The sequence below is a fragment of the Manihot esculenta genome, chromosome 17 (genome assembly GCF_001659605.2).
Source record: "Manihot esculenta cultivar AM560-2 chromosome 17, M.esculenta_v8, whole genome shotgun sequence".
NCBI classification, from domain to species: Eukaryota; Viridiplantae; Streptophyta; class Magnoliopsida; order Malpighiales; family Euphorbiaceae; genus Manihot; species Manihot esculenta.
This window is the reverse complement of record NC_035177.2, coordinates 20,348,949-20,421,037: the sequence shown is the minus strand read 5'-3', so window position 1 is coordinate 20,421,037 and position 72,089 is coordinate 20,348,949. Positions and strand designations below refer to the sequence as shown.

The 72,089-nt window shown below is 43.0% G+C and overlaps 2 protein-coding genes, 1 non-coding gene and 1 pseudogene across 6 annotated transcripts; all 4 read left to right on the top strand.

Annotated features, from left to right (window-relative positions):
- The window catches only part of LOC122722233, a 13,974-nt pseudogene extending 11,204 nt beyond the window's left edge, over positions 1-2,770 (top strand).
- Positions 2,771-3,842: 1,072 nt separating this feature from the next.
- Positions 3,843-3,914, top strand: TRNAH-GUG. The gene has a single exon. It is a non-coding gene; the product is annotated as a tRNA-His (tRNA).
- An 8,169-nt stretch (positions 3,915-12,083) lies between these two features.
- On the top strand, positions 12,084-13,419 carry LOC110607681. The gene has a single exon (XM_021746828.2). It carries the CDS (start codon positions 12,578-12,580, stop codon positions 13,166-13,168), a length of 591 nt encoding a protein of 196 aa, XP_021602520.1. The 5' UTR covers positions 12,084-12,577; the 3' UTR covers positions 13,169-13,419.
- Positions 13,420-43,367: 29,948 nt separating this feature from the next.
- LOC122722317 (metal tolerance protein C2-like) lies at positions 43,368-47,442 on the top strand. 4 transcript variants are annotated; one of them, XR_006349283.1, is made up of 9 exons: positions 43,368-43,997; positions 44,147-44,255; positions 44,730-44,763; positions 44,880-45,041; positions 45,598-45,708; positions 45,924-46,025; positions 46,095-46,370; positions 46,574-46,647; positions 46,977-47,442. XR_006349283.1 is itself a non-coding variant. In XM_043952828.1 (8 exons), exons 1-5 carry the CDS (start codon positions 43,835-43,837, stop codon positions 45,602-45,604), a joined length of 507 nt encoding a protein of 168 aa, XP_043808763.1. In that variant the 5' UTR covers positions 43,368-43,834; the 3' UTR covers positions 45,605-45,708; positions 45,924-46,370; positions 46,574-46,647; positions 47,010-47,442. The 4 variants fall into 4 exon arrangements, 2 of the variants coding, with proteins under 2 accessions (XP_043808763.1, XP_043808762.1); XR_006349282.1 differs by having other exon boundaries at positions 45,924-46,370; XM_043952828.1 differs by having other exon boundaries at positions 44,730-44,795; positions 45,924-46,370; positions 47,010-47,442.
- Positions 47,443-72,089: the final 24,647 nt, after the last annotated feature.

Below are 72,089 nucleotides of genomic sequence, written 5' to 3'. Positions count from 1 at the left end.
AGGAAGTAAATATGTTAATATAGAAAGTAATAAATATGTTAATATAGAAAGTAAATATTGATAGATGGATCAGTTGCTTAATCTTAGGATTGTATAATTATAGATTTGATTTTCTTTTCTATTTAGATACCGTTTTTCATGTATAAATAGGTTGTAATCTCTATTGTGAAACATAACAACAAATATTATTCTTCTACGTGTAACAAGCCCAATGGAAGAATGTTCTGTCAACTCTATGATCATGCATGTTGCAGATTTCTTCATTAATTTATTTTCTTTGATTGCATGAGAACTTAAAATCCTTGTCATGCTTGTCATGTTTAGGATTGAGTAATACCGAGTCTTTGATTCTGGATTTGAAAAGTTTGGTATTGCTTAACACATATGAAAAATGTGTGTTTACCCTTTTCAGGGTGAAAGTTCTATACCTAGCTTGGTTCTCTTTGTGGTTGATTTTTGAGGCTCTACATGTAATATTGGAACCATATACAGCTTTGCATCTATTTTTCACAAAGTATTTAGTCATACTCAAAAATTTATTTGATGATTCTGATTATTGCCAGCCACAACTGTGTTATGATGTATTATTACAGGTTTCCTACATATCTGAGAATGTTGTTGAAGGAAAAAGAGCAGCCAAGGAAGCTTTGCAGCAGAGGTCTAGATTAAAGAAAGCTGATATCCCTTTAGTAGGGATTATCACTCGCCTAACCCATCAGAAAGGAATTCATCTCATCAAGCATGCAATTTGGCAAACTTTAGATCGCCATGGACAGGTTAGCATTCTCTTCTACTCTCAGGTCCCACGGCTTGTGGGCAGTTTATCAACATGTACAACAGTATCCATTGAATTTTCATGCCTTCAGGTCCTCTGAATGCCAAGCTAGCAGCAGAAATTGCAGTTCCATTCAGGGATTAAAGTGTGCATCAAGAAAATAATAACATATTTCTGAAATATTGTCTTAGAATCGAAATAAAAATGTAGGGGGGAAATCTAGTAATTTAATTTATATTTCACTCTAGAAGTAATGAAAGAAAACTCTTCAAATTTCCCAGAATATTAGCTGTTGTGAATTAGGCAAATATCCTGTTTGGAAGAATAGACTTGTTCATAATGCTGATGGAATCTTTGTCATCCCATCCTAGTCCTATGCGCAATTTATTTTTGCTCCTGTACGTGTGAGATGTAACATTGTGATGCGCATTTTGATCTAGACCATTTGCTTGATCTTGTTTGATCCATGCGGTGAAGCAAGCGTTGTGTTAGCATTCTTGTGCCTGATGGAATTTGTGTTGGCAGGTCGTATTACTTGGTTCAGCTCCAGATCCTCGCGTCCAACGTGATTTTGAGAATTTGGCCAGCCAGTTGCATTCTTCACATAGTGATCGTGCTCGCCTTTTTTTGACCTATGATGAGCCACTATCACACTTAGTATATTCTCTTTGATATTTATTGCTTGGATGGATATTTGTATCTCAATCTCACATCTATAATTCTTCATTGACTGCTTCCTTCTCTCCCTTCTTCATTTAGATATATGCAGGCGCTGATTTCATTCTAGTCCCATCAATGTTTGAGCCTTGTGGACTGGCCCAACTTACAGCTATGAGATATGGTGCGATACCTGTTGTTCGAAAAACTGGAGGTGCGTTCATCCCTAGCTGCTTAGACATTTCAAGAATTGAATTGTTCATTAATTTCTGTAGTCCTAACAGTTATAATTCACTCAGCTAACCAGCGGACCTAGTTCTTATTTTGTTATTCAATTACTTATGAGATCCTGTAACTTTTTCCTTCATTCCAAGTCGTTTTTTTTTTTTTCTATGCTTTCCTCTATGATCATTCATGCAATCATATTAGTTCTGTATTTGCTACTTGATAATAAAATATTTGTTGGGTTTTGCATGGCCCTTCTGTGGTACCCTACGATGTATTTAACTGTTCATTTTGATGTTTCTTCTATAGGACTTTATGACACAGTGTTTGATGTTGACCATGATAAAGAGAGATCACAAGCAAAAGGTCTTGAGCCAAATGGATTTAATTTTGGTGGAGCCGATGCTGCTGGAATTGATTATGCTTTAAATAGGTGAGTAGAGGCCGAAGTGGATAAATTTTCATCTTCTTTCTTAATTAGCGGTTTCCAATTTCCCCCTCATACTAATTCCCTGCTCCCCTTTAAAAGAGTTCCTTTCGTACACAATCAACCCAGTAAAACAATTTGTCATTCTTTTTGACAAGTTGTGTTCTTGGATACACAAGGGAGAGAGCATGACATATTTTATTGGATTTTATAGAGTAATATCTATTTTGAAATGGAAATTTTCAGGGCAATTTCTGTTTGGTTTGAGGATCGAGAGTGGTTTAACTCATTATGTAAAACCGTGATGGAGCAAGACTGGTCTTGGAATAAGCCTGCTCTTGATTACATGGAGCTTTACCATGCTGCAAGGAAGTGAAAAAATTTTATTCAGGCCAAGAGAGTGTGATATGAACATAATTCTGTACAGGTTTAGCACCTAAATCAATTTTTTTTGTTCAAAAGCTTGATTACTTGCACTTAAATTGTCACTCACAATAATGCAAGATGATGTCAGTTTTAGAGCTTAAAATGGCTCATCCATTTTGGGGTTTTATTGCAGAAAATTTTGTATAGGTTAAAAGACGATGTTGATTCGATTTTCATGTCAGTCCAGTTGTATTTAAAGTCAGAATCATATGGCTGAAATGAGGGCCTCCTTTAAATGAATCACACTTGGTACTGCAAAATGTCCTGGCTACCACATCTGCTATTTCCTTTTTTTTTTTTTTTCTGCCAAATGTAAAAAAGATACATTGTTAGAAAGATACAAGGCTCAAGACTTGAAATAAGCACCCATACAAGCCCCGCAAATCAAGTCCAAGAAAAAACTTTAACTCATAAGGCCAAATCCTAGAGTTGCTGGGCTCCGATCCAAATAAAAAATAATTTGCAGACCACAATGGAGCCTAGTTCGTGGGTGTCGCATGGCCATTTGGTTAAAGATCGCCGAAAACCTTCAACCACCCTAGAATAGTAGAGAAACAGGGGTTTCTTTCTTCAAACAGATGCCACACTGGACAAGAAAATTTAACCAAACCCAAAAATACCTTGACAGATGCTACTAGCTTCGACAAAGAAGGTCCAAATCGGATTGTTGAGGCAAAAAGTAGAGCAAAGTCAACATGAAGAGGATGGAGACGCAGAGCTCCAAAAAGGAAGTTGTGAGCATCTGGAGAAAATAGAAAAGCTCCATAAGAGAGGCGAGCCATCACAAGCGGTGCAAATAGATTATCAACCATAGAGCGCACCTGCAAGAAAAGGAAAAAAAGCAAATATGCAAAAGCACAAACAGGCATTCCAATACTAAAACTAACAAAACAAATAAATCTCTCTCAAAATAAGCACCAATCTACTTAGACAACAAGGAAAAAAAACAAAAGTATTTATAGCTTATCCGAAAATGGGAAGAGAAAGACCAAATGTCGGGTAGAAAGGCGAAGGAAGAGGGAAAGTCGACCTTATGGCAGGAAGAAAAAGGCATGAAACCTTAAAAACCAAAGCCAAAGAAGATGAAAAATTATCTAGAGAGATTCTTTTCATTTTCTTTTTTTGGTTTGGTATCTCTTATTGGCATTTGAAAATGACCAACACTTGTGTGGAAATTATAGTTTTTTGGCATCTTGAGATGCATATGTGGTGGCGATTAACTTATAGTTTGCTTCATCTCTTGTTAAGGTGTGCCTGTCTTGCCAAAATTAAAATGAAGTGGGAAGAATTGCTTAATTATGTAAAGTTTAGTGATATTCCCGACGACAGGAGGTGGCTGTAGTTTAGTGGTTAGAATTTCACGTTGTGGCCGTGAAGACCTGGGCTCGAATCCCAGCAGCCACACCAGGTTAATTTTTACCTTTTATTTTAAGCTTTAAAATTTAATTAACAGGAACCAATCAGAATTCACATGTACATTTAATATTCTTTTTTTGTTTTATAGTTTAATTGTGAAATTTAATTATCGTCATTTTGAGCTTAACTGCAAAAAATATCTAAAGGCATCAAATATTTAGTAAATTGTCATATGTAGAAATTGAAGAGTATTTTTATGCTGGTAAATCATATGTGCCTCATTTTTTTTTTCTTTTTTGTAATGAAAAATAATTTACCCACCAATTAAGTTAAAATTGTCTGGTATATTGCTAAGAATTTTATTGTTTAAATTATTGTGAAATACATTTTAAATATATTGAAAATAAAAATAAAAATAAAATATTTTAGTCATAATAATTTAAAACTAGTTAAATGATTTTTTTCATAAAAATATTTTTGAGCCGGAAACTTAAATGTGAACTATGGTGTCAAGGTCATAGAATTTTCAGGGACCAAAACTGTAATTTTCCAATATTGAAATTCCTAGAAAGCAATATTGGGATAAAATAGTAGAAATTAGTAGGAAGATAATGGCCGAGACAATTTGTTGTAATTCCTTTTCATGTATTTATTTTAGGGGGGTGTCATATGAGACATATTGATGTCTCCTCCTCCCACAAGCCAAGTTGTTCCTAAGGCTCTTTAGGGGGAGTGACTAGTTGGCCACCAGCTGGGGCTGGGCCCAGTTGGCTACCGTAGGCCTACGGAGATCCAAGTTGTGCCTTCACTCCTTGTAGACCGTCCCCCCTCTCTACAAGGGAGGTGAGAATTATTGTAACAATTGCATCGATGATAATGTATAATTACTATTTTACCCCTGTAATAAAATAAGTAGCCTGTTCATGAATTCTCATGTTCAGTTCTTATCTTTTGTGCCTACTGTGAGGCTTCTAATGGAATGCTGCCTGTTGGGTTCGCTATTCGCTTATATAACCTTGACTAATCAGGGTACTCATGTTCACAGGGTATCGGGTGATTCTTAAGGCTGACTTGGCTTGAAGGTGTTCAAGTCAAGTGCCGCACCGTTCCAGGCGATTGCTGAAATCTGAAACCGTGACAATTGGTATCAGAGCAAGAAAGATCTGCGAGCAAGATAAAGGAATGATGAAGTTTGGCACCTGCACAAAGGCCCTTGAGAGAAGGGTCAGAATCGCGCTGCTTGGTTGGTTGTCTATGCCACCTAAGAGGGAAACGCATTGGAGATGATTGTGGTTAGAAGTGCCTTGAGGCACTAGAGTGAAAATATATATATATATATATATATATAATAAAAATGAACGTTGTTGGCTATGAGATCTGCGAGCAAGATAAAGGAATGATGAAGTTTGGCACCTGCACAAAGGTCCTTGAGAGAAGGGTGAGAATCGCGCTGCCTGGTTGGTTGTCTATGCCACCTAAGAGGGAAACGCATTGGAGATGATTCTGGTTAGAAGTGCCTTGAGGCACTAGAGTGAATATATATATATATATATATATATATATATATATATATATATATATATATATATAATAAAAATGAATGTTGTTGGCTATGATAGCCAAATTGGCGAGAGATTGAGACCTTCCAAAACCTCCTTCATGCGAATGACACCCGGTGGGGTGATCTTGAGCCTAAAGTGGTGAAAGGGGGAGGCAGTGACCTCCCAATTATGAAGCTACGAGGAGTAGTAGCACATTATGAGGCGAAGAAGACAAAAGCATGAGCCTTCGGGCTAGACTGGCTATATTAACTAGAGGTGTTGCACGCTCCACTAGGAACACCATTGGGAGAGAGGTAATGACCTAGTACTGCACACTCCATTGGAAATGTCTTCTGGAGATAGGATAATGACTAGGTGCTACATGCTTCCTTTTAGTGGCCCTTGGAGAGAGAGTAATGACCTTAGGGTATAGTGATAAGGGGGAGGATGAGCCAATAGAGCTTGAGGCCATCCGAGAATCCCGAGACAAAATTGAGGCAAGAGGCCTCCTGTGACATAATTGAGGCAAGAGGCCTCCGGAGATAGAATTGAGGCAAGAGGCCTCCCGAGACAGAATTGAGGCAAAAGCCTCTCATGTATTTTGTTTTACTTGCAGGAATGGTGCAATAATATTAAATATGACATAGAAAAGACTATAAGCAATACTTCAGAAGTGAACCAAAGGAACAATTATCAATGGCGTGAATCATGAGCTAATGCCAATGAAGTAGGCACGGGTGGAATCCCAGAACTTCAATCCTTGTTGTGGGATGGAGGTAAATAATTTTCTCTTCAACATGAACTTATGCATTAATATTATTGGGATTGCTGACTGCGCATACATATAAAGAACAACGTTTATGGGATCAAGCTATAAAGCTAAATCTATTCTAAAAATGAAAGGGTAAAGTCCCATGAATAGAGAGTGTTCACTCTATACATGAGAAAAGGGGGGATATGAAATGATAAGCTCCAGTTTTACTACAAGAATGTAACATTTGTTATTCAAGAGAGTTGGTAAACTCCAACAAGGTGTTCATAAGGAAAGTACATAAAGGAACTTTTCAGCATCTATGGATGACACAAGAGGACATGGCACTTGATTTTAATAGAGTAAGAGGATTGTGACAACAATTCAAGAGATATGACTGAGCTTAAAACCTTCCTGAAGAAGGTCGAAACCTGGAGGATTATGGTGTAGAGTAAATGTAACAGCCCGGCCCGTACGCACGGCACTGTTACCACTCACGGCCCAGGGCTATCCCTCGCCTGGCCTCTTGCCACCTCGGGCTTTCCACTGGCGTCGTGAGCAGCTCTTAACATCCCTTCACCCTCACGGGTTCCAGGCAGGATTTGTCCCTCGGGGGAGCCATTACGGCCCGCCCTAGCCCGAGTGGATTTGGCCCAATTCCTTCCTCTGGGAATTAGGTCGCCTCCCCCACTGCTCGAACCCTTGACCTCCCACTTTAAGGGAATAGTCTGGTGAGAGTGAGTACCAGTTGTTCCATTGGAACAATTGGTACTCACTCTCACCAGACTATTCCCTTAAAGTGGGAGGTCAAGGGTTCGAGCAGTGGGGGAGGCGACCTAATTCCCAGAGGAAGGAATTGGGCCAAATCCACTCGGGCTAGGGCGGGCCGTAATGGCTCCCCCGAGGGACAAATCCTGCCTGGAACCCGTGAGGGTGAAGGGATGTTAAGAGCTGCTCACGACGCCAGTGGAAAGCCCGAGGTGGCAAGAGGCCAGGCGAGGGATAGCCCTGGGCCGTGAGTGGTAACAGTGCCGTGCGAGAAGGGCCGGGCTGTTACAGTAAAGGAATGCATTTCCCAATATTGAGTTGGTTCTATTACCAAGGAATTGAAGGAATATTCAACTCTAATATCTGATTGATAGCCGCCTAAGAAGATGGGCGAAAGCAATAAGTGGGGGAGCGGTCTGAAAGGTGGTAAACAAGAGCACATGAAAGTGGTATAACTAAGCAGTATGAAGTGTTCTCTATGAAAAAAGCCATATGATTTTACAAGTTGCTGGTGTGGAAATGTGTCGAAGGTCTTGAGGGACATGGTGAGTAAAAGGGGAGGGAACATTCGGTATAAATCATAGAGTTGTCAACTCTAGGTTGTTTGTACTTTCTTGTTCCTCCCCGCCTAAGGTAGTATTGTTCGCATGAAGGGATCAAGCATGATGGAAATATTCTATGAGTGTTGTGTTAAATAAGGGACATGGGATGGAGGAGAAGATCTTCAAAGTCTTCTTGAGGACTCTAAGAGAAGAAATGAGAATCGAAGCTAGTATAAAACAACATATTATTGCCCAGTGTCAAGTATAGCGGAGTTGATGCTACAAAGCGGGCACAGATACAAGATTCATACACTGTTTACCCAATTGTGAGAATCACGAATAAAACTGAAGTGGATGATATGAGGAAATAAAGACTAAGCAGACAACTTGAGTGCGGGGATTAAGTTGAACATGTCCTTTGACAAACTCGCTTAATCGAGGACATCAAAAAGCAAGATGGACTTCACAATTTCTTTTTTTTAGTGAACCTGGGACGTTAATTAATGTGGCGTCTCCCAGAATGACACAAATTATCTCTATTTCGACCAACAATTATTCCTTGATAAAGGAGAGGTAGTCGAGAGTAGTGAAGAGGAAACTAGTGGCTATCCAAGCATGAAGTGGTGCAAGGGTAAACTCAACGAAAAGTAGCATTCGATGAAGTATTGTCTAGCCGTGCGTAAGTGAAAAAAAAATAATAATAATAATAAATGGAGTAAGTTGTGAGAAATGAGTACTGTGGTTATCAACTGTTATGATATTCTTCTATAAATTACTTGATCCTGGTGCATAACCAGGGAGCAAGCTAGTGCTCCTACAACTCTTGCTATGTGGTGCGGCGTTGTTAGTGCAGAAGAAAAGTTCTTGGGAAACTCATATGAAACACTGGTATGGATAAGATGGTGATAGATCAAAGGCGGTAGTTGCCTCGTCTCTCAAAAACATATCATTTACAAGAGTATAAAAAGAGCACCAAATAGGAAGGGCGTATCCTAAAAAAAAAAAAAAAAAACACAAAAGGAAAAAGAAACCAAGACTAAGTTTTGCGAGGATGAAAATGAGTCAGAAAAGAGGAATAGATGGGAGTCCAGAGGGGATGAAAAGAAAACAACAAGTACCAGAGTATGGGATAATGTTTGAGAAGTGCCAACCAACTATGATTGTTGAGCACATATTCATTCTCTTTGAGGTAAGTAAACATTTTGATAGGACAATCCATAGGAATGTATGGTAACGTTGGGCAAAGAGTGGCAACAAATACCGTTGGGAGCAACAACGTTGTGAAAGCAAATAATTCACTCATCCTACGATAAAAGGAAGAAGGAGGATAAGTGAAAACTGACAGAAGTGAGGACCATTGAACTGGTCAAAGGAGTGTGGTACTCAAGGTAATGATGAGAGATGGAGATCCTTAATGATCATTCAGTACGAGAGAAAGGAATTTAACGAGAGGGAACCCTCTCACATCAGATGAGTATAACATTTTTGTGTTTCCTGATATCATTCCTTACCTTACTTTATATAGTTATTCATTTATTCTGAAATATTTTGTGGATTATTGAGTCAGGTTCCTCGTGATGTGGGACTTGACAAGTTGGTGCTAACAAATATTGTGAACATATAGGATGTAGCTGCCTTAAAAGGGATTGGATAACAATGTGTAATTAAAAAGGACAAATTTAGTCCTACCTTTGTTGTCGAGCAGGAAAGAGACCTCATGGCCAAATAAAAGTTCTCCCAAGTGCATCAACGTGGGGGAGGATCGAGATGGGTCGAGAAGCACAAGTTGCTTGAGGCAAGTTGGTGAGGCGAATCAACGTTGTGAGCTATGATGAAAGCAGTATAAGAAAAGGAGTATCTTCTAGTAATTTCTTAGTGTCAAGTCATGAAGATGGTATTAATTGGTTCATGTATAGTCAATCTTAATAGTTGTTTTGAGTAGATTTCTGTTGCTCATAGGGTTCGACAAGAAAATATCCCTTTTTAGTGGTCGTGGATATTTTGTGTGTGTAATGGGAGACGTTTTGTAGCCATTTGTGTAGACTACATTCTAAGGGAGAGGAAAAGGAGATAAAGTGTACATAATACCAGAGCTTATGAAGGGGAGGAACATAAGACGTAAAAAATGGAGAAAGAGAGTGTTGAGCGAACTCTTTTGACAATACGGACACCAATTCCTTAGGAGGATTCGCCGAGCTTCGCTACAGGTGGAATAACGTTGTGTTATGTCAAGCGGATGGGTAAAGGCAGTACAAGTTTTAGTGGATAAGTGCTGTTGTCACACCTATTAATTTATAATGGATTGTATTCTAGATGACTTGCTATATTAGTTCGTATTTGATTCTAACGTGGTTAGTACTAACCTTTCTTATGAGATTATTACAGGTTAATCATGATGTCATATGGCATGAGTGTATGCAGGTTGATAGATTTGTTGCACCATGGGGTCGTGCTTTGAGGCAAAGAGTAAGGTCGACAATTAAAGACAAGGAATGGCGAGACAAGTTAAGGAGAAAAGAACCAGTGATCAATGACTTCAGGCAATAAGTTCGTGCAGAGGAGTAAAGCAATAATTTCTAGCACCATTTGCAGTAGTCTAAGGAATCAAGGGCAGAATATTTACCACCAGAAGATAAAACTTTTGTAGTCTCATCATCATTAAGAACTAGCAGTCCACAGAGATCAATTGGGAGGAGATACTAAGGAGTAAGGCTGTCCAACAATTTAATTGAGCAGGACTGGGATTAAATCACACTGCAAGCCTAAGAATGTCGGACTCAAAGATTGAAGAACCCAACAAACTCAGTCGACGAGGACGTCGACCGTTTAAGTGGGGGAGTGTCAGGATCATAGAGTTTTCAGGGACCAAAACTGTAATTTTTCAACATTGGAATTCCTAGAAAGCAATATTGGAATAAAATAGTAGAAATTAGTAGGAAGATAATGGCCGAGACAATTTGTTGTAATTCCTTTTCATGTATTTATTTTAAGGGGGGTGTCATATGAGACATGTTGATGTCTCCTCCTGCCACAAGCCAAGTTGTTCCTAAGGCTCTTTAGGGGGAGTGACTAGTTGGCCACCAGCTGGGGCTGGGCCCAGTTGGCTACCGTAGGCCTACGGAGATCCAAGTTGTGCCTTCACTCCTTGTAGACCGTCCCCCCTGTCTACAAGGGAGGTGAGAATTATTGTAACGATTGCATCGATGATAATGTATAATTACTATTTTGCCCCTGTAATAAAATAAGTAGCATGTTCATGAATTCTCATGTTCAGTTCTTATCTTTTGTGCCTACTGTGAGACTTCTAATGGAATGCTGTCTGTTGGCTTCGCTATTCGTTTATATAACCTTGACTAATCAGGGTACTCATATTCACAGGGTATCAGGTGATTCTTAAGGCTGACTTGGCTTGAAGGTGTTCAAGTCAAGTGCTGCACGGTTCCAGACGATTACTGAAATCTGAAACCGTGACACATGGCATAAATGCCCTATTATTTTAGGGCACAAAGTTGATTAGTCCAATCGCCACCTTTCATTTAATGATTAACTTAACGTTGTATGTACTTTTAGCAGTCTGTTTTATGAGCCAACTCCCTTGCTAACTATTTTATAATCATTTATTTATTGTTTTGTTAACGAATTTAGACTTTAACTTTATTATTATTATTTCTTTCTTTAATTTAATTAGTCACAAGCTTTCACAATCAACCTTCAGAAAATTATTAATTAAAATAAATATTGAAGCTGGTTATGCAATAATAATAATAAATAATTTTAGATATATATGTGAATTTTTTTAACTTAAATCTTATAGAATGTCAATAAATAAAAATATGTCTCTTTGTTTAGTTTTGGAATGATATGGAATAGAAAAATATTTTTTAATAATATAATTTTTTTTTAAATTTTATTTTTAAAGAATATTAGCGAGGGAGATCATATTACTGTAGTTAAGATAGGAAGTGCACCAATAAAGAAAAAAGCGTTGACCAGCGGCTCATTATCTTATGTCACTGTCCGACTGGGCCTGAGAAGACATTGCCCTTTGCCCCATAAAAATACCACAATCTCTTTTACTCTTATCTCTTCTGCTGCGTTATCCCCAAAACTCAGGAATGCATTGAAGAGATGCAAGTACTAACAATTGAGTCACAGTTGGAAGAAACCACTATACGCTACTCTTTTTTACAATTATCTTCTCCTAGTCGGCTAGTTCTAGGCACACCCATATTCTTTTTCAAAAAGCTTCTTCAGTCCCCCCTTTTCCTCTGGTGAATGCCTAATGAGTGAACCATTACACGATTAAATTCTGTGATTTTGGTCTAGCCCGTCCCTTTTCACCCCCTTTCTAGACATGTTTGTATATGTCCATATGCATAATAATGTTATGTTACATGCATGCACCGAGTGGTTTTTCTTCTGTACGGAGGTGGTAAATATATTTTGATATGACCAATTTCTGGTTTTTGCTAAATGCGTCTCGTCATTTTTTGCCTCCCAAAACCTAGCTTCTTTCTGTGGGCGTCTGGATTTTTGTACCAGAGCCACCTTACTGTGACCATTTCATGTAAGAGGATAAAAACGCAGACTCTGGCTACTAAGATTCTAACCAAAACCCATCCTAATCTCTAGATATTCTTTTCCATATCAGGAGTTGATTTGATTAGGCCACCAAAGAATCCCTTTTTTTTTCTTTCTTGTCTTTTTCTCCTCACCTCTTGCAGTGTACCAATTTATGGACCTTGAAATCTGTGACCTTCTTTGGATGGAAGGTATTATGGGGGCCCCTTCACTTCTCTTCTCTTGTCCTGGTTAAGTTTTTACGTTAATGAGCTCTGCTCCTTTTGGAGGGTATTGGAACAAAGCCAAGGAATTTTCCTGATTTTTTTCTCTTATACTTTTCTCTCTCTTTCTGATTCCCCCCCACTAAAATATCAGTTTTATCTCATTATTAGCGCAAAAGAGAATCTTTTGCTAAAAAGAAAAAGGGCCCTCCTTCATCTATTTATATTCCAAGGAGTCACCCCGTCATTGCTCAAAGCCTCTCTCTTTCTCCTCTTGCTCATATCTTGATTTTTTTTTCTTCCATTTTTATTTTAGCAGACATTAATGGCAGATTGGCATGGTCTCACGGGAAAGGGCAGCACTGCAGGTGGTTATATCAAGAGATCAATGAAAGATGAAGATTTTGAAGAAGAAGATGTATGGTCAGTTATGAAGGATAGAGAAGATTCAAGTCCCGAGATGATGGTCTCCAAGGATTACTTCTTATCATCTCCTTCTTCTTCTTCTTCTTCTGCGTGGCGCCTACCTAGTGCTCCAAGAATGATCCCAAGAGCTAATATTGCTAATCAACTAACAGCAGCAGCAACCACCCATGAAGTGAAGATAGTTGAACACTCTTCAGCTCCTGTGAACATCCCTGACTGGTCAAAGATTTATGGGAAAAATACAAGAATACATTCATCTGCTGATGATGGAGAACATCCTGATAATGAGTGTTATCGTGATGATGTTAATGATAATGATGATGGCGAAGGAGATGAAATGGTCCCTCCACATGAGTGGATAGCTAGGAAGCTTGCAAGGAGTCAGATTTCTTCTTCCTCTGTATATGAAGGAATTGGAAGGACACTTAAAGGGAGAGATCTTAGCAAAGTGAGAAATGCCATTTTGGCAAAAACAGGTTTCCTAGAGTAATCTCTTGTTCACTATTTCAAAACCAAGTTACTGTCATCTTGATGACCCTTTTTGCCATTGCCTTATAGTAAGGGTCCCATGTAATCTTTTGTTTGTTGGTATTAGTTCTGTTGCTGATAATATCATGTGGTACGTACTGTACTAGGTTGAGTAGTGGGCAGAGCTGTCCATTTTTTGTTATATGAGTTGTTCTGCAAGGGAAGATGTGAGGAAAATACTTTTTGGCAGCATCTGAGATTTTTTTTTCTTGTAGCCTGGACCTGGTGTAATGTTCTTTGGGTATTTGTAATGCACCGTTAACAGGGTATATGAAAATAATGCTTTCATCATTAAGAAGGAATAAGTATACTTGTGATGTTGTTTTCACTTAGCTTGACGCTTCTTAAATTGGTAGTCGTGGAGAGGGCGATTGGTAGAGTTTAGTTTACGAGAGTCTCAAACTTAGCTTTTCCTGACCATTATCGTTAATAATATTTACTTTTTTTATAAAAAATTCTGGGCCAGATCCACCAACTCTCCAAGAAAGGCAGAATAGAAACCCCTTGAAAATGTGTATTGAATTGGACCCAAGCCACACTGTCAATGTCATTAGTTAACTTTTTTGTTGGTGGGTTTTCCTATGCACCTTTCTTTTTCTATCTCACACTGCGCAGAGATTTTTTTCAAATCAGGTATAATTAAAATTTTTTTATTAAATTATGTAAAATTTTAAAATATTTTTAAATTTTATACGTTAAAAAAAAAAAAAAAACATGTTTGACATTAATAGTGTCGAACTGTCACCAAAATAATTTGTTCAAATAGTGTCAAACTACTACGGGAGCTCACTAAACTGCTCCCATGGTGGCATACATAATATTTCGGCATTTAAAATATCAAATATGTCTGTCCAGCATTTTAAGTGCTTGACAAGCTATCACCTCTGTACCTCTGACGAAGAGGTGAAGATGATTGACTCTTATGTCTGTCCAGCACTTTAAGTACTGGACGAGCTATCACCTCTGCACCCTGACGAAGAGGTGAGGGTCAATCATCTCAAAAAAATGTTTGGCACTATAAATGTCGGACACTTTTCATATATGCAGAACCGTGTGACGCCTACATACACACAAAGCCCCTTAAAGCCACTTATTCCTTTCGCCATCTCCTCCCCACTTCTTCCTCTAAAGCCAAAGTCCCCTTCCCATCTCTCCGTTTCTTCCTTTCTCTTCACCTCCCTCCTCCCCATTTCCCTATTTTCTCATTTCTTCCTCTCTCCACCTCCCTCCTCAACACACTTCTTTCTCTTCATCATCTCCCTCTCCATCATTTTACACCATCTCCCTCAGCACTTTCTTCTCTCTTTAACAGGTTTGTCTACGACTCAACTTTTATTTTTAAATATATATATTTTTTATTTGATATATAAAAATAAAATTATGATTTTTATTATTATATATATTGAAATTTATATAATTATGATTTATTTGAAAAAATTAGTTTATTATTAATTATGTTAATTTTAATATATAATGAATTAATAATATTTATTGTGATTTTTGGATAGATAAATTTTAGTAAATGTATATTATTAGTGTTAAATTTTTTATAACTATTTAGTGAAAAATTTAATATTGATAATTAATTTAGTTTTAAAATATATAATATAATTTAGTTATAATGAATTAATAATTTATTTTTAGTTTAATAAAAAAAATTAAGTGTGATTAAGTGTATTAAAAATTTATAATTGATAATATAATCAGGGGTGAGCATTCGGTCGGTTCGGTTCAAAATCAAACCGAACCGAATAAACCGAAAACCAAATTTTTAGTGTTTATGAAAACCGAACCGAACCGATTTTGATCAAAAACCGAATCGAACCGAACCGGTTTGATTCGGTTCGATTCGGTTCGGTTTGATCGATTTCGATTTTTAATAATTTTTTTTATTTTCTACACTTTATTTTTAATATTTTAAAATTTAATTAAAATATTTTAATCTTAATATGATTTAATTTCTCTATATTATTGAAAAAAATATATTATTATCACTAATCGGTTCGGTTCGGTTTTTTTGATTTTTTTCTGATCAAAATTGAACCGAACCGAAATAACCGAAATTTCTGAAATTAAAAACTGAACCGAACCGAAATATATAAAAAACCGAACCAAATTTTCAAATCGGTTCGATTCGATCGGTTTTTTCGGTTTGAATCGAATACTGCTCACCCCTATATATAATATGGTGATTGAATATATATTGTGATTTTGGATAGAAAAAATTCAGTAAATGTATATTAGTGTAGTGATAAATAATTTTTATTGTGATTTAATGAAAAATAAATATTGATAATTAATTTAGTTTTAAAATATATAATGTGATTCAAGTATAATGAATTAATCATTTTTATTTAGTTTAGTTAAAAAAATTAAGTGTGATTAAGTGTCGTAAAAATTTATAGTTGATAATGTAATATGGTGATTGAATATTTATTTTGGTTTTTGGATATAATAAATTTAGTAAAAATATATTAGTGTCGTGATAAATTTTTTATTGTGATTTAGTGAGAAAAATTAATTGTGATTAAGTTTGATAAAAATTTATAAATGATAATTTAATATGGTTATTGAATATTTTTTGTAAATTTGAATAGAATAAATTTAGTTAAGGTTTATTAGTATAGTATTTAATTATGATGTGAAATTGTATATTATTCTGTATAATTAGATAGGGAGAAAAGACGCAACCGCCATGACCGTCGTGATTATATTTTACCAAGTCCTAATGATCCATCGTTGCTATATGTGCAATCAGAACATTAGTATGAGACTATATGACAACAAAGTATAGAAACTGGAGCGATAAGCTGCAAAAGAATGAGTGCGATTTTGCATTTGGATGATATTCTAGAGCAAATTATACCTCACCTACGGCGTACGGGTTTTAATGGCGTGATACGTCTAGGTTTTTTTTGCTTTGGAATGGCACCTAATTACTGCCCTTGTTGAGCGATGGCGACTAGTGTAACGACCCGAAAATCGGACCGCTACCGGCGCTAGGATCTAGATCGGCTTAAGGCCGCTGGGACCCATAGCAAGCCAAACATTCATCCTGTGAACCTGTTTAATCCCATACATGATCAACAACATACATAAAATTTTTGAACTTTTCTTTCCATTCAATCACCAAACTCAACCTGTGCATGCACTATTCATAAACATAAACATTAACCCCACCTTGGAGTCCTCATCAATACTCCAATGGGGTGACATAACATAAATTAAGTTTGGTTTACAATAATCCTCATTAAACATTAAGATCATGCACTATAAAGGGATTAACATAATACTATGGTCAAGCACAACTCTAAACTTCCATAAGCATCATTACATCATATCCATGTCCACATCTAGCTATTACAATAACATAACTCTACTCCTGCTGACCTCCTGATCTACCCTGTACCTGCAAACCTGGGGGTTAAGGGAGAGGGGTGAGCTAAAAAGCCCAGTGAGCAGAATAATAAAACATTATATTAAAAGTTCATGCTTCCATGAAATGCAACACATCACAAACAAATCACATCAAGGATGAATTTGTCACCAATAGCCCTCTACATTTCTATTAGTGCCAGAACGTAGAATGGGTCCTGGTCTTTCTCTTACATAACATAACATAACATTCCAAAGTGCCAGAACGTAGAATGGGTCCTGATCTTTCTCTTACATAGTGCCAGCGAACGTAGAATGGGTCCCACTGGTCTTTCATTTCGTACCGTACATATCATATCATATCATCGCATAACATACGAGGGCTAATGGATCACTCAACATTCATCCACATCATCAACATAATATGCAATGCAACATATTCGTGAATACTAATGCAAACACCCTAACATATCACATGGTATTCATGATGCGTGAATCATGCTGGAATATTCATTATTTACTTTAAAACATAAAGAGTTATTCCACTCACCTCTGGCTGAAGCTTTAACAGACTCAGAAGCAGCTGAACTCACTGCTAAGGTCCTCGGTTCCTCGGGTCCGAACCTACATAGGTGGACTCAAATGAGGGACCTTACATACATAAACATGACTCTAAAATACTCCCCAAAAACCCCCTAAAACACCTTAAAATAATCACATAAATCATGCAAAGAAGGGCTGAACAGGGCACTTTCGGCGGCAGGTTCGGCGGCCGAAAGGCCTTCCAGAGCCAAAAGTCATGCACCTTCAGCGGCACTTTCGGTGGCCGAAGGTTCCCTCCAGAGACGAAACTCATGCATGTTCGGCGGCACCTTTGACGGCCGAAACTCCCTTCCAGAGTCGAAAGTCCACTTTCGGGGGTAGGGTTCGGCAGCCGATACATGCTACCAAAGGCAGGTTTGGCGGCCGAAAGAACCTTCGGCTGCCGAACCTGAGTTCTTCCCAAAAGGGCAGAAACTCAGCTCAACATGCATAAACGCCTCCCAACTCATTCAATCATGCATTTTCCTATTCTACAACATGCATACTCAAGCATACAAGCTCCTAGGGGTTTCAAACTATCCTAAACCCCTTCTACAACACATCAAACATGCATATCCAACATACATTGCCCAAAAATGCACAGTAAACCCATAAACTCCACATAAACCTACACATGCATTTCTACCCCAAGAAACTTCATAAAACTTACTTAAAATATTAAAGGAACTATGGATCTACTCTTACCTCTTGAAGAACGAGAGGAGAGATGATCCAACTTGGAGATGGGAGAGATCTCAACTCTTTGGTCTCCAAGCTTCCAAAACTCGCTCTTTTGTTCAAATATCTTCAAATCAACATAAAGCTTGTTAAAACATAAAAGATCGAAGGAAAAACATCTAAAATGAACCATGGGAGAGCAAGAACTCATCGTGGCCGAAAACGGGGAGAAAACTCGCCCGTTTCGGCCATGGAGCTCTTATATAGGGGCTGGCAGACCACCTTTCGGCAGCCTAAAGTGCCTCTAAAAATCATGCAAGTTCGGCGACTGAACATGAGGTTCGACGGCCGAACCTTTGAAACTTTTGGAAGCCTAACTTGCCCCCCAAAACCATCCCACGTTCGGAGGCCAATCTTGGGGTTCGGCGGCCGAACCTGGAAATGTCTCCTTGGTCTTTTTCATTTAAAACTCAATTTCCTTTTTGCTTAAAACCAAAAGATACATTAAAATATTTTATAAAAATATGATTTTACCCTTCTAGAGGTTTTCGACATCCGAGATTCTACCGGACGGTAGAAATTCCGATACCGGAGTCTAGCCGGGTATTACATTCTTCCCCCCTTAAGAACATTCGTCCCCGAATGTTCACCAAACAAACACATGGCATAGGATAAAACATAAACATTCATACAAAGCACATAAAAACTCACCTTAGAAGAGATGAGGATATTGCCGGAGCATAGACTCTCGTGTCTCCCAGGTACACTCTTCGATGTTGTGGTGATTCCAAAGGACTTTCACCATCGGGATTTCCTTGTTCCTTAGCTTTTTGATCTGGGTGTCTAGGATACGTATTGGCTGTTCAACATAAGTGAGATCCTCTTGGATCTCCATATCAGGCTCACTAAGAACCTTGCCCGGATCTGACACGAACTTCCTTAACATGGAAACATGGAAAATCGGATGGATTCTCTCCATTGAAGTAGGCAAGTCCAGCTTGTACGATACATTCCCAATCTTTTGCAAGACTTCAAAGGGTCCAATGTACCGTGGAGCTAGCTTACCTTTCTTCCCAAACCGAATCACCCCTTTCATTGGAGACACCTTGAGCAATACCAAATCCCCCTCCTGAAACTCTACTTGCCTTCTGCGGATATCTGCATAACTCTTTTGCCTGCTTGCAGCAGTCTTGATTCTTTCTCTGATTATGGGTACCACTCTGCTGGTAATCTTTACTAGCTCAGGCCCTGCATAACTCTTTTGCCTTTTCTCCAACTTCTTCCCAACAAACAGGCGACCTGCACTTCCTTCCATACAAAGCTTCGTATGGGGCCATCCCTATGCTAGTATGATGACTGTTATTGTAGGCAAACTCCACCAGAGGTAGATGCTGCCTCCAAGAACCGCCAAAATCTAGCACACACAGCATATCCTCTATTGTCTGGATGGTCCTCTCTGATTGTTCGTCCGTCTGTGGATGGAAAGCAGTGCTAAAATCCAACCTGGTACCCATAGCATCCTGCAGACTCCGCCAAAACCTGGAGGTGAACTGGGGCCCTCGATTAGACACTATTGAAATAGGAACCCCATGCAGCCTGACGATCTCATCAACATACACTTGCACCAACTTGTCCACAGAATAGCCACTCCTGACAGGGATGAAGTGAGCAGATTTGGTGAGTCTGTCCATAATCACCCATATGGAGTCCAATCTGTTGGACGCTGCCGGTAGCCCCACCACGAAGTCCATAGCTATATTCTCCCATTTCCACTCTGGAATAGGTAGTGGGTTAAGCATTCCAGCCGGCTTCTAATGTTCCAGCTTCATCCTCTGACACACTTCGCAGGTTGATACAAACTATGCTACTTCTTTCTTCATAGCTGGCCACTAATACACTTTCTTCAGATCTTGATACATCTTGGTGGCTCCGGGGTGAACGCTGTATCTGGCATTATGAGCCTCTCTCATAATGTCTCCCTTCAGCCCTACGTCATTTGGTACACACAATCTGTTTCCATAGCGGAGGATCCCCTTACCGTCGAATCTGAACTCCCTATCCTTGCCTAACTGAACAGTCCTGGTAATCTTCACTAACTCTGGGTCCTCATGCTGTTTCTGAGCCACCTGCTCCAGAAACACGGGTGCCACTCTCATTTGGACAACTAAAGCACCTGTACCAGACAACTCCAACTGTAGACCTTCATTCATGAGCTCGAAAAACTGCCTCACCACTGGCCTCCTCTCTGCTAAAATATGGGACAAACTGCCAAGCGATTTTCGGCTTAAGGCGTCTGCCACAACATTCGCCTTACCCGGATGGTACTGGATCTTGCAATCATAGTCACTAAGCAATTCTACCCATCTTCTCTGCCTCATATTCAGCTTCCTCTGACTCAGGATGTACTGTAGGCTTTTATGATATGTGAAGATCTCACATTTAACCCCATAAAGGTAGTGCCTCCACATCTTGAGTGCAAAGATCACCGCTGCCATCTCTAGGTCATGTGTAGGGTAATTCAACTCGTGCTTCTTTAGCTGTCTAGAAGCATAAGCAATCACCCTATCATTCTGCATTAGCACACAACCCAGTCCCACACGGGACGCATCGCAAAAGACTGTGAAGTCCTCATTACTAGTCGGCAGAGTTAACACCGGTGCCGAAGTCAACCTCTTCTTTAGCTCCTCAAAGCTCTCTTCACACTGGTCGGTCCACACGAACCTCTGGTTCTTCTTAGTCAATCTGGTCATGGGAGCTGCAATCTTGGAGAAGTCCTGAACGAACCTCCTGTAGTAACCTGCCAAACCCAAGAAACTCTTGATCTCTGTCACCGTAGTGGGTCTAGGCCAGTTAGCTACAGCTTCCACTTTCTTGGGGTCTACCTCGATTCCATTTTCTGACACCACATGCCCCAAGAAGGAGATGCTCCTCAGTCAGAACTCACACTTGGAGAACTTGGCATACAAGCCATGTTCCCTCAAGGTCTGCAGAACTAACCTCAGATGATGGGCATGCTCCTCTGCATTCCTGGAATACACTAAGATATCATCTATGAAGACAATAACAAAGTGATCCAGGTACTGGCTAAACACTCTGTTCATGAGATCCATGAATGCTGCAGGGGCATTGGTTAACCCGAACAGCATCACAAGGAACTCATAATGCCCATATCTGGTCCTTAATGCTGTCTTCGGTACATCCTCTTCCCTTATCCTCAGCTGATGGTACCCTGATCTCAGATCTATCTTGGAGAAACAACCTGCTCCTGCTAGCTGGTCGAATAGATCGTCGATCCTTGGGAACGGGTACTTATTCTTGGTAGTGACCTTGTTCAACTGCCTGTAGTCGATACAAAGTCTGAGAGATCCATCTTTCTTTTTCACAAATAGCACTGGAGCATCCCAGGGTGAGGTACTCGGTCGGATGAAGCCTCTATCTACCAACTCTTGCAACTGCTCCTTAAGCTCCTTCAATTCTGCTGGTGCCATACTGTAGGGAGGGATAGAGATTGGTCTAGTTTCAGGCATCAATTCAACTTCAAACTCTATCTCCCTAGCAGGTGGTAAACCTGGCAGCTTGTCTGGGAAAACATCTAAGAACTCTCTGACCACTGGCACTGAGGCGGGCTCTCTGACATGACTATCCAGCTCTCTCACATGAGCTAGAAAACCCTGACAACCTCTCTTGAGCAGCCTACGAGCCTGAAGGGCTGATATCAAACCTCTAGGTGTACTCCCCCTGTCTCCTCTGAAGACAACCTCTGACCCATCCTGACATCTGAACTTGACTACCTTGTCTCTGCAGTCTAAGGTAGCACCATGGGTAGATAGCCAATCCATCCCTAGAATGACGTCAAAATCTGTCAAATCTATAACCACAAGGTCGGCTGAAAGGCATCTTCCCTCAACGAAAACTGGACTATACTGGCAGACTGACTCTGCCAGTGACGGGTCACACTTGGATCCACTGACCCATAGGGGACACTCTAACCCAGAGACATTAATCCCAACCTCTCGACGGCCCTCGGAGCAATGAAAGAATGAGATGCACCAGGGTCCATTAATGCATACACATCTGAACAACCAATGATGAGATTACCTGACACCACGGTGTTGGATGTGTTTGCCTCCTGCTGAGTCATGGTGAAGATCTGTGCTGGAGCTGACGGGCCCTCACCCCTGAAACCCGCTGAAGAAGAGGCTGCCCCTCTTCCTCTGCCTCTGCCACTAGCCTGAGTCGCGGCTGGAGCTACTGGCTGAGCCACACTACCAGAAGCTGTCTGCTGAGACTGTGCCACAAAAGCTGCCCTAGGACACTCCCGTGCCATGTGTCCCTCCTGCCCACATCTGAAGCAGGCTGTCGTCCCAACCAGACATACTCCTTTGTGCGGCTTCCCACACTTCTTGCATACTGCATTATCTGCACCTGAGCTCGAACCACTTCCTAATCCCAGACCAGACTTGATCTTATTCCAGAACTTGTTCTTCTTTGGCTTCTTGGTGATATTACTCCACCTCTTACTAGCTGAACTCAGAGAAGAAGAGTCTATTCTTCCCCCACCTGGGGTCTTGGAACTAGAAGGCTGTGCCACTGACTGTTTGACTTTTCCCTCGATGATTGCACTAGCCTCCATCCTCCGAGCCATATCCATAATGGCATGGAAACTCTCCCTCTCTGCTGACTGAATCAAGGAGGAATACCTAGAATGGAGCTTCATGATATACCTCCTTGACTTCTTCTGATCTGTATCCAGATTCTGCCCAGCAAAGGGCAACAGCTCCAAGAATCTGTCTGTATACTCATCCACACTCATCTCATCTGTCTGCCTCAACTGCTCGAACTCAATCATCTTCAATTCTCTTGAACTGTCAGGGAAAGCCCATCCTGCAAACTCATTTGCAAACTCCTCCCATGATAGGCTGTCCAACCTCGGGTTCACATAGTTCTTAAACCACTCTCGGGCCTTCTTGCATTTAAGTGTGAACCCAGCCATCTGAATGGCTCTACTGTCATCAGCTCCTATCTCATCTGTAATTGTCTTGACCCTCTCAAGGTACACAAACGGGTCATCACCGGTTTCAAACTGGGGAGCACCCAGCTTCATGTAATCGGTCATCTTGACCTTGCTCCCCCCAGATGAGCTAGGTTTAGGCATTTGGGTTTCTCGGACAGTAGGTGCTGCTGGTGGTGGAGGAGATGCAGCATCCCCTGGGGTAGGGTTTGCTGTACCTGGATGGTAGGGTGGGGGTGGATACATAAGGTACTGTGGGTACGGTGGGTAGAAAGGTGGGTATGGCATCTGAGAGTGATAAGGGTTAAAACTGGGGTAATCCGATGTACCTCCCATCGAATACCCGGGATTATGTGAAAAGGGTGGGTAGTAAGGTGGCTGAACAAATCCCGAGGCCTGAGTGCCTCCTTGGGACTCTCCCATTCCCTCTTCCGACATACTTACTCTGAGACTGCCATCCCTCCTCTGATCCACATCCATCTGATCCCCCACATCCTCTGACATATCCCCTTGCACTGTTCCCCTCACTGATATGCTTCTACCCAGATCCAAAGACCTTCTAGGGTCTCTTACTGCTCTTTCTCTGCTGGACCTACTTGACATTGCCCTAGGCAATACAGGAGGACGGGCATCAGTGCCCTCGTTCTGGGGTGGTACTCCAGTCAATCGTGCAGATCGACGAGTTTCTCTCATCCTGTTTTATGAAAAACAACACACAACACATAGATCAATAGCATCAAATGGTTCATGTGCAAACACATGAACCCGCATCACATACATCACATATCAAAGCATAACATTAATGCACATGCATAAAATCATGGCATTTCACATCATCATTTAAGACAAGACTCTACATCCTATCCTAGTGGACATGGTTTTCCTATTGTGCTTGACCTTCTAGAACATCTATGAGCCCGACACTCTTGGTCCGACCATATGAACCTAGGGCTCTGATACCATTCTGTAACGATCTGAAAATCGGACCGCTACCGGCGCTAGGATCCAGATCGGCTTAAGGCCGCCGGGACCCGTAGCAAGCCAAACATTCATCCTGTGAACCTGTTTAATCCCATACATGATCAATAACATACATAAAATTTTTGAACTTTTCTTTCCATTCATCACCAAACTCAACCTGTACATGCACTATTCATAAACATAAACATTAACCCCACCTTGGAGTCCTCATCAATGCTCCAATGGGGTGACATAACATAAATTAAGTTTGGTTTACAATAATCCTCATTAAACATTAAGATCATGCACTATAAAGGGATTAACATAATACTATGGTCAAGCACAACTCTAAACGTCCATAAGCATCATTACATCATATCCATGTCCACATCTAGCTATTACAATAACATAACTCTACTCCTGCTGACCTCCTGGTCTACCCTGTACCTGCAAACTTGGGGGTTAAGGGAGAGGGGTGAGCTAAAAAGCCCAGTGAGCAGAATAATAAAATATTATATTAAAAGTTCATGCTTCCATGAAATGCAACACATCACAAACAAATCACATCAAGGATGAATTTGTCACCAATAGCCCTCTACATTTCCATTAGTGCCAGAACGTAGAATGGGTCCTGGTCTTTCTCTTACATAACATAACATAACATTCCAAAGTGCCAGAATGTAGAATGGGTCCTGGTCTTTCTCTTACATAGTGCCAGCAAACGTAGAATGGGTCCCACTGGTCTTTCATTCCGTACCGTACATATCATATCATATCATCGCATAACATACGAGGGCTAATGGATCACTCAACATTCATCCACATCATCAACATAATATGCAATGCAACATATTCGTGAATACTAATGCAAACACCCTAACATATCACATGGTATTCATGATGCGTGAATCATGCTGGAATATTCACTATTTACTTTAAAACATAAAGAGTTATTCCACTCACCTCTGGCTGAAGCTCTAACAGACTCAAAAGCAGCTGAACTCACTGCTGGGGTCCTCGATTCCTCGGGTCCGAACCTACACAGATGGACTCAAATGAGGGACCTTACATACATAAACATGACTCTAAAATACTCCCCAAAAACCCCCTAAAACACCTTAAAAAAGTAACATAAATCATGCAAAGGAGGGCTGAACAGGGCACTTTCGGCGGCAGGTTCGGCTGCCAAAAGGCCCTCCAGAGCCGAAAGTCATGCACCTTCGGCGGCACTTTCGGCGGCCGAAGGTTCCCTCCAGAGAAGAAACTCATGCATGTTCGGCGGCACCTTCGACGGCCGAAACTCCCTTCCAGAGCCGAAAGTCCATTTTCGGGGGCAGGGTTCGGCAGCCGATACATGCTACCAAAGGCAGGTTCGGCGGCCGAAAGAACCTTCGGCTGTCGAACCTGAGTTCTTCCCAAAAGGGCAGAAACTCAGCTCAACATGCATAAACGCCTCCCAACTCATTCAATCATGCATTTTCCTATTCTACAACATGCATACTCAAGCATACAAGCTCCTAGGGGCTTCAAACTATCCTAAACCCCTTCTACAACACATCAAACATGCATATCCAACATACATTGCCAAAAAATGCACAGTAAACCCATAAACTCCACATAAACCTACACATGCATTTCTACCCCAAGAAACTTCATAAAACTTATTTAAAACATTAAAGGAACTATGGATCTACTCTTACCTCTTGAAGAACGAGAGGAGAGACGATCCAACTTGGAGATGGGAGAGATCTCAACTCTTTGGTCTCCAAGCTTCCAAAACTCGCTCTTTTGTTCAAATATCTTCAAATCAACATAAAGCTTGTTAAAACATGAAAGATCGAAGGAAAAACATCTAAAATGAACCGTGGGAGAGCAAGAACTCACCGTGGCCGAAAATGGGGAGAAAACTCGCCCGTTTCGGCTATGGAGCTCTTATATAGGGGCTGGCAGACCACCTTTCGGCAGCCTAAAGTGCCTCCAAAAATCATGCAAGTTCAGCGGCCGAACAGGAGGTTCGACGACCGAACCTTTGAAACTTTCGGAAGCCTAACTTGCCCCCCAAAACCATCCCACGTTCGGCGGCCGAACTTGGGGTTCGGCGGCCGAACTTGGAAATGTCTCCTTGGTCTTTTTCATTTAAAACTCAATTTCCTTTTTGCTTAAAACCATAAGATACATTAAAACATTTTATAAAAACATGATTTTACCCTTCTAGAGGTTTCCGACATCCGAGATTCCACCGGACGATAGGAATTCCGATACCGGAGTCTAGCCGGGTATTACAACTAGAGACTCATACATTTATATTTTTGGAAGGGGAAATGGCCATTACCCTTTAGGATGTGGGGCTAATTACTGGGTTGTCAGTTAATAGTGCAGCTGTTATAGGCCGATCACGTCACTATTGGCTAATAGTATGTGAGACATTATTAGGTAGAAGGGTGCTATTTGAAAATGATCTAGCTAGCTGAGGAGTTTAGTCAACTTCTGGATGATGCTAATGAGGAAGTTGTACAGAGATTTACACGAGCATATATTATGAGAGTCATTGGTTCTATTTTCAGTGATACATCTGCTTCTCGTGTGAATCTCATATTTTTACCGTTGCTAGTCGATCTGGAAGAAGCCGACAATTATAGCTGGGGCGAGACATGTTTGGCATGGTTATACATACTGTAATACCTGGCTAGAGTCCGGCATCGGAATTATACTTTCCGGTGGAATTCAGGATGTCGAAATTCTCTAGAAGGGTAAGAATTATATTTTTCTAAAGAGTTTTGGAATGTTTTAATGTTTTAAGTATAAAAGGAAACGAGTTTTTGAATGAAAAGTACCAAGGAAGATTTTCCAGGTTCGGCCGCCGAACATACATGAGTTTGGAATCACGTTAGGCCGCCGAAGGTGGTCTGGCCAGCCACCTATAAAAGGCCCTAGGTCGGTGAATGGATAAGATTTTCTTTCCATTCACAGAAAGAGGTGAGACCATGATCTTCCTTGGGTGATTTTCATGTTTTCTTCAAATCTTTCAAAGTTTTGATGAGTTTTATGTTGTTTTGAAGCTTTTGAGCAAATCAACCAAAGTTTTGAAGTTGGAGACTTTGAAGGAGAGTTTCTCCATATCTCCACGTTGGGATCGTTTATCTTCTTGTTTGTAAGAGGTAAGTGAAGATCCTGAACTTCTTTTCATGTTTTATGAAGGTTTTATGGAGTTTATGGGTAGATATGCATGTTTAGGGTAAGTTGAGGTTTTGGTTGATTTGTGGTCAAAGCATGCTTATGTGTTGAGTTGTGATGTTTGTTGGGGGTTTAAGTTAGTTTTGGACCCCTTTGTGCCTATACTTGAGTATATGCAGGTTGTGGAATTTTGGATTGCATATTTGTGTGAAGTTTGGATGAGTTTTGCATGAAACAGAGCAGGGTTCTGCCTTACTGGCAAATCCAGTTTCGGCCGCCGAAGGAAGGTTTGGCCGCCGAACATGCTAAGGAGGTGGTTTCGGCTGCCTAAGCTTACCTAAGCTTGCCCCCGAAAGTTTGGACTTTCGGCTCTGGAAGGGGGTTTCGGTCGCCGAAGGTGCCACCGAAGGTTAGGGACTTTCGTCTCTGGAGAGGACTTTCAGCAGCCGAAAGTGCTTGAGTTTCGTCTCTGGAAGGGACTTTCGGCCGCCGAACCTGCCGCCGAAAGTGTCCTGTCCAGCCTTCTTTTGCATGTTTTACTTGATTGTTTTAGGATGTTTTAGGGGGGTTTTGGGGAGTTTTCTAGAGTTGTCTTTGAGTTAGTTTGGTCCCTCATTTGAGTCCACCTGTGTAGGAACGGACCAGAGGAACCGAAGAGAGCAGCAGTGAGCACTGCGTCAGAGTTTACAGAGTCAGTTCAAAGTCAGCTAGAGGTGAGTGGAACTAAACTAAACTTAATCGTTTAATATGAGAACTTAACTGCTTTTAGCATGTTCCATGCATCATGATATGTGTAATACCCGGCTAGACTCCGGTATCGGAATTCCTACCGTCCGGTGGAATCTCGGATGACGGAAGCCTCTAGTAGGGTAGAAACATGCTTTCATAAAATGTTTTAAGGTATTTCATGGTTTTAAGTATGAAAATTTAAGGAGTTTTTGCATGAAAAGTCTTTGGAGGAAAACCCAGGTTCGGCCGCCGAAAGTCAAGTTCGGCCGCCGAACATGCATGCGTTTTGGAGGCACGTTAGGCCCCCGAAAGCATGAGTGAGGGAAGTTCAGGTTCGGCCGCCGAAAGTCAAGTTCGGCCGCCGAACATGGCATGCATGCGGAGGCAAGTTCGGCCCCCAAACGTGGCCTGGCCAGCCACTATAAAAGGGTCACTTAGCCGAAATGGGCGAGCTTTCTCCCATTTTCGGCCACAGCTAGCTTCCGACCTCCCTCTTCCAAATCTAGTGTTCTTCCTTCAAATCCCCACCATTTTTCTTGAGTTTTAAGCTTGCATTGAAGGTTTTGACCTTTTGAAACAATTTTTGGAGCTTTGGGGACTCAGGAGCTCATTTTCGTGGATCTCCAAGTTTAGGTCGTCTCCCTCTCGATCTTCAAGAGGTAAGAGCCGATCTTAAGCTCCTTATGTGTTTTAAGTAAGTTTTAAGTTGTTTTATGGGGTAGAAATACATGTTAGGCTTTAAGTTGAGTTTATGGGTTTTGATGATGATTTGAACAATGTATGTTGATTGTGTGTGTTTGAAGTGTTGTAGTTGGGGTATTTGATAGTTTGAGACCCCTAGGTGTGTTATATGGTGTTTATGCATGTTTTAGAACAAGTTTATGCATGTTTTGAGGTTTTGGGAGGCAAGGGGTTCATGTGAACCAAGTTTCTGCCCTTCTGGCAGAAACCAGGTTCGGCCGCCGAAGGGAGTTTCGGCCGCCGAACCCCCTTGTGGAGGGAGGCAGCATTCGGCTGCCGAAGCTTGCCCCCGAAAGAAGACTTTTGGATCTGTCTGGGAGGTTCGGCCGCCGAAGGTGCCGCCGAACCTGCCTGACTTTCGGCTCTGGAGGGACTTTCGGCCGCCGAACCTGCCGCCGAAAGTGCCCTGTTCAGCCATTTCTTGCATTTATGATGTTGATGTGGATTGGTCATTGGATGATCCTTTAGTCCTCATATGATATGATGATGTTATGGCATGATATGGTATGGAAGTCCAGGTTGTACCCATTCTACGTCCCTGGCACGATGTAAGAGGAAGTCCAGGTTGTACCCATTCTACGTCCCTGGCACAGTTGGACTGTATGATATGTTATGTTAAGGGAAAGACCGGTTGTACCCATTCTACGTCCCGGCACAGTTGGACTATGTAGAGGACTATTGGTGACAATACCATCCGAGATGTGATTTGTTGTGATGTGTTGCATTACATAATGGCATGAGATTTTTAAATATATGTTTTCACTATTCTGCTCACTGGGCTTTGTAGCTCACCCCTCTCCCCTAACCCCAGCTGTGCAGGTACAGGGTAGACCAGGAGGTTAGCCAGAGTTTTGAAGTATGTATGTAATAGTTAGATTGTGGACATGACAGTTGTATTATAATGTAATGTAAGAGATTTCAGTATATTATGTAATGAGAATTATTGAGGTTATAGATGTGCTTAACCCTATGAGTATTGTTATCCCTTTTGATACATGATCTATAGTGATGTTTTATAATGTTTATGAAAGCCAACTCATCTCATGATGTATTTGCCCATTGGGGCATTGATGAGATCCCACAGAGGGATCATGTTTATGTTTATGACTATGTTCAGGTTGAGTTGGACAATTGAAGAAAGGTTTTAAAATTTTTATGTATGATTGTCGATCATGTATGAGATTATACAGGTTTACAGGTTGTATGTCAGGCTTGCTACGGGTCCCGGCGGCCTTAAGCCGATCTGGATCCTAGCACCGGTAGCGGTCCGATTTTCGGGCTGTTACAGAATGGTATCAAAGCCCTAGGTTCATATGGTCGGACCTAGAGTGTCGGACTCATAGATGTTATAGAAGGTCAAGCACAATAGGAAGGTCATGTCCACTAGGATAGGATGTGGAGTCCTGTCTTTCATGATGATGTGAATTGCCATGACCTTGTGCATGTGCATTAATGATATGCTATGCTATGTGATGTATGTGATGAGGGTTCATGTGTGCCCACATGTGCTCTGACTGCCTTAGTTGCTCAAACTCAATCATCTTCAGTTCTCTGGAACTGTCTGGAAAAGCCCATCCAGCGAACTCATTCGCAAATTCTTCCCATGTCATACCGTCTAGTCTCGGGTCCACATAACACTTGAACCATTCCTGTGCCTTCTTGCACTTTAAAGTGAACCCTGCCATCTGAATGGCCCTGCTGTCACTTGCCCCTAGCTCATCAGTTATTGACACTCTTTCTCTGTTGGCTCTACAAGACATTGCCCTAGGCAATGTGGGAGGACGGGCGCTCGTGCCCTCATCCTCAGGTGGCACTCCAGTCAATCGTGCAGATCGACGAGTTCCTCTCATCCTGTTTTCTGAAAAACAGTACACATCATACAAACATTAGCATCATATGGTTCATGTGGGCACACATGAACCCTCATCACATACATCACATAGCATAGCATATCATTAATGCACATGCACAAGGTCATGGCAATTCACATCATCAAGAAAGACAGGACTCCACATCCTATCCTAGTGGACATGACCTTCCTATTGTGCTTGACCTTCTATAACATCTATGAGCCCGACACTCTAGGTCCGACCATATGAACCTAGGGCTTTGATACCATTCTGTAACAGCCCGAAAATCGGACCGCTACCGGCGCTAGGATCCAGATCGGCTTAAGGCCGCCGGGACCCGTAGCAAGCCTGACATACAACCTGTAAACCTGTATAATCCCATACATGATCAACAACATGCATAAAAATTTAAAACCTTTCTTCAATTGTCCAACTCAACCTGAACATAGTCATAAACATAAACATGATCCCTCTGTGGGATCTCATCAATGCCCCAATGGGCAAATACATCATGAGATGAGTTGGCTTTCATAAACATTATAAAACATAACTATAGATCATGTATCAAAAGGGATAACAATACTCATAGGGTCAAGCACATCTATAACCTCAATAATTCTCATTACATAATATACTGAAATCTCTTACATTACATTATAATACAACTGTCATGTCCACAATCTAACTATTACATACATACTTCAAAACTCTGGCTAACCTCCTGGTCTACCCTGTACCTGCACATCTGGGGTTAGGGGAGAGGGGTGAGCTACAAAGCCCAGTGAGCAGAATAGAGAAAACATATATTAAAATTTCATGCCATTATGTAATGCAACACATCACAACAAATCACATCTCGGATGGTATTGTCACCAATAGTCCTCTACATAGTCCAACTGTGCCGGGACGTAGAATGGGTACAACCGGTCTTTCCCTTAACATAACATATCATACAGTCCAACTGTGCCAGGGACGTAGAATGGGTACAACCTGGACTTCCTCTTACATCGTGCCAGGGACGTAGAATGGGTACAACCTGGACTTCCATACCATATCTCATGCCGTAGCATCATCATATCATATGAGGACTAAAGGATCATCCAATGACCAATCCACATCCACATCATAAATGCAATGCAACATATTCGTGAATACTAATGCAAACAACCTACTATATCTCATGGCATTCATGATGCATGGATCATGCTCAAATTTCATATTTCATTTATTTTAAAACTTAAGGTTTATTCCACTCACCTCTGGCTAGCTCTGACAAACTCTGTAGCAGCTGGCTCACTGCTGGGGTCCTCGGTTCCTCGGGTCCGAACCTACACGGGTGGACTCCAATGAGGGACCAAACATACATAAACATAGCTCTAATATACTCCCCAAAAACCCCCATAAAACATCATGAAATCATCGCATAAAAACATGCAAGAAATGGCTGAACAGGGCGCTTTCGGCGGCAGGTTCGGCGGCCGAAAGTCCCTCCAGAGCCGAAAGTCAGGCAGGTTCGGCGGCACCTTCGGCGGCCGAAACTCCCAGACAGAGGCGAAACTCATGCATGTTCGGCGGCACCTTCGGCGACCGAAAGTCCCAGACAGAGACGAAAGTCTCTTTTCGGGGGCAACTTCGGCAGCCGAAAGGCCTGCCTCCCCAGCCATGTTCGGCGGCCGAAAGCTCCTTCGGCTGCCGAACCTGGTTTCTGCCAAAGGGCAGAAACTTGGCTCCCTTATGCATTTTTGCCTCCAAACTCACCAATCATGCATAAACTTGTTCTAAAACATGCATACATACCATATATCACACCTAGGGGTCTCAAACTATCAAATACCCCAACTACAACACTCCCACTACACACAATCAACATACATTGTTCAAATCATCATCAGAACCCATAAACTCAACTTAAAGCCTAACATGTATTTCTACCCCATAAAACAACTTAAAACTTACTTAAAACACATAAGGAGCTTAAGATCGGCTCTTACCTCTTGAAGATCGAGAGGGAGACGACCTAAACTTGGAGATCCACGAAAATGAGCTCCTGAGTCCCCAAAGCTCCAAAACTTGTTTCAAAAGTTCAAAACCTTCAATGCAAGCTTAAAACTCAAGAAAAATGATGGGGATTTGAAGGAAGAACACTAGATTTGGAAGAGGGAGGTCGGAAGCTAGCTGTGGCCGAAAATGGGAGAAAGCTCGCCCATTTCGGCTAAGTGACCCTTTTATAGTGGCTGGCCAGGCCACGTTCGGGGGTCGAACTTGCCTCCGCATGCATGCCATGTTCGGCGGCCGAACTTGACTTTCGGCGGCCGAACCTGAACTTCCCTCGCTCATGCTTTCGGGGGCCTAACGTGCCTCCAAAACGCATGCATGTTCGGCGGCCGAACTTGACTTTCGGCGGCCGAACCTGGGTTTTCCTCCAAAGATTTTTCATGCAAAAACTCATTAAATTTTCATACTTAAAACCATGAAATACCTTAAAACATTTTATGAAAGCATGTTTCTACCCTACTAGAGGCTTCCGTCATCCGAGATTCCACCGGACGGTGGGAATTCCGATACCGGAATCTAGCCGGGTATTACATTCTCCCCCCCTTAAGAACATTCATCCCCGAATGTACCTCAACTAGCACACATAGCATGACATAAAACATAACATACAAAGCACATCAACACATAGGGATCTAACCTTAAAAGAGATGAGGGTACTGCTGGAGCATAGACTCCCGTGTCTCCCAAGTGCATTCTTCCAAGTTGTGGTGGTTCCACAGGACTTTCACCATCGGGATTTCCTTGTTTCTTAGCTTTCTAATCTGGGTGTCTATGATCCGTACTGGCTGTTCAACATAGGTGAGATCCTCTTGGACCTCCACGTCAGGCTCACTAAGAACCTTGCTCGGATCTGACACAAACTTCCTCAACATAGAAACATGGAAAACCGGATGGATTCTTTCCATTGAAGCAGGTAAATCCAGCTTGTACGACACATTCCCAATCTTTTGCAAGATTTCAAAGGGTCCGATGTATCGTGGGGCCAGTTTACCTTTCTTCCCGAAGCGAACCACTCCCTTCATTGGAGACACCTTGAGCAATACCAGATCCCCCTCCTGAAACTCTAACTGTCTCCTGCGGACGTCTGCATAGCTCTTCTGTCTGCTCTGAGCACTCTTGATTCTCTCTCTGATTATGGGTACCACCCTGCTGGTGATCTCTACTAGCTCAGGCCCTGCTAAGGCCTTTTCTCCAACTTCCTCCCAGCAAACAGGTGATCTGCACTTCCTTCCGTACAAAGCTTCATATGGAGCCATCCCGATGCTAGCATGATGGCTGTTATTGTAGGCAAACTCCACCAAAGGTAGATGCTGCCTCCAAGAACCGCCAAAGTCCAGCACACACATTCTAAGCATATCCTCGATAGTCTGGATGGTCCTTTCTGACTGTCCATCAGTCTGGGGGTGGAAGGCAGTGCTGAAATCCAACCTAGTACCCATGGCATTCTGCAGACTTCGCCAAAATCTGGAGGTGAACTGGGGCCCTCTATCTGACACTATTGAAACAGGAACCCCATGCAGCCTGACGATCTCATCCACATATACCTGCGCTAACTTGTCCACAGAGTAGCCACTCCTGACAGGAATGAAGTGAGCAGATTTGGTGAGTCTGTCCACAATCACCCATATGGAGTCCATTCTGTTGGACGCCGCCGGTAACCCCACTACGAAGTCCATAGCTATATTCTCCCATTTCCACTCTGGAATAGGTAGCGGGTTAAGCATTCCAGCCGGCTTCTGATGTTCCAGCTTCACCCTCTGACATACTTCGCAGGCGGACACAAACTGTGCCACTTCTTTCTTCATAGCTGGCCACCAATAAACCTTCTTTAGATCTTGATACATCTTGGTGGCTCCGGGGTGAACGCTGTATCTCGCATTATGAGCTTCTCTCATAATGTCTCCTTTTAGCCCGATGTCATCTGGTACACATAGTCTACTCCCATAGCGGAGGATCCCCTTGCTGTCGAATCTGAACTCACTGTCATTGCCTGACTGAACAGTCCTGGCAATCTTCACTAACTCCAGGTCCTCATGCTGTTTCTGAGCCACTTGCTCCAGAAACACGGGTGCTACTCGCATCTGGGCCACCAAGGCACCTGTACCAGACAACTCCATCTGTAGACCTTCCTCAATAAGCTTGTAGAACTCCTTCACCACTGGTCTCCTCTCTGCCGTGATGTGGGATAGACTGCCTAGTGACTTCCGGCTTAGGGCGTCTGCCACGACATTCGCCTTACCCGGATGATACTGAATCTTGCAATCATAGTCACTCAGCAGCTCTACCCATCTCCTCTGTCTCAAGTTCAAATCTCTCGGACTCAGGATGTACTGCAGGCTTTTATGATCTGTGAAGATCTCACATTTAACCCCATAGAGGTAGTGCCTCCACATCTTGAGTGCAAAGATTACTGCTGCCATCTCCAGGTCATGTGTGGGGTAATTCAACTCATGCTTCTTCAGCTGCCTAGAAGCATAAGCGATCACCCTCTCATTCTGCATTAGTACACAACCCAGTCCCACACGGGACGCATCACAAAAGACTGTAAAGTCCTCTTCACTAGATGGCAAAGCTAAAACTGGTGCTGAAGTCAACCTCTTCTTAAGCTCTTCAAAACTCTCTTCGCACAGGTCGGTCCATAGAAACTTCTGATTCTTCCTGGCTAACCTGGTCAGAGGAGCTACTATCTTTGAGAAATCCTGAACGAACCTCCTGTAGTAACCTGCCAAACCCAAGAAACTTCTAATCTCTGTCACTGAAGTGGGTCTAGGCCAGTTAGCCACAGTTTCTGTCTTCTTGGGGTCTACCTCTATACCATTCTCTGACACTACATGCCCCAAGAACGAAATGCTCCTCAGCCAGAATTCACATTTAGAGAACTTGGCATACAAGCCATGTTCCCTCAAAGTCTGCAAGACCAACCGCAGATGATGGGCATGCTCCTCTACATTCCTGGAGTACACCAAGATATCATCTATGAAGACAATAACGAAGTGATCCAGGTACTGACTAAATACTCTGTTCATGAGATCCATGAATGCTGCAGGGGCGTTGGTTAACCCGAACGGCATCACAAGGAACTCAAAATGCCCATATCTGGTCCTGAAAGCTGTCTTCGGCACATCTTCATCCCTTATCCTCAGCTGATGGTACCCCGATCTCAGATCTATTTTGGAGAAACAACCCGCTCCTGCTAGCTGGTCGAATAGATCATCGATCCTTGGCAGAGGGTACCTATTTTTGGTAGTGACTTTGTTCAACTGCCTGTAGTCGATACAAAGTCTAAGGGATCCATCCTTCTTCCTCACAAACAAGACCGGAGCACCCCAAGGTGAGGTACTCTGTCGGATGAAGCCCTTTTCTACCAACTCTTGCAACTGTTCCTTCAATTCTTTCAACTCGGCTGGAGCCATCCTGTAGGGAGGGATAGAGATCGGTCTTGTTCCAGGCACCAACTCTATCTCGAACTCTATCTCCCTATCAGGTGGTAAACCTGGAAGTTCATCCGAAAAAACATCCTGAAACTCTCTGACAACTGGCACCGAGGCCGGTTCCCTGACCTGACTGTCTAGCTCTCTCACATGAGCTAAGTACCCCTGACATCCCTTCCTAAGCAACCTACGAGCCTGAAGAGCTGATATCAAACCTCTAGGCGTGCCCCTCTTGTCTCCCCTGAAGACGACCTCTGACCCGTTCTGATCTCTGAACCTGACTACCTTGTCCCTGCAGTCCAAGGTAGCACCATGAGTAGATAGCCAATCCATCCCTAGAATGACGTCAAAGTCTGTCAAATCTAGAACCACAAGGTCGGCGGAGAGGCATCTTCCCTCAACAAAAACTGGACTGTACTGGCAGACTGACACTGCCACTGACGGGTCACACTTGGGTCCACTGACCCATAGGGGACACTCTAACCCAGAGACTACCAGACCCAACCTCTCAACGGCTCTCGGAGCAATAAATGAATGAGATGCACCCGGGTCCATTAATGCATACACATCAGAACACCCAATGACGAGATTACCTGACACCACGGTGTTGGATGTGTTAGCCTCCTGCTGAGTCATGGTGAAGATCCTGGCTGGAGCTGATGGACCTTCACCTCGGGAACCAGAAGAAGAGGCTGCCCCTCTCCCTCTACCTCTGCCACTGCCCTGAGTTGTGGCTGGAACTGCTGGCTGTGCCACACTACCAGAAGCTGTCTGCTGGGGCTGGCCCATAAAAGGCGCTCTAGGACACTCCCGAGCTATGTGTCCCTCCTGTCCACATCTGAAACATGTGTTAGTCCCAGCTCGACACACTCCCCTGTGTGGTCTTCCACATCTCTGGCATTCTGTACCATCTGAGCCTGAGCTCGAGCCACCGCCAAATCCCAGACCGGATTTCAACTTGTTCCAAAACTTATTCTTCTTCGACTTCCTAGTGGTGTTATCCCACCTCTTCTTACATGAGCTCTGAGAAGAGAAACCTGGTCCTCCTCTGCCTGGGGTCTTAACCCCTGATGGCTGGGTCACTGACTGCTTCACTGACCCCTCAACTATAGCACTTGCTTCCATTCTTCGAGCCATATCCACCACGGTGTGGAAACTTTCTCTCTCAGCTGACTGAACCAACGAGGAGTACCTGGAATGCAGCTTCATAACATATTTCTTGGCTTTCTTCGTATCTGTATCTAGAGCTTGCCCTGAAAAAGGCAATAGCTCTAAGAATTTATCCGTGAACTCCTCTACACCCATGTGCTCTGACTGCCTTAGTTGCTCAAACTCAATCATCTTCAGTTCTCTGGAACTGTCTGGAAAAGACCATCCAGCGAACTCATTCGCAAATTCTTCCCATGTCATACCGTCTAGTCTCGGGTCCACATAACACTTGAACCATTCCCGTGCCTTCTTGCACTTTAAAGTGAACCCTGCCATCTGAATGGCCCTGCTGTCACTTGCCCCTAGCTCATCAGTTATTGTCTTTACTACTCTCAGATACTCAAAGGGGTCATCCCCTGACTTGTATTTGGGGGCATCCAGCTTGAGGTAATCTGTCATCTTTACCTTGCTCCCATCAGCTGAGCTAGGTCTAGGAGGTTGAGTAACTGGGGCTGCTGGTTCTGTAGGTGGTGGAGGTGGAGGTGCAGCATTCCCCGAGGTGGGGTTTGCCGGGTTTGGATAGAAGGGTGAGGGTGGATAAGCTGGGTACTGTGTGTAAGGTGGATAGAAAGGTGGATAAGGCATGTAGGTAGGGTAGGGGTTAAAGCTGGAGTAATCCGATGTACCTCCCATCGGATACCCTGAACCCTGTGGAAAGGGTGGGTAATGGGGTGGAAAACCATACCCCGAGGCCTGAACGCCTCCCTGAGATTCCCCTGTCCCTTCTTCCTCTATGCTCACATCCAGGTTCCCATCCCTCCTCTGATCCTCTTCCATAACCTCCCTCACATCTAAAGAACTTCCTCCTCTATCTGTCCCCCTTCTGCTAGCATCAAAAGACCTTCTAGGGTCCCTTGACACTCTTTCTCTGTTGGCTCTACAAGACATTGCCCTAGGCAATGTGGGAGGACGGGCGCTCGTGCCCTCATCCTCAGGTGGCACTCCAGTCAATCGTGCAGATCGACGAGTTCCTCTCATCCTGTTTTCTGAAAAACAGTACACATCATACAAACATTAGCATCATATGGTTCATGTGGGCACACATGAACCCTCATCACATACATCACATAGCATAGCATATCATTAATGCACATGCACAAGGTCATGGCAATTCACATCATCAAGAAAGACAGGACTCCACATCCTATCCTAGTGGACATGACCTTCCTATTGTGCTTGACCTTCTATAACATCTATGAGCCCGACACTCTAGGTCCGACCATATGAACCTAGGGCTTTGATACCATTCTGTAACAGCCCGAAAATCGGACCGCTACCGGCGCTAGGATCCAGATCGGCTTAAGGCCGCCGGGACCCGTAGCAAGCCTGACATACAACCTGTAAACCTGTATAATCCCATACATGATCAACAACATGCATAAAAATTTAAAACCTTTCTTCAATTGTCCAACTCAACCTGAACATAGTCATAAACATAAACATGATCCCTCTGTGGGATCTCATCAATGCCCCAATGGGCAAATACATCATGAGATGAGTTGGCTTTCATAAACATTATAAAACATAACTATAGATCATGTATCAAAAGGGATAACAATACTCATAGGGTCAAGCACATCTATAACCTCAATAATTCTCATTACATAATATACTGAAATCTCTTACATTACATTATAATACAACTGTCATGTCCACAATCTAACTATTACATACATACTTCAAAACTCTGGCTAACCTCCTGGTCTACCCTGTACCTGCACATCTGGGGTTAGGGGAGAGGGGTGAGCTACAAAGCCCAGTGAGCAGAATAGAGAAAACATATATTAAAATTTCATGCCATTATGTAATGCAACACATCACAACAAATCACATCTCGGATGGTATTGTCACCAATAGTCCTCTACATAGTCCAACTGTGCCGGGACGTAGAATGGGTACAACCGGTCTTTCCCTTAACATAACATATCATACAGTCCAACTGTGCCAGGGACGTAGAATGGGTACAACCTGGACTTCCTCTTACATCGTGCCAGGGACGTAGAATGGGTACAACCTGGACTTCCATACCATATCTCATGCCGTAGCATCATCATATCATATGAGGACTAAAGGATCATCCAATGACCAATCCACATCAACATCATAAATGCAATGCAACATATTCGTGAATACTAATGCAAACAACCTACTATATCTCATGGCATTCATGATGCATGGATAATGCTCAAATTTCATATTTCATTTATTTTAAAACTTAAGGTTTATTCCACTCACCTCTGGCTAGCTCTGACAAACTCTGTAGCAGCTGGCTCACTGCTGGGGTCCTCGGTTCCTCGGGTCCGAACCTACACGGGTGGACTCCAATGAGGGACCAAACATACATAAACATAGCTCTAATATACTCCCCATAAAACATCATGAAATCATCGCATAAAAACATGCAAGAAATGGCTGAACACACTACAAAAAAACTGTGAAATTGCGACCAAAATTAGCGACCAAATTTTTTGGTCGCTATATAGCTACCAATCAGCGACCATTCTGCGACTGAATGAATGAAATAATATTTTTATTTAACAAAAAGCTTAACGACCAATTTTTGGTCGTTAATTGGTCGCTATTTAGCGACCAAATATAAAATGGTCGCTAATTTAGCGGGAATTAATGGCGCGAGTTATTAGCGACCATATTTGCGACGAAATTGCGACAACTTTTTGGATGGGGATATTTAGCGACCATATTTAGCGACTAAAATAATTAGTCGCTAAATAGCGACCAATCAGCGACCAATCAGCAACCATTTTATTTTTAAAATTTTAATTTAATTTTTAATTAAATTTTATTTTATTTAAAATTTTAAATTAAGTAATTTCAATTCGGTATATAAAACGACGTCGTTTTGACAATTTAAGGGATGCTCTAATTTAGGGATGTAAACGGGTAGGGTACCCGTGAAAATTAAACTACCCGAACCCGAACCCGATTTATATTAGTAATATCTGAACTCGTTCCGAACCCGATTAAAAATTAATTTAAACTATTCGAATCCGTTCTAAACCCGATTATTATTATCCGAATAAAATCCGAACCCGTTTAATCTTATATATTTTAATTAATAATTTATATAAAAAATATTTTTCATTAATAATTTTCATATAAAAAATATAATATTTCTAAAGAATATTTAAATTTAAATTTTTAAATAAAAATATATAAAAAAAATTTATACATATTATTATAAAATATATTTTTTTATATTAGATTAATTATTTATATAAACGAATTCGGGTAGTGGGTACCCTGTACATAAAATCCGAATCTGATCCGAACCTGCAACGGATATTATTTTTAAAACCCGAACCCGTCCCAAACCCGATTATAACTACCCAAATCCGTCCTATTAGGGTTCGGTCGGATCGGATACCCGAAAATACCCGATCCGTTTACATCCCTAGATATTACTAATATAAATCGGGTTCGGGTAGTTTAATTTTCACGGGTACCCTACCCGTTTACATCCCTAGATTAGAGCATCCCTTAAATTGTCAAAACGACGTCGTTTTATATACCGAATGTAATACCCGGCTAGACTCCGGTATCGGAATCCCTACCGTCCGGTGGGACCTCGGATGTCGGAAACCTCTAGAAGGGTAAAACCATGATTTTATGAAATGTTTTCATATTTTTAAGTAAGAATTAAATGAGTTTTTGCATGAAAAATCTTTGGAGGAAAACCCAGGTTCGGCCGCCGAACTTTGAGGTTCGGCCGCCGAACATGCATGCTTTCGGAGGGACTTTAGGCGCCCGAAAGTTTTGAGTGAGGGAAATGCAGGTTCGGCCGCCGAACTCCAAGTTCGGCCGCCGAACCTTGCATGCATGCGGAGGCACCTTCGGCCCCCGAACGTGGCCTGGCCAGCCACTATAAAAGGGACCCTTAGCCGAAATGGGCGAGGTTTTCTCCCATTTTCGGCCACAACAAGCTTCCGATCTCTCTCTCCTCAAATCTTGTGTTCTTTCACTAGATCTCCTCCATCTTTCTTGAGTTTTAAACCCACATTGCAAGTTTTAAGCTTTAAAGGCAAGTTTTGGAGCTTTGGAAACTCAGGAGCTCTCGTGCTTGGATCTCCGAGTTGAGTCGTCTCTTCCTCGATCTTCAAGAGGTAAGAGCCGATCTTAAGCTCAATGTATGTTTCATATGAGTTTCATGAAGTTTTAAGGGGTAGAGAAGCATGTTAGAGTTAGTTGAGCATATGTTAGGTTTATGTGATTTTTGAACAATGTGGCTTGCTTGATGTGTGTTTGAAGTGTTGTAGTTGGGGCATATGTTTGTATGAGACCCCTAGGAACTGGTATGATGTGTATGCATGAGTAGAATCAAGTTTATGCAGGTTTTGAGGCGTTTTGGAGGCTGTGGACACAAGGGAGCGAAGTTTCTGCCCTTCGGCAGAAACTCAGGTTCGGCCGCCGAAGTGACTTTCGGCCGCCGAACCCCCTTGTGGAGGCAGTTTCGGCTGCCGAAGCCTGCCCCCGAAACTCAAGGTTCGTCTCTGTCTGGGAGGTTCGGCCGCCGAAAGTGCCGCCGAACCTGCATGACTTTCGACTGCAGAGGAACTTTCGGCCGCCGAACCTGCCGCCGAAAGTGCCCTGTTCAGCCATTTCTTGCATGTTTTCATGTGATGTTTTCAGGATGTTTTAGGGGGTTTTTGGGGAGCTTTTCAGAGTCACGTTCATGTATGTTTGGTGCCTCATTTGAGTCCACCTGTGTAGGTTCGGACCCGAGGAACCGAGACCCCCGGTTGTGAGATAGTTGTTCAGAGTTCGTTGTCAAGCTTCAGTTACCAGGTGAGTGGAACAACCCCTTAAGCTTTAAAGTAAATGAATAAATGAATAAATCATAAAGCATTGCCCATGCATCATTATGCCATGCAATATTAGGTTGTTTGCATTAGGATTCACGAATATGTTGCATTGCATACTTTGTTGTTGATGTGGATGAGGGTTGAATGATCCATTAGCCCTTGTATGTCATGATAGCCTATGTGAGTCCAGGTGTGCCTGCTACGGCTCTACGCCCCTGGCACTATGACAGATTATGGAAGTCCGGGTGTGCCTGCTACGGCTCTACGCCCCCGGCATGTATAAGTAAGAAAGATTGGGGCTAAATGGTGACAAGTTCATCCTTGTTGTGAAATGTTTGTGTTATGGCGCATACATGAAAGCATGAATAAGAAAGAAAAGTAAAATGATAATAGTAATAATAATAAAATGAATAATAATATACCTAAAAATGGAGGAATTAAAACAAATGTTTTTAGTTTCTGCTCACTGGGCTCTAGTAGCTCACCCCACTCCCTTTATCCCCAAAGTTGCAGGTACAGGATAGATCAAGAAGTCGGCTAGAGTGAAGGCAAGCCTTGTATGTTGTAATAGATAGTAGTGGACATGAATATGATGTAATGAGTAATTATGACTATGTAATGTAATGATGATGATGATGATTAAGGATTAGTGTGTGCTTGACCCTATGTTTATGGTTATCCCTTTGACACATGATCTATAGAAATGTTTTTATGATGTAATTGATAGTCCAAGCTTATCGAATGATGAAATACCCCATTGGAGCATTGGATGAGGACTCCAGTGGTGGTTATGTTATTAGATGTGCACATGTTCAGGTTAAGCTTGGAAAAAGAAAGAAAAAGTTTACAGTTTCATGTATGTTGTTGATCATGTATGGGATATTACAGGTTACAGCAGGTATGCTTGGCTTGTTTACAGCAGGTATGCTTGGCTTGCTACGGGTCCCGGCGGCCTTAAGCCGATCTGGATCCTAGCGCCGGTAACGGGTCGGATTTCCGGGTCGTTACAGAATTGAAATTACTTAATTTAAAATTTTAAATAAAATAAAATTTAATTAAAAATTAAATTAAAATTTTAAAAATAAAATGGTCGCTGATTGATCGCTATTTTAGAGATTAAAATTATAGATTAGAATTAGGGATTATGAATTAGGGATCAGGGATTTGGGATTAGGAATTAGAGATTAGGGTTAATTTTATTATGAATTAGGGATTAATTAGGAATTAGGGTTAGAGATTACAAATTAAGCATTAAGAATTAGGGTTAATTTTATTAGGAATTAGGGATTAATTAGATATTAGGGATTAGAGATTAGAATTAGGAATTAGATTAGAGTAGGGATGGCAAGCGGACAGATTTTTACGGGTACCCGATCCGTCCAAACCTTATTAGGATGGATTTAGATTTTTACAAAATGGATTTGGGCGTATTCGAATTTAAAAAATTTTACCCGTCTCAGATTCGGATAGGGTTCGGGATTAGGTGATCGAATACCCGTTACCCGAACCCGGTTAGCTCATACTAACAAATCTAACCCTATGCCTAATTCATTTTTTCATTTTACTCAGCATACACTGCTCTCTCTCTCCGTCGGCGCCTCTCTCCCCAGCTTCCCTTCCCAGAATTCCCAATCAGACGCCTTTCTCCTCCACTTCACTGACGACTGTCGGCAGCCCGGTGGGCACCGACGGCGTCTCCCTAAATTTTTCAGTCGGTGACAATGCTTTACAGTCGGAGAAAATGCTTCGTTTAAGTATCAGACGCACGAAACCAATTCGTAGCATCCATGGACTGGAGATTTCGGATTCGGTGCAAGTGATCGTAGGTACACTTATTGGCGGCAGTCTTCATTTCATCAGCAATCTGGAGAGCCACACACTCCGATTTCTGTTATTTCGAATGATACGGCAAGGCCTCTGCTTTCGCGCACTGTTTCGAGTATAGACATCCCACCGGAGATTTTCTCCGACGACTACGAAAGGGAAAGCACTTACGAGGAGGAAAAAGACTCCATGAAAGAGAAGAAGACATTATCAGTTTTGTATTCGGTGATATCGATATTTAGAGTTGTAAGGTCCGGGAATAGGCAAATGAAGAGGCTTTTTATGATGATTTCGCTCAATGTTGCGTATTCTACTGTGGAATTGGGAATTGGGCTCTTCACGGGGCGTGTTGGTAAGAATGTTTGATCGCTACTTGCCTTTTATTAGTATGCTGAAATTCAGGGGCTATTATTATTGTTTAGTTTTTGGGTTGGGAACCAGTTAGTTTGTTTCATAGCGTGTTAATGATTTCGGCATTCTTTTGGTTTGTTGTTATTGCAGGTTTTGTATCTGATGCATTTCATCTGACATTCGGTTGTGGTCTCTTAACATTTTCTTTATTTGCCATGGCTGCTTCTCGAGGAAAGCCTGATCGTGTGTACACTTACGGGTGAGCCTTGAATCTGTTCCCCTAGTGTAGCCTTACTTTAGAGCATCACTGCTGTCATGATATTGATTCATAATTTTGATTTTATTTTCTTTATTTTAGTCTTTTGAATTTATTTTAATTGTTAAACTCTTCTTACCAGGTACAAATTTTTTACATGATAACCAAGTAAAAATTTCTTCAACCTATTTCTATAGGATAGAGAGCAATAAAAATATTCATCACATAAAACTTGGCTAAATTTCTGTAAAAATTTAGTAATAGTAACCTTTTTGAAATTTATTAAAAAATAATAATAATAAAGTTGGATGATTTTTTTTAATGTAAATTAGAATTTGGTCATCATATTGATATTTAGAGAGTTTGGTCATCATATTGATATTTAGTGAATTAACCTTGAAATGTGAATTTTCGTTCAAGTGTTAGTTGTCTTCTTTATTATAAATGTTAAGCTGGTATTCTCTTATTGTTTCTCAGGTTTGATATTGGCATCCTGGTTTCTGTCCCTCGGGTATATTGCTTCATCTTGCATTTTCAACTTCAGTTCTGTAACGCCTCTGGGTCTTTCTCATTCTCACTACTTGCTGCCCTGGTCGTTTTGTTTATAAATTGTCCCTTGAATTGCAGGGTTGAGAATGCTGAAGTCTTATGTTTGGGACTAGTTTCAGTTGCAGTTTTTGTGCTTGTCATGCCACTCTTTAAATCTACTGCTGGCGTCTTACTTCAAATGGCTCCACCTAGCATTCATTCTTCAGCATTGAACAAATGCCTAAGACAGCTGAGATGCAAGTAAGGTTTTTGCTAACAAACCTGCTCTTTGGGTGCATTATCAATTTACCTCATTTAAGTGAAGAAAAATTTTATATTATGTTTTCAATTTGCTAAATCAAACGGGTTTCGAATGATTCAAACTTGTTTCATTGCTATGGGTTCTCTTCCTCAATGTATCTTTTCTGTCAGTCTCTCTACAAGTTTTTTCACTCTTCAATTTCTTGTTGTAATGTAACAGTTTTGCCAGTAAATGCTAAAGAAAATGATATATAATTGATTAATGGTTGTGTTATGATGAATTTGTAATATATTTATTTTGTTTTAGTATATTTAAATTTTCTAATTTAGGTTTGTTGTTTGTTATTTGGGTTATAATTTTCTAATTGAGTCATTTCCATGTGAACAGTCACAGGTCAATAAAGACATTTTTTTTTTTTTAATTTTTAACCTTGAGATCATAATTTGTTAATGTACTTAATCTTTATTATTCTGTTTGGTAAACTTTTTTTCCAGTGAAATAATTTTATCATGAATTATTCTGACATCAGTTCATTTCCTTGTTATCATGCCAAAGCCTCTAAAGAGAGATCATGGTTATCCGCTGCGAGTGGTTGTTCCTGGTGTTATAGGTGCACGTTCTGTCAAATGGTTGGATTCCATTAACATAATTGCAGAAGCATGTCAGGTAAAGAAGAACACTCTATTTTTTATTTTTATTTTTTAGTTGTGGCTTCTTTCCACAGCTTAACGGCATCCCAGGGCATGGATAGAGTGATATGTGCTGTGAAAATAACTACACTATATCTTAAATTAACTTCACTTCTTTTTTCCTTTTCTCCTCTCTCCACTCTTTTTCAATCCATGATATCATGTCGCTGTATTTTACATCATTGTCTTTAGGGCTTCTTTATGCAAAAAGACTACAAAATGTTTCCCCCATCAGTGAATTGGGATAACATCAATTGGTCTACCAGGAGGCCACAAATGGATTTCCCTGTCCAGGTATATGCTTGATGTTGCTGCAAAGATTTTTCATTTGTTTCTTTGGATAAAAGGGAGAGTTTATTACAGAAATGAAAACCACCTCCTCAACCACCCCCCCGCAACCAAAAAAGAGGAGAGAGGATACTGGATGATAAAGTATCTTCCTCTCGATGAATACAAGTTATTTGGCAATTCATTGGTTGAAATCTTATTATTGGGAGCCTCAGACAGAACAGATTCCTTTCCAAAGAGATGGAACTGCTGAAATCAGGAAAGAAATCAAATCAAAACTCCGGGAATTGGCATCATGCTTGAAAGTTAGGCAGAATTCCCTACCTGGTTCTTCACTAATCAAAGGAAAACGTGAGTTTACAACTCTTCTTTTTCTGTTTCTTTTATACTATGATGCCTTATATTGGTGTTATTCTCTAGCTTATGAAATGCACAAAGAGTCATTATTTGAGCCTAAAAAAATTCCATAATTGATCTATTTTATTTCTTAGTTATTAGTTCTTCGATGATTCTCCAAATATAAATTCACTAATCTCTTAAATCTCATCTTGAAGGTTGCATACATTTCTTGGCCAAAGTTTGGAATTCTTTACTCATAATATTGCATTCCTTCCTCAAGACTTAGAAGGTAATAATTTTCTCTCACTTGTTTTTATTTACTAATTGAAGTTTTCAGTATTCTCTTAGAGTTATAAAATAATATTATTATGTGATTAAAAAATTACTAATACTATTTAATCACAAGTATTATTAAATTAATATAATATAATTATTTTATTATAATATATTAATAATTAAAAAAATAAATACATTGCGCCACTCTAAGCTATTATTTATTTTTTTCATTATTTATTTTTTATTTTATTTGTAAGAGGTGAGGTCATGATTTAATTTTTTATTATTAAAATATTATAATTATATTAATTAATTAATATATTATTTTTATATAATGTTTAGGTAGTGCTACCTCTTCTGCCTTCTCTCAAACAGGAACTGGGGGAACATCAACAAATGTTCTATCATCCCAATCACCAGAATGGAAGAAGGAAATTGAAGCAAAGTTTGAAGAGAAGTATAATAGTTTGCAGAAACTTGTAGAAGACCAAAATCAGCTGATAGCTAAAATGCGTGATGAAATACAGACAGCGAAGATGGGACAACAGTCTTCCTCATTGATGCCATCATCGTCTGATATTCCTCCAGCTCATAGATCCCTTGTTGATTCACATATGGATTAGCATAATGTCATTTCTCACGTACTTAAATAATATATTTTATGATAGGAATTTGATACTATTTGGATCCATTATATATTTTGAGATATTTTAAGTTTCTTAGTGTTGAACTATAGTAATGTTTTGAACTTTTAGATTGTAGAATTATGAAATGAAGTTTATGTGTATATATTGTCTTTGATGTTTTATGTATTGGAATGTGTGTAAATATTCATATTATAGCAGGTTTATGAATTTATTGAAAAAATAATATGAATCAGATTTAAATACATTTATTAGTGACTAATCAGCCACAAAAATAAATTAAATAATAAATATTTTTTTAATTTTACTATTAATTTGCGACGAAATAGCGACTAATTGCTCTTTTCTGATGCGATCAAATAGCGACTAAATAGCGACCAAATTAGCGACAAAAACAGCGACCATTTTGCGACCAAAATTTAACGACCAATTTATTTCCACATAACGACCAAATGCTCTTTCCTGAGGCGATCAAATAGCGACTAAATAGCGATCAAATTAGCGACAAAAACAGCGACCATTTAGCGACCAAAATTTAACGACCAATTTACTTCCACATAGCGACCAAATGCTCTTCCCTGAGGCGATCAAATAACAACGAAATAGCGGCCAAATTAGCGACCAAAACGACGACCATTTAGCGACCAAAATTTAGCGACCATTTAGCGACCAAATAGCGACTAATATTTCTAATACCAAATTTGCCATGACACCAAATTAGCGACCAAAAAATGGTCGCTGATTGGTCGCTATTTTAGCGACCAATTTCCAGATTGTCGCCAAAAATTTAGCGACTGGCCAAACACCGACCATTTCATTTTGGTCGCTATTTCATAATAGCGACCAAATTCTGCCTTTTAGCGACCAAAATTTTTTGTAGTGACAGGGCACTTTCGGCGGCAGGTTCGGCGCCCGAAAGTCCCTCCAGAGCCGAAAGTCAGGCAGGTTCGGCGGCACCTTCGGCGGCCGAAACTCCCAGACAGAGGCGAAACTCATGCATGTTCGGCGGCACCTTCGGCGACCGAAAGTCCCAGACAGAGACGAAAGTCTCTTTTCGGGGGCAACTTCGGCAGCCGAAAGGCCTGCCTCCCCAGCCATGTTCGGCGGCCGAAAGCTCCTTCGGCTGCCGAACCTGGTTTCTGCCAAAGGGCAGAAACTTGGCTCCCTTATGCATTTTTGCCTCCAAACTCACCAATCATGCATAAACTTGTTCTAAAACATGCATACATACCATATATCACACCTAGGGGTCTCAAACTATCAAATACCCCAACTACAACTCTCCCACTACACACAATCAACATACATTGTTCAAATCATCATCAAAACCCATAAACTCAACTTAAAGCCTAACATGTATTTCTACCCCATAAAACAACTTAAAACTTACTTAAAACACATAAGGAGCTTAAGATCGGCTCTTACCTCTTGAAGATCGAGAGGGAGACGACCTAAACTTGGAGATCCACGAAAATGAGCTCCTGAGTCCCCAAAGCTCCAAAACTTGTTTCAAAAGTTTAAAACCTTCAATGCAAGCTTAAAACTCAAGAAAAATGGTGGGGATTTGAAGGAAGAACACTAGATTTGGAAGAGGAGGTCGGAAGCTAGCTGTGGCCGAAAATGGGAGAAAGCTCGCCCATTTCGGCTAAGTGACCCTTTTATAGTGGCTGGCCAGGCCACGTTCAGGGGCCGAACTTTCCTCCGCATGCATGCCATGTTCGGCGGCCGAACCTGAACTTCCCTCGCTCATGCTTTCGGGGGCCTAACGTGCCTCCAAAACGCATGCATGTTCGGCGGCCGAACTTGACTTTCGGCGACCGAACCTGGGTTTTCCTCCAAAGACTTTTCATGCAAAAACTCATTAAATTTTCATACTTAAAACCATGAAATACCTTAAAACATTTTATGAAAGCATGTTTCTACCCTACTAGAGGCTTCCGTCATCCGAGATTCCACCGGACGATAGGAATTCCGATACCGGAGTCTAGCCGGGTATTACATGTGCATTGTTGTTCTGTGATGTTTGTATGCTGATGTGTGCTGTTATGTGTTGTTTTCTAGTAAGCGAAGATGAGAGGAACTCGTCGATCTGCGCAATTGACTGGAGTCCCACCAGTGAATGAGGGTTCAGATGCTCGTCCTCCTGCATTGCTAAGGGCGATGTCTCAGAGATCAAGCAGGGAGGGTACGTCAAGGGACCCTAGAAGGTCTTTTGATGAGAGCAGAAGAGGAACAGATAGAGGAGGAAGGTCAGAGGAAGTGAGGGAGGCTATGGATGTGGACCAGCCAAGAGAGGAAAGCATGGGTATGGACAGGTCTGAAGAGGGTATGGGAGAGTCGCAAGGAGGCGCTCAGGCCTCGGGGTTTGGTTATCCACCCTTTCCACAGGGCCGGGGTATCCGATGGGGGGTGCGTCGGATTACTCTAGCTTTACCCTATATTCTACCTATATGCCCTATATGCCTTATCCTCCTTTTTACCCACCATATCCCATGTATCCACCCACACCTTTCCATCCCAGTTCAACATACCCAGATCCAAGTTCAGCACCTCCTCCACCACCAGAACCAGAACCAGTAGCCCCTGTTGTCCAAGTACCTCAACCTAGCTCAGCTGAGGGAAGCAAAGTGAAAATGACAGAGTATCTGAAGTTGGATGCTTCCAAATTCATCACGGGAGATGATCCATTTGAGTACCTCAGAATGGTTAAGATGATAACCGATGAGTTAGGAGCTGATGATAGCAGAGCCATTGAGATGGCGGGGTTCACACTGAAATGCAAGAAGGCTCGAGAGTGGTTCAAGAATTATGTGGACCTCAGGTCGGACAGCATGTCATGGGAAGAGTTCGCCAATGAATTTGCTGGGTGGGCTTTTCTTGACAGTTCCAGGGAGTTGAAAGTGATAGAATTCGAACAGTTGAGGCAGACTGAAGAGATGAGTGTAGATGAATACACAGACAAGTTCCTGAAATTGCTTCAGTATGTGGGTCAGGCTTATGACACTGACCAGAAGAAGGCAAGGAGATATACCATGAGACTGCATCCCAGGTATTCCTCCTTGATTCTTCCAGCAGAGAAAGAGAGTTTCCACTCTATAGTGGATGCCGCCAGGAAGATGGAGGCGAGTGCCATTATTCAGGGAACAGTAAAACAACAAGTGGCACAGTCTTCGGGTTCGAAGACCCCCAGTGCAGCAGTTTCTGGCAGCAAGAAGGGAGAAAAGTTTAAAGCTAGGAAGGGCAAGTTCTGGAACAAGATCAAGTCGAGTCTGGGAATGGGTAGTGGCTCAAGCTCTGGCACAGGTAGTACAGTGTGTATGAGATTGTGGGAGACCGCACAGAGGAGCTTGTCGGATGGGATCTACAACCTACTATAAGTGTGGGCAGGAGGGACATTTTGCACGGGAATGTCCTCAAGTGACCTTTATGGCACCATCCCAGCAGATGAGCTCAGGCAGTGTAGCTCAGCCAGCAGCTCCAGCCATACCTCAGAGCAGTGGCAGAGGCAGAGGGAGAGGGTCAGCCTCTTCTTCGGCAGCAGGTTCCCAAGGTGAAGGTCCAGTAGCCCCAGCACGGATCTTCACTGTGACACAAGAGGAGGCAAACACATCGAACACAGTGGTGTCAGGTAACCTCATAATTGGGTGTTCCGATGTGTATGCTTTGATGGACCCCGGTGCTTCTCACTCTTTTATTGCTTCTAGAGCCGTGGAGAGATTGGGTCTGATGATCTCTGAGTTAGAGTGTCCTCTCTGGGTCAGTGGACCCAAATGTGACCCATCAGTGGCAGTGTCAGTCTGTCGCTTCAGTCCAATGTTCATATAGGGTAGATGCCTTCCAGCTGACCTAGTGGTTCTAGATTTGATGGATTTTGATGTCATTCTAGGGATGGATTGGCTATCTACATATGGAGCTACCTTGGACTGCAGAGACAAGGTAGTCAGTCTCAGAGACCAGGATGGGTCAGAGTGTGTCTTCAGAGGAGACAGGAGGGGTACTCCTAGAGGTTTGATCTCAGCCCTTCAGGCTCGTAGGTTGCTTAGGAGGGGTTGTCAGGGGTTTCTAGCTCATGTGAGAGAGTTAGATAGACAGGTTAGGGAACCAGCCTCAGTACCAGTAGTCCGAGAATTCCTAGACGTCTTCCCAGATGAGCTTCCAGGACTACCACCTGATAGGGAGATAGAGTTTGAAATAGAATTGCTGCCTGGTACCGGACCTATCTCTATTCCTCCCTATAGGATGGCGCCAGCAGAGTTAAAAGAGTTGAAAGAACAGTTGCAGGAGTTGGTAGATAAGGGTTTCATCCGCCCTAGTACCTCACCTTGGGGTGCTCCAGTGCTGCTTGTCAGAAAGAAGGATGGATCCCTCAGACTTTGTATCGACTACAGGCAGTTGAACAAGGTCACTACCAAGAATAAGTATCCCTTGCCTAGGATCGATGATCTATTTGACCAGCTAGCTGGAGCAGGTTGTTTTTCCAAAATAGATCTGAGGTCCGGGTATCATCAGTTGAGAGTCAAAGAAGCAGATGTGCCAAAGACAGCTTTCAGGACCAGATATGGGCATTATGAGTTCTTAGTAATGCCGTTCGGGTTAACTAACGCCCCTGCAACATTCATGGACCTCATGAACAGAGTTTTCAGCGAGTATCTAGATCACTTTGTTATTGTCTTCATCGATGATATTTAAGTGTACTCCAGAGATGCAGAGGAGCATGTCCAGCATCTGAGGACAGTTCTGCAAACACTGAGAGAGCATGGTTTATATGCCAAGTTCTCTAAGTGTGAGTTTTAGTTGAGGAGCATTTCCTTTTTGGGGCATGTAGTATCAACAGAAGGTATTGAGGTAGACCCCAAGAAGATAGAGGCTGTAGCTAACTTGTAACAGCCCGGAAACCGGTACACCTCTTGTAACGGCCCCAAACTGCTCGGCGCTAGGATCCAGATCGGCTTAAGGCCGCCGGGACCCGTAGCAAGCCAAACTTACATACTATTACCTGGTCAACTCCCATACATGATTAAAACTTAACCATACAAATATGAAAGCTGAACATCTGTTGAACCCAAACCTGACCTGTGCATGTATCCTGACATGAAACATACATCATAAAATCATAAGATCATAAAACCTCCACTGGAGTCCTCATCAAATACTCCCATGGGGTAACATTACATGCCTCAAGTTTGGTTCTCAACTCAACATATAACATAATCATAACCATGCATTAACAGGGATTAACCAATCTATAGGGCCAAGCACACTCTAATCCATAAACATAAACTCTACTATCAGTTACATACATTATCTCAAATTACATTACATCAATTTATATTACATGTCCACTTCTAAAACTACTAAACTGATACATAAACATAAACTATTACATTACAAACATACGTCACTTAATCTTTACACTGCTGACTTCTGAGCTCTGACTTAAACCTGCAACACTGGGGTTAGGGGAGAGGGGTGAGCTAAAAAGCCCAGTGAGTAGAAACATAGAAAACAGTTCATTAATTACATGCTCTCATGAAATGCGTCATAACACAAGTAAATCACATAACTTTCTCTGGTCCGTCTCGGGGTTCATGCAGATAACTATTCCCCACGGAGTGTTTTTAGAGAGTACTCTTGAATTGCTAGCATCTTTACTCTCAAGGATCGGACATGACCCCAAAAATCCCTCTGTCGGTGCCCGGCTCCCCCAAAGGAGCTCACACAGGACTTTCACATACATGACAGGGTGCCTAGTCCACAGAGAGCTCACAAGGACTTTCCTATATGTACTTGTCCGGCTCTCAAAAGACTCACCCAAGACTCGATGACAGATATGGGCTATTGAAGTCGCCTTGGTCCGAACCTCCTGAATCAACATCAAATAATGCAATGCGCCACCTTCGTGAACTAGTGCAAACAACCTACTACATGTAATCATGATGCATGAACATGCTTTAGGCATTTGATTTTCTTAAAAATAGAAGATTAAGTTAGTTCTACTCACCTCCTGGCAGACGCCGACTGACTCTGCACCTGCTAGCAGTAATGGCCTCCTCGGTCTCTCGGGTCCGATCCTACACAGGTGGACTCGAATGAGGTGCCAAACATACTCTAACAACTCATAAACAACTCCCCAAAAACCCCTCTAAACATCACTAAAACATGCATAGGAAACACCCAAGAAACGGCTGGACAGGGCACTTTCGGCGGCACCTTCGGCGGCCGAAAGTCCCTTCCAGAGACGAAACTCGGGTAGGTTCGGCGGCAGGTTCGGCGGCCGAAACCTCAGGACAGAAACGAAAATCCCTCCTTCGGGGGCACGTTCGGCAGCCTAAAGACTGCCTCCCATGCAGGTTCGGCGGCCGAAACTCCTTTCGGCGGCCGAACCTGGTCCCCTCTGGACGACAGGTCCGATTCTGCCAAGCCAAAAACCAAACTCAAAACACCCCAAATCCTTACATACTCTCTCCCAATCATGCATAAAGGAGCATAAACTAACATAAACTCCTCAACACAAACATCACATAACATACATTGGGTATAAAACCCACATAAACCTTAAACATGCATTTCTACCCAAACTCAACCATCAAACTCTATAAAACTTACTTAAAACTTCATTAAACATAAAGAAAAAACAAAGATCTACACTAACCTCTTGGAGATCGAGGGTGGTGTGACCCCTAACTCGGAGGTGTGGAGAATCCAAGTTCCAAAAGCTCCAAGCTCCCAAAACTCCTTTTAAGCTTTAAATCTTCAAACACAAGGGTGGAAATCATGAAAAACTTGAGAGATGGGTAGAGAAAACACGAAAACGACCAAAGGAAGGCATAAACTCACCTGAGCTCGAGAATGGGGAGAAAACTCACCCATTTCCGATCTGAGGGCCCTTTATAGGTGGCCTGGTCAAAGACCTTCGGCAGCCTAACGTGCCCCCTAAACTCATGCATGTTCGGCGGCCGAACTTGACTTTCGGCGGCCGAACCTTGGCTCGTTTAAACAAGACTTTCGGAGGCCAAAAGCACTCCCGAAACCTTTCCATGTTCGGCGGCCGAACTTAACTTTCGGCGGCCGAACCTGGCAAACGCCTCCTTGGTCTTTTTCCTTTCAAAACTAAATTTATTTCCTTTTAAAACCATGAAATCATGTGAAAACATTTTAGAAAACACATTTTACCCCTCTAGAAGCCTCTGGCATCTTCAGATATTCCAGATTCCAACAGAGATTCCGCCGGAAGGTAGGGATTTCGATGCCGGAATCTAGCCGGGTATTACATTCTACCCCCCTTACAAAAACATTCGTCCTCGAATGTTGAGACAACACATAGAAAGCATGCAAGCAAGCAAGCGAAGCCGAAAACCTCTCTCCAACGAGAGACACAGAAACTGCTGGAGTAAAAACTCCCGGTTCTTCTAGGCACGCCTTTCCCAAAAGAAACACCTTAACAATACCCAACCTTCTCCTGAAACTCAACACGCTTCCACTGCGCTTCTCTGATCCTTTCTCTTCTCTTCATCTTAACCAACTGGCTTCTTCTCACTGCTAACCCAAAACTAACTCTAACTCTCACAGGTAGTACCCGGATTTCAGATCTATCTTGGAAAACAAACAACCTCTGCTAGCTGTCCCAATAGATCATCCATCCTGCATGGGAATACCTGCCCTTGGTAGTGACCTTGGTCAACTGCTTACAGTTATTACAAAGTCTCAAGGATTCATCCTTCTTTTCCCACCACCATACTGGAACACTCCAGGGTAAGGTACTAGGTCGGATAAAACCCTTATCTACCAAGCCTCACCTCTACTCTGACTACTACCTCTCTCTAAGCAGGCGCCATCCTGTAGGGAAGGAAAGAAATGGTTCTGCGTCCAGACACCACTCCTATACCAAACTCTAACTCCCTGACAGGTGGTAAACCTGACACTAGCCTGAGAAAACAACTAAGAACTCTCTCTAACAACTAACACTGAGGCTGGTTCCCTGACCTGATGGCTAAACTCTCAACAAGAACTAGAACCCTCTGACAATCCCTTTTACGCACCCTACGAACCTGACAGGCTGACATCAAACCTCTAGGCATCCCTACTGTGTCCCCTCAGAAGAAAACCCTTGACCCATCCTGTTCTATGAACCAGACTACCTTGTCTCTGCAGACCAAGATAGCACCGCGAGTAGAAAAAAAACCAGTCCAACCCTAAACTGACGTCCAGACAGTCAAGTCTAAGACCTCAATGTCGGGTGAAAGGCATCTACCCTCAACTGACACAGAACTGGACCGGCAGACTGACTCTGCCTCAGATGGATCACACTCGAGTCCACGGACCCAAAAAGAACACTCTAGCCCAGAAGCTATCAACTCAACCTCTCGACGGCTCCTAGAGCAACTAAAGAAAGAGAAACTCCAGGGTTCACAAAAACACACACATCAGAACATTCAAAAGTGAGCGTACCTGACACCACCATGTTTGATGTGCCTGCCTCCTGCTGAGCTTGGGTGAAGATCCGAGCTGGAGCTGGCGGACCTTCTCCACGGGAACCTGAAGAACGAGGGACTGAACCTCTTCCTCTACCTCGACCACTAACCTGAAACATGGTTGGAGCTACTGGCTGAGTTGTTCTACCTGGAGCTGCTTGCTGGGACGGAGCCAACCTGGGCGCAGTGGGACACTCACGTGCTATGTGCCCCTCCTGTCCGCACCTGTAACAAGCTGTCGTCCCATAACGGCAGACTCCCTTGTGCGGCCTTCCGCACCTCACGCATCTTGAACTACCTGAGCCAGAGCTCGAACCACCAAAACCCAAACTAGCCTTCAAATTCTGCCAAAACTTCTTCTTCTTACCCCTAAGGGTTCTGCCCCACTTCACTCTTCTAGTGGCGGCTGTACTCAGGGTGGAGGGATCAATCCCTCCTGAACCTGAAATCCTGGAATCCTGAGTCTGAGCATCCTCCTGAGAATCTCCCATACCTTCTTCAGGTATTCTGACTCCCAAGCTGAAATCTCTTCTCTGAACCTCCAACTCCACTTCCCTCATACTAGCTGACATCCTTCTTGGAGCCATCGCTTCTCTGCTTACATCAAAAGACCTTCCAGGGTCCCTCGATGTTCCCCATCTGCTGACTCCCCACGACTGCGCTCTTGGCAGAGCAGGGGGAAAGGTGTCCAAACCTTCCCTCTCAGATGGAACTCCAGTCGATTCCACAGATCGACGAGCACCTCGCATTCTGGCTCCTCTGAAGAACAACACACAAGCATGCAAACAACATCAGCATCATACGGTCCATGTGGAAACACATGAACCTACATCATACATACATAGCATACATAACATGTCATACATCATAGCATTTATGCACATGCATGAAATCATGGCATATCACATCATCATAGCAAGACAGGACTCGACATCCTATCCTAGTGGACATGATTCTTCCTATTGTGCTTGCCCTACAATGACCTCTAAACCAACCTCTTTCCGATGTGCGACACACCGTACTCCCGAGGCCCAAAGCTCTGATACCAACTGTAACAGCCCGGAAACCGGTACACCTCTTGTAACGGCCCCAAACTGCTCGGCGCTAGGATCCAGATCGGCTTAAGGCCGCCGGGACCCGTAGCAAGCCAAACTTACATACTATTACCTGGTCAACTCCCATACATGATTAAAACTTAACCATACAAATATGAAAGCTGAACATCTGTTGAACCCAAACCTGACCTGTGCATGTATCCTGACATGAAACATACATCATAAAATCATAAGATCATAAAACCTCCACTGGAGTCCTCATCAAATACTCCCATGGGGTAACATTACATGCCTCAAGTTTGGTTCTCAACTCAACATATAACATAATCATAACCATGCATTAACAGGGATTAACCAATCTATAGGGCCAAGCACACTCTAATCCATAAACATAAACTCTACTATCAGTTACATACATTATCTCAAATTACATTACATCAATTTATATTACATGTCCACTTCTAAAACTACTAAACTGATACATAAACATAAACTATTACATTACAAACATACGTCACTTAATCTTTACACTGCTGACTTCTGAGCTCTGACTTAAACCTGCAACACTGGGGTTAGGGGAGAGGGGTGAGCTAAAAAGCCCAGTGAGTAGAAACATAGAAAACAGTTCATTAATTACATGCTCTCATGAAATGCGTCATAACACAAGTAAATCACATAACTTTCTCTGGTCCGTCTCGGGGTTCATGCAGATAACTATTCCCCACGGAGTGTTTTTAGAGAGTACTCTTGAATTGCTAGCATCTTTACTCTCAAGGATCGGACATGACCCCAAAAATCCCTCTGTCGGTGCCCGGCTCCCCCAAAGGAGCTCACACAGGACTTTCACATACATGACAGGGTGCCTAGTCCACAGAGAGCTCACAAGGACTTTCCTATATGTACTTGTCCGGCTCTCAAAAGACTCACCCAAGACTCGATGACAGATATGGGCTATTGAAGTCGCCTTGGTCCGAACCTCCTGAATCAACATCAAATAATGCAATGCGCCACCTTCGTGAACTAGTGCAAACAACCTACTACATGTAATCATGATGCATGAACATGCTTTAGGCATTTGATTTTCTTAAAAATAGAAGATTAAGTTAGTTCTACTCACCTCCTGGCAGACGCCGACTGACTCTGCACCTGCTAGCACTAATGGCCTCCTCGGTCTCTCGGGTCCGATCCTACACAGGTGGACTCGAATGAGGTGCCAAACATACTCTAACAACTCATAAACAACTCCCCAAAAACCCCTCTAAACATCACTAAAACATGCATAGGAAACACCCAAGAAACGGCTGGACAGGGCACTTTCGGCGGCACCTTCGGCGGCCGAAAGTCCCTTCCAGAGACGAAACTCGGGTAGGTTCGGCGGCAGGTTCGGCGGCCGAAACCTCAGGACAGAAACGAAAATCCCTCCTTCGGGGGCACGTTCGGCAGCCTAAAGACTGCCTCCCATGCAGGTTCGGCGGCCGAAACTCCTTTCGGCGGCCGAACCTGGTCCCCTCTGGACGACAGGTCCGATTCTGCCAAGCCAAAAACCAAACTCAAAACACCCCAAATCCTTACATACTCTCTCCCAATCATGCATAAAGGAGCATAAACTAACATAAACTCCTCAACACAAACATCACATAACATACATTGGGTATAAAACCCACATAAACCTTAAACATGCATTTCTACCCAAACTCAACCATCAAACTCTATAAAACTTACTTAAAACTTCATTAAACATAAAGAAAAAACAAAGATCTACACTAACCTCTTGGAGATCGAGGGTGGTGTGACCCCTAACTCGGAGGTGTGGAGAATCCAAGTTCCAAAAGCTCCAAGCTCCCAAAACTCCTTTTAAGCTTTAAATCTTCAAACACAAGGGTGGAAATCATGAAAAACTTGAGAGATGGGTAGAGAAAACACGAAAACGACCAAAGGAAGGCATAAACTCACCTGAGCTCGAGAATGGGGAGAAAACTCACCCATTTCCGATCTGAGGGCCCTTTATAGGTGGCCTGGTCAAAGACCTTCGGCAGCCTAACGTGCCCCCTAAACTCATGCATGTTCGGCGGCCGAACTTGACTTTCGGCGGCCGAACCTTGGCTCGTTTAAACAAGACTTTCGGAGGCCAAAAGCACTCCCGAAACCTTTCCATGTTCGGCGGCCGAACTTAACTTTCGGCGGCCGAACCTGGCAAACGCCTCCTTGGTCTTTTTCCTTTCAAAACTAAATTTATTTCCTTTTAAAACCATGAAATCATGTGAAAACATTTTAGAAAACACATTTTACCCCTCTAGAAGCCTCTGGCATCTTCAGATATTCCAGATTCCAACAGAGATTCCGCCGGAAGGTAGGGATTTCGATGCCGGAATCTAGCCGGGTATTACATTCTACCCCCTTACAAAAACATTCGTCCTCGAATGTTGAGACAACACATAGAAAGCATGCAAGCAAGCAAGCGAAGCCGAAAACCTCTCTCCAACGAGAGACACAGAAACTGCTGGAGTAAAAACTCCCGGTTCTTCTAGGCACGCCTTTCCCAAAAGAAACACCTTAACAATACCCAACCTTCTCCTGAAACTCAACACGCTTCCACTGCGCTTCTCTGATCCTTTCTCTTCTCTTCATCTTAACCAACTGGCTTCTTCTCACTGCTAACCCAAAACTAACTCTAACTCTCACAGGTAGTACCCGGATTTCAGATCTATCTTGGAAAACAAACAACCTCTGCTAGCTGTCCCAATAGATCATCCATCCTGCATGGGAATACCTGCCCTTGGTAGTGACCTTGGTCAACTGCTTACAGTTATTACAAAGTCTCAAGGATTCATCCTTCTTTTCCCACCACCATACTGGAACACTCCAGGGTAAGGTACTAGGTCGGATAAAACCCTTATCTACCAAGCCTCACCTCTACTCTGACTACTACCTCTCTCTAAGCAGGCGCCATCCTGTAGGGAAGGAAAGAAATGGTTCTGCGTCCAGACACCACTCCTATACCAAACTCTAACTCCCTGACAGGTGGTAAACCTGACACTAGCCTGAGAAAACAACTAAGAACTCTCTCTAACAACTAACACTGAGGCTGGTTCCCTGACCTGATGGCTAAACTCTCAACAAGAACTAGAACCCTCTGACAATCCCTTTTACGCACCCTACGAACCTGACAGGCTGACATCAAACCTCTAGGCATCCCTACTGTGTCCCCTCAGAAGAAAACCCTTGACCCATCCTGTTCTATGAACCAGACTACCTTGTCTCTGCAGACCAAGATAGCACCGCGAGTAGAAAAAAAACCAGTCCAACCCTAAACTGACGTCCAGACAGTCAAGTCTAAGACCTCAATGTCGGGTGAAAGGCATCTACCCTCAACTGACACAGAACTGGACCGGCAGACTGACTCTGCCTCAGATGGATCACACTCGAGTCCACGGACCCAAAAAGAACACTCTAGCCCAGAAGCTATCAACTCAACCTCTCGACGGCTCCTAGAGCAACTAAAGAAAGAGAAACTCCAGGGTTCACAAAAACACACACATCAGAACATTCAAAAGTGAGCGTACCTGACACCACCATGTTTGATGTGCCTGCCTCCTGCTGAGCTTGGGTGAAGATCCGAGCTGGAGCTGGCGGACCTTCTCCACGGGAACCTGAAGAACGAGGGACTGAACCTCTTCCTCTACCTCGACCACTAACCTGAAACATGGTTGGAGCTACTGGCTGAGTTGTTCTACCTGGAGCTGCTTGCTGGGACGGAGCCAACCTGGGCGCAGTGGGACACTCACGTGCTATGTGCCCCTCCTGTCCGCACCTGTAACAAGCTGTCGTCCCATAACGGCAGACTCCCTTGTGCGGCCTTCCGCACCTCACGCATCTTGAACTACCTGAGCCAGAGCTCGAACCACCAAAACCCAAACTAGCCTTCAAATTCTGCCAAAACTTCTTCTTCTTACCCCTAAGGGTTCTGCCCCACTTCACTCTTCTAGTGGCGGCTGTACTCAGGGTGGAGGGATCAATCCCTCCTGAACCTGAAATCCTGGAATCCTGAGTCTGAGCATCCTCCTGAGAATCTCCCATACCTTCTTCAGGTATTCTGACTCCCAAGCTGAAATCTCTTCTCTGAACCTCCAACTCCACTTCCCTCATACTAGCTGACATCCTTCTTGGAGCCATCGCTTCTCTGCTTACATCAAAAGACCTTCCAGGGTCCCTCGATGTTCCCCATCTGCTGACTCCCCACGACTGCGCTCTTGGCAGAGCAGGGGGAAAGGTGTCCAAACCTTCCCTCTCAGATGGAACTCCAGTCGATTCCACAGATCGACGAGCACCTCGCATTCTGGCTCCTCTGAAGAACAACACACAAGCATGCAAACAACATCAGCATCATACGGTCCATGTGGAAACACATGAACCTACATCATACATACATAGCATACATAACATGTCATACATCATAGCATTATGCACATGCATGAAATCATGGCATATCACATCATCATAGCAAGACAGGACTCGACATCCTATCCTAGTGGACATGATTCTTCCTATTGTGCTTGCCCTACAATGACCTCTAAACCAACCTCTTTCCGATGTGCGACACACCGTACTCCCGAGGCCCAAAGCTCTGATACCAACTGTAACAGCCCGGAAACCGGTACACCTCTTGTAACGGCCCCAAACTGCTCGGCGCTAGGATCCAGATCGGCTTAAGGCCGCCGGGACCCGTAGCAAGCCAAACTTACATACTATTACCTGGTCAACTCCCATACATGATTAAAACTTAACCATACAAATATGAAAGCTGAACATCTGTTGAACCCAAACCTGACCTGTGCATGTATCCTGACATGAAACATACATCATAAAATCATAAGATCATAAAACCTCCACTGGAGTCCTCATCAAATACTCCCATGGGGTAACATTACATGCCTCAAGTTTGGTTCTCAACTCAACATATAACATAATCATAACCATGCATTAACAGGGATTAACCAATCTATAGGGCCAAGCACACTCTAATCCATAAACATAAACTCTACTATCAGTTACATACATTATCTCAAATTACATTACATCAATTTATATTACATGTCCACTTCTAAAACTACTAAACTGATACATAAACATAAACTATTACATTACAAACATACGTCACTTAATCTTTACACTGCTGACTTCTGAGCTCTGACTTAAACCTGCAACACTGGGGTTAGGGGAGAGGGGTGAGCTAAAAAGCCCAGTGAGTAGAAACATAGAAAACAGTTCATTAATTACATGCTCTCATGAAATGCGTCATAACACAAGTAAATCACATAACTTTCTCTGGTCCGTCTCGGGGTTCATGCAGATAACTATTCCCCACGGAGTGTTTTTAGAGAGTACTCTTGAATTGCTAGCATCTTTACTCTCAAGGATCGGACATGACCCCAAAAATCCCTCTGTCGGTGCCCGGCTCCCCCAAAGGAGCTCACACAGGACTTTCACATACATGACAGGGTGCCTAGTCCACAGAGAGCTCACAAGGACTTTCCTATATGTACTTGTCCGGCTCTCAAAAGACTCACCCAAGACTCGATGACAGATATGGGCTATTGAAGTCGCCTTGGTCCGAACCTCCTGAATCAACATCAAATAATGCAATGCGCCACCTTCGTGAACTAGTGCAAACAACCTACTACATGTAATCATGATGCATGAACATGCTTTAGGCATTTGATTTTCTTAAAAATAGAAGATTAAGTTAGTTCTACTCACCTCCTGGCAGACGCCGACTGACTCTGCACCTGCTAGCACTAATGGCCTCCTCGGTCTCTCGGGTCCGATCCTACACAGGTGGACTCGAATGAGGTGCCAAACATACTCTAACAACTCATAAACAACTCCCCAAAAACCCCTCTAAACATCACTAAACATGCATAGGAAACACCCAAGAAACGGCTGGACAGGGCACTTTCGGCGGCACCTTCGGCGGCCGAAAGTCCCTTCCAGAGACGAAACTCGGGTAGGTTCGGCGGCAGGTTCGGCGGCCGAAACCTCAGGACAGAAACGAAAATCCCTCCTTCGGGGGCACGTTCGGCAGCCTAAAGACTGCCTCCCATGCAGGTTCGGCGGCCGAAACTCCTTTCGGCGGCCGAACCTGGTCCCCTCTGGACGACAGGTCCGATTCTGCCAAGCCAAAAACCAAACTCAAAACACCCCAAATCCTTACATACTCTCTCCCAATCATGCATAAAGGAGCATAAACTAACATAAACTCCTCAACACAAACATCACATAACATACATTGGGTATAAAACCCACATAAACCTTAAACATGCATTTCTACCCAAACTCAACCATCAAACTCTATAAAACTTACTTAAAACTTCATTAAACATAAAGAAAAAACAAAGATCTACACTAACCTCTTGGAGATCGAGGGTGGTGTGACCCCTAACTCGGAGGTGTGGAGAATCCAAGTTCCAAAAGCTCCAAGCTCCCAAAACTCCTTTTAAGCTTTAAATCTTCAAACACAAGGGTGGAAATCATGAAAAACTTGAGAGATGGGTAGAGAAAACACGAAAACGACCAAAGGAAGGCATAAACTCACCTGAGCTCGAGAATGGGGAGAAAACTCACCCATTTCCGATCTGAGGGCCCTTTATAGGTGGCCTGGTCAAAGACCTTCGGCAGCCTAACGTGCCCCCTAAACTCATGCATGTTCGGCGGCCGAACTTGACTTTCGGCGGCCGAACCTTGGCTCGTTTAAACAAGACTTTCGGAGGCCAAAAGCACTCCCGAAACCTTTCCATGTTCGGCGGCCGAACTTAACTTTCGGCGGCCGAACCTGGCAAACGCCTCCTTGGTCTTTTTCCTTTCAAAACTAAATTTATTTCCTTTTAAAACCATGAAATCATGTGAAAACATTTTAGAAAACACATTTTACCCCTCTAGAAGCCTCTGGCATCTTCAGATATTCCAGATTCCAACAGAGATTCCGCCGGAAGGTAGGGATTTCGATGCCGGAATCTAGCCGGGTATTACATTCTACCCCCCTTACAAAAACATTCGTCCTCGAATGTTGAGACAACACATAGAAAGCATGCAAGCAAGCAAGCGAAGCCGAAAACCTCTCTCCAACGAGAGACACAGAAACTGCTGGAGTAAAAACTCCCGGTTCTTCTAGGCACGCCTTTCCCAAAAGAAACACCTTAACAATACCCAACCTTCTCCTGAAACTCAACACGCTTCCACTGCGCTTCTCTGATCCTTTCTCTTCTCTTCATCTTAACCAACTGGCTTCTTCTCACTGCTAACCCAAAACTAACTCTAACTCTCACAGGTAGTACCCGGATTTCAGATCTATCTTGGAAAACAAACAACCTCTGCTAGCTGTCCCAATAGATCATCCATCCTGCATGGGAATACCTGCCCTTGGTAGTGACCTTGGTCAACTGCTTACAGTTATTACAAAGTCTCAAGGATTCATCCTTCTTTTCCCACCACCATACTGGAACACTCCAGGGTAAGGTACTAGGTCGGATAAAACCCTTATCTACCAAGCCTCACCTCTACTCTGACTACTACCTCTCTCTAAGCAGGCGCCATCCTGTAGGGAAGGAAAGAAATGGTTCTGCGTCCAGACACCACTCCTATACCAAACTCTAACTCCCTGACAGGTGGTAAACCTGACACTAGCCTGAGAAAACAACTAAGAACTCTCTCTAACAACTAACACTGAGGCTGGTTCCCTGACCTGATGGCTAAACTCTCAACAAGAACTAGAACCCTCTGACAATCCCTTTTACGCACCCTACGAACCTGACAGGCTGACATCAAACCTCTAGGCATCCCTACTGTGTCCCCTCAGAAGAAAACCCTTGACCCATCCTGTTCTATGAACCAGACTACCTTGTCTCTGCAGACCAAGATAGCACCGCGAGTAGAAAAAAAAACCAGTCCAACCCTAAACTGACGTCCAGACAGTCAAGTCTAAGACCTCAATGTCGGGTGAAAGGCATCTACCCTCAACTGACACAGAACTGGACCGGCAGACTGACTCTGCCTCAGATGGATCACACTCGAGTCCACGGACCCAAAAAGAACACTCTAGCCCAGAAGCTATCAACTCAACCTCTCGACGGCTCCTAGAGCAACTAAAGAAAGAGAAACTCCAGGGTTCACAAAAACACACACATCAGAACATTCAAAAGTGAGCGTACCTGACACCACCATGTTTGATGTGCCTGCCTCCTGCTGAGCTTGGGTGAAGATCCGAGCTGGAGCTGGCGGACCTTCTCCACGGGAACCTGAAGAACGAGGGACTGAACCTCTTCCTCTACCTCGACCACTAACCTGAAACATGGTTGGAGCTACTGGCTGAGTTGTTCTACCTGGAGCTGCTTGCTGGGACGGAGCCAACCTGGGCGCAGTGGGACACTCACGTGCTATGTGCCCCTCCTGTCCGCACCTGTAACAAGCTGTCGTCCCATAACGGCAGACTCCCTTGTGCGGCCTTCCGCACCTCACGCATCTTGAACTACCTGAGCCAGAGCTCGAACCACCAAAACCCAAACTAGCCTTCAAATTCTGCCAAAACTTCTTCTTCTTACCCCTAAGGGTTCTGCCCCACTTCACTCTTCTAGTGGCGGCTGTACTCAGGGTGGAGGGATCAATCCCTCCTGAACCTGAAATCCTGGAATCCTGAGTCTGAGCATCCTCCTGAGAATCTCCCATACCTTCTTCAGGTATTCTGACTCCCAAGCTGAAATCTCTTCTCTGAACCTCCAACTCCACTTCCCTCATACTAGCTGACATCCTTCTTGGAGCCATCGCTTCTCTGCTTACATCAAAAGACCTTCCAGGGTCCCTCGATGTTCCCCATCTGCTGACTCCCCACGACTGCGCTCTTGGCAGAGCAGGGGAAAGGTGTCCAAACCTTCCCTCTCAGATGGAACTCCAGTCGATTCCACAGATCGACGAGCACCTCGCATTCTGGCTCCTCTGAAGAACAACACACAAGCATGCAAACAACATCAGCATCATACGGTCCATGTGGAAACACATGAACCTACATCATACATACATAGCATACATAACATGTCATACATCATAGCATTTATGCACATGCATGAAATCATGGCATATCACATCATCATAGCAAGACAGGACTCGACATCCTATCCTAGTGGACATGATTCTTCCTATTGTGCTTGCCCTACAATGACCTCTAAACCAACCTCTTTCCGATGTGCGACACACCGTACTCCCGAGGCCCAAAGCTCTGATACCAACTGTAACAGCCCGGAAACCGGTACACCTCTTGTAACGGCCCCAAACTGCTCGGCGCTAGGATCCAGATCGGCTTAAGGCCGCCGGGACCCGTAGCAAGCCAAACTTACATACTATTACCTGGTCAACTCCCATACATGATTAAAACTTAACCATACAAATATGAAAGCTGAACATCTGTTGAACCCAAACCTGACCTGTGCATGTATCCTGACATGAAACATACATCATAAAATCATAAGATCATAAAACCTCCACTGGAGTCCTCATCAAATACTCCCATGGGGTAACATTACATGCCTCAAGTTTGGTTCTCAACTCAACATATAACATAATCATAACCATGCATTAACAGGGATTAACCAATCTATAGGGCCAAGCACACTCTAATCCATAAACATAAACTCTACTATCAGTTACATACATTATCTCAAATTACATTACATCAATTTATATTACATGTCCACTTCTAAAACTACTAAACTGATACATAAACATAAACTATTACATTACAAACATACGTCACTTAATCTTTACACTGCTGACTTCTGAGCTCTGACTTAAACCTGCAACACTGGGGTTAGGGGAGAGGGGTGAGCTAAAAAGCCCAGTGAGTAGAAACATAGAAAACAGTTCATTAATTACATGCTCTCATGAAATGCGTCATAACACAAGTAAATCACATAACTTTCTCTGGTCCGTCTCGGGGTTCATGCAGATAACTATTCCCCACGGAGTGTTTTTAGAGAGTACTCTTGAATTGCTAGCATCTTTACTCTCAAGGATCGGACATGACCCCAAAAATCCCTCTGTCGGTGCCCGGCTCCCCCAAAGGAGCTCACACAGGACTTTCACATACATGACAGGGTGCCTAGTCCACAGAGAGCTCACAAGGACTTTCCTATATGTACTTGTCCGGCTCTCAAAAGACTCACCCAAGACTCGATGACAGATATGGGCTATTGAAGTCGCCTTGGTCCGAACCTCCTGAATCAACATCAAATAATGCAATGCGCCACCTTCGTGAACTAGTGCAAACAACCTACTACATGTAATCATGATGCATGAACATGCTTTAGGCATTTGATTTTCTTAAAAATAGAAGATTAAGTTAGTTCTACTCACCTCCTGGCAGACGCCGACTGACTCTGCACCTGCTAGCACTAATGGCCTCCTCGGTCTCTCGGGTCCGATCCTACACAGGTGGACTCGAATGAGGTGCCAAACATACTCTAACAACTCATAAACAACTCCCCAAAAACCCCTCTAAACATCACTAAAACATGCATAGGAAACACCCAAGAAACGGCTGGACAGGGCACTTTCGGCGGCACCTTCGGCGGCCGAAAGTCCCTTCCAGAGACGAAACTCGGGTAGGTTCGGCGGCAGGTTCGGCGGCCGAAACCTCAGGACAGAAACGAAAATCCCTCCTTCGGGGGCACGTTCGGCAGCCTAAAGACTGCCTCCCATGCAGGTTCGGCGGCCGAAACTCCTTTCGGCGGCCGAACCTGGTCCCCTCTGGACGACAGGTCCGATTCTGCCAAGCCAAAAACCAAACTCAAAACACCCCAAATCCTTACATACTCTCTCCCAATCATGCATAAAGGAGCATAAACTAACATAAACTCCTCAACACAAACATCACATAACATACATTGGGTATAAAACCCACATAAACCTTAAACATGCATTTCTACCCAAACTCAACCATCAAACTCTATAAAACTTACTTAAAACTTCATTAAACATAAAGAAAAAACAAAGATCTACACTAACCTCTTGGAGATCGAGGGTGGTGTGACCCCTAACTCGGAGGTGTGGAGAATCCAAGTTCCAAAAGCTCCAAGCTCCCAAAACTCCTTTTAAGCTTTAAATCTTCAAACACAAGGGTGGAAATCATGAAAAACTTGAGAGATGGGTAGAGAAAACACGAAAACGACCAAAGGAAGGCATAAACTCACCTGAGCTCGAGAATGGGGAGAAAACTCACCCATTTCCGATCTGAGGGCCCTTTATAGGTGGCCTGGTCAAAGACCTTCGGCAGCCTAACGTGCCCCCTAAACTCATGCATGTTCGGCGGCCGAACTTGACTTTCGGCGGCCGAACCTTGGCTCATTTAAACAAGACTTTCGGAGGCCAAAAGCACTCCCGAAACCTTTCCATGTTCGGCGGCCGAACTTAACTTTCGGCGGCCGAACCTGGCAAACGCCTCCTTGGTCTTTTTCCTTTCAAAACTAAATTTATTTCCTTTTAAAACCATGAAATCATGTGAAAACATTTTAGAAAACACATTTTACCCCTCTAGAAGCCTCTGGCATCTTCAGATATTCCAGATTCCAACAGAGATTCCGCCGGAAGGTAGGGATTTCGATGCCGGAATCTAGCCGGGTATTACATAACTGGCCCAGACCCACTTCAGTAACAGAGATTAAAAGCTTTTTGGGTTTGGCAGGTTACTACAGGAGGTTCGTTCAGGACTTCTCCAAGATAGCTGCTCCTATGACCAAACTGACTCAGAAGAATCAGAGGTTCGTGTGGTCGGACCAATGTGAAGAGAGCTTCGAAAAGTTAAAGAGAAGATTAACATCAGCACCGGTGTTAGCTCTGCCAGTGAGTAATGGGGACTTCACAGTATTCTGTGATGCGTCCAGAGTGGGACTGGGTTGTGTTTTGATGCAGAATGACATGGTGATTGCTTATGCTTCGAGACAGTTGAAAAAGCACGAGTTGAATTACCCCACCCATGACCTAGAGATGGCGGCAGTCATCTTTGCACTCAAGATGTGGAGGCATTACCTTTATGGGTTTAAATGCGAGATCTTCACAGATCACAAAAGTTTACAATACATCTTGAGTCAGAAAAAGATGAATTTGAGGCAGAGAAAATGGGTAGAACTGCTCAGTGACTATGATTGCAAGATTCAGTATCATCCGGGTAAGGCGAATGTTGTGGCAGACGCCCTAAGCCGGAAATCACTTGGCAGCTTGTCCCATATAGCAGCAGAGAGAAGACCAGTGGTGATGGAGTTTTATAAGCTCATCGACGAAGGGCTACAGCTAGAGTTATCTGGTACGGGTGCATTGATAGCACAGATGAGAGTGACACCAGTGTTTCTGGAGCAGGTGGCTCAGAAACAGTATGAGGACCCTGAGTTAGTAAAAATTGCCAGGACTGTTCAGTCAGGCAACAGTGCAGAGTTCAGATTTGACAGCAAAGGGATCCTCCGCTTTGGGAATCAACTATGTGTACCAGATGACATTAGTTTGAAAGGAGACATTATGAGGGAAGCTCATAATGCAAGGTACAGTGTTCACCCTGGTGTAACGACCCCAAAATGGACCGTCACCGGCGCTAGGATTCAGGTCGGCTTAAGGCCGCCAGAACCCGTAGCAAGCCTGCTATACTCTCTGTGTACCTGTAAATCAAACTAGCACAAACGGAGCTTTTTGCTTCAAAACATTCAAAACCTTGTGAACTATCAAAACACTCTGCATGAGCTGCTCAAACTCAGCAAATAACCCAGGGGAGACGTGGCCAACTTCTGGACATGATCTGGTGATAACACCTGTCCAAATGCTGACTAAGGGATACAAAACTGCTGGCAAAGCAACTCAGCTTCGGCTGCCCAATCGCATGCAAAACCATGCAACATTCGGAGGCCGAACTTAATCTTCGAAAGCCGCACATTGGGCATTTTATGGGTAGAGATGCATGTTTAGGGTAAGTTGAGGTTTTGGTTGATTTGTAGTCAAAGCATGCTTATGTGTTGAGTTGTGATGTTTGTTGGGGGTTTAAGTTACTTTTGGACCCCTTTGTGCCTATATTTGAGTATATGCAGGTTGTGGAATTTTGGGTTGCATATTTGTGTGAAGTTTGGGTGAGTTTTGCATGAAGCAGAGCAGGGTTCTGCCTTACTGGCAAATCCAGTTTCGGCCGCCGAAGGAAGGTTCGGCAGCCGAACATGCTAAAGAGGTGGTTTCGTCTGCCTAAGCTTGCCTAAGCTTGCCCCCGAAAGTTTGGACTTTCGGCCCTGGAAGGGGGTTTCGGCCGCCGAAGGTTAGGGACTTTTGTCTCTGGAGAGGACTTTCGGCAGCTGAAGTGCCGCCGAAAGTGCTTGAGTTTCATCTCTGGAAGGGACTTTCGGCCGCCGAACCTGCCGCCGAAAGTATCCTGTCCAGCCTTCTTTTGCATGTTTTACTTGATTATTTTAGGATGTTTTAGGGGGGTTTTGGGGAGTTTTCTAGAGTTGTCTTTGAGTTAGTTTGGTCCCTCATTTGAGTCCACCTGTGTAGGAACAGACCAGAGGAACCGAAGAGAGCAGCAGTGAGCACTGCGTCAGAGTTTGCAGAGTCAGTTCAAAGTCAGCCAGAGGTGAGTGGGACTAAACTAAACTTAATCGTTTAATATGAGAACTTAACTGCTTTTAGCATGTTCCATGCATCATGATATGTAGTAGGTTGAGTGCACTAGACTACACTAATGTGACGCATTGCATTATTCTATGCTTGTACAGATCGGACATAGAGTGGATTCATTAGCCCTCGAAGTAAAGTCCTGAGGAGCCCTGAGAGGGCCGAGCACAGAGCACCAGAGGGTGCGGAATAAAGTCCTGAGGAGCTCCTTTGCGGGCCGGGCATAGTTTAGAGGGAATTTTGAATCTGTCCGTCTGAGATGGGTGATTTACTTGTGATGTGATGCATTCCATGTGAGCATGTTTTAATGAGTGTGAAAACCAGGCTTAACATAGTATGAGTTTAACCCGTCTAGAGCAAGCTTTAGTAAGGGGTTTCAGAGTTAGTGCATGCACAGGTTGAGCCTTGGTACAGAGCAAATGTTTATGTTTTTACAGAAAATGTATGATCATGTATGGGATTTTACAGGTACTCAGAGAGTATAGCAGGCTTGCTACGGGTTCCGGCGACCTTAAGTCGACCTGGATCCTAGCACCGGTAGCGGTCCGATTTTCGGGTCGTTACACATACAATTGTGTAAGGCGACAAATCCTAACATTATGCAGATAGTTAGTCCATTGTTCATACTTTAAATATGGGCATGAGACCGTATTACAGCAGTATCGCCGACACTAGCTAACCGAGTACCACATCATAATGCTCCCTTAGACAGTAGATATGTGACATTATAATATTTTTTACTAATTTTTTTAAATTTAATATTTAAAGAAACATTTGATAATATAATATAATTTACAGGTGGAGTAATGCCAGACAGATTACTGAGATTGTCACCCACGTACTAATGGAGCTGCGTTATTGTTAGATCGGCTATTATCCAAGCAGGTAATACTGTAAAATAAAATTAATATTTTAATCCTACATTAATTTATGGATAATACTTAAATGTTAATTTGAGGTAATTTAAGAGCCATACACTGAAGTCCTAATACTTGGCTAAAGTCTCCCTGACCCATTTTCTCTTCACAACTCAAAACTAAAGACCTATAAAACCATAAAACACAGCATAACACGTAGAAAACATAACTCCTACCCTTATATAGAATCCCAACACCCCGGATTCCACCAGACAACAGGAATTCCGGTGCCGGATTCTTGCCGGGTATTACACCTGGAGCCACCAAAATGTATCAGGATCTGAAAAGAGTGTATTGATGGCCAGCTATGAAGAAAGAAGTGGCACAGTTTGTGTTCGCCTGTGAATTTTGCCAGAGGGTGAAACTGGAACATCAGAAGTCGGCTGGAATGCTTAACCCAATGCCGATTCCAGAGTGGAAATGAGAGAACATAGCTATGGATTTTGTAGTGGGCTTACCGGCAGCGTCCAACAGGATAGACTCCATATGGGTGATTGTGGACAGACTCACGAAATCTGCTCATTTCATCCTGGTTAAGAGTAATACTCTGTGGATAAGTTAGCACAGGTTTATGTGGAAGAGATAATAAGGTTGCATGGAGTTCCAGTGTCTATAGTATCAGATAGAGGACCTCAGTTCACCTCCAGGTTTTGGCGGAGTCTGCAGAGTGCTATAGGTACAA

What these genes read in the sequence shown, in the direction of transcription:
- LOC122722317 (XM_043952828.1), top strand. Translation starts at nt 43,835, where the DNA reads ATGAAAGAGAAGAAGACATTATCAGTTTTGTATTCGGTGATATCGATA. An exon ending in GCTCTTCACGGGGCGTGTTG is followed by an intron (nt 43,998 to 44,146) that starts GTAAGAATGTTT and finishes TTGTTATTGCAG; the next exon opens with GTTTTGTATCTGATGCATTT. An exon ending in ATCTTGCATTTTCAACTTCA is followed by an intron (nt 44,796 to 44,879) that starts GTTCTGTAACGC and finishes CTTGAATTGCAG; the next exon opens with GGTTGAGAATGCTGAAGTCT.
- LOC110607681 (XM_021746828.2), top strand. Translation starts at nt 12,578, where the DNA reads ATGGCAGATTGGCATGGTCTCACGGGAAAGGGCAGCACTGCAGGTGGT.